The 72,089-nt window shown below is 29.1% G+C and overlaps 3 protein-coding genes across 11 annotated transcripts; all 3 read right to left on the bottom strand.

Annotated features, from left to right (window-relative positions):
* Positions 1 to 16,479: 16,479 nt before the first annotated feature.
* On the bottom strand, positions 16,480 to 20,086 carry LOC111280665 (Polyketide cyclase/dehydrase and lipid transport superfamily protein). Of its 3 annotated transcripts, none has more exons than XM_022868079.2 (4): positions 19,115 to 20,082; positions 18,607 to 18,862; positions 17,537 to 17,845; positions 16,480 to 16,754 (listed from the first exon to the last, which is right to left on the bottom strand). In XM_022868079.2, the coding sequence occupies exons 1-4, from the start codon at positions 19,153 to 19,155 to the stop codon at positions 16,638 to 16,640; spliced, it is 723 nt and encodes a 240-aa protein (XP_022723814.2). In that variant the 5' UTR covers positions 19,156 to 20,082; the 3' UTR covers positions 16,480 to 16,637. The 3 variants fall into 3 exon arrangements, with proteins under 3 accessions (XP_022723814.2, XP_089613291.1, XP_089613290.1); XM_089757165.1 differs by having other exon boundaries at positions 19,099 to 20,080; XM_089757164.1 differs by having other exon boundaries at positions 16,492 to 16,754; positions 17,537 to 17,771; positions 18,566 to 18,862; positions 19,115 to 20,086.
* Positions 20,087 to 21,205: 1,119 nt separating this feature from the next.
* On the bottom strand, positions 21,206 to 23,723 carry LOC111281083 (NAD(P)-binding Rossmann-fold superfamily protein). The gene is made up of 2 exons (XM_022868681.2): positions 22,855 to 23,723; positions 21,206 to 21,600 (listed from the first exon to the last, which is right to left on the bottom strand). The coding sequence occupies exons 1-2, from the start codon at positions 23,694 to 23,696 to the stop codon at positions 21,435 to 21,437; spliced, it is 1,008 nt and encodes a 335-aa protein (XP_022724416.1). The 5' UTR covers positions 23,697 to 23,723; the 3' UTR covers positions 21,206 to 21,434.
* A 17,348-nt stretch (positions 23,724 to 41,071) lies between these two features.
* Positions 41,072 to 51,069, bottom strand: LOC111280303 (leucine-rich repeat receptor protein kinase HPCA1-like). 7 transcript variants are annotated; one of them, XM_089757264.1, is made up of 21 exons: positions 50,896 to 51,069; positions 50,350 to 50,407; positions 50,181 to 50,260; positions 48,872 to 48,992; positions 48,712 to 48,783; positions 48,262 to 48,336; positions 48,094 to 48,165; positions 47,687 to 47,848; positions 47,519 to 47,593; positions 47,069 to 47,140; positions 46,886 to 46,957; positions 46,711 to 46,779; positions 46,422 to 46,496; positions 45,902 to 45,973; positions 45,631 to 45,768; positions 44,964 to 45,451; positions 44,719 to 44,874; positions 44,492 to 44,628; positions 43,083 to 43,302; positions 42,394 to 42,629; positions 41,072 to 41,764 (listed from the first exon to the last, which is right to left on the bottom strand). In XM_089757264.1, the coding sequence occupies exons 3-21, from the start codon at positions 50,245 to 50,247 to the stop codon at positions 41,291 to 41,293; spliced, it is 2,853 nt and encodes a 950-aa protein (XP_089613390.1). In that variant the 5' UTR covers positions 50,248 to 50,260; positions 50,350 to 50,407; positions 50,896 to 51,069; the 3' UTR covers positions 41,072 to 41,290. The 7 variants fall into 7 exon arrangements, with proteins under 7 accessions (XP_089613390.1, XP_089613391.1, XP_089613389.1 ...); XM_089757265.1 differs by lacking the exon at positions 50,896 to 51,069 and adding an exon at positions 50,499 to 50,561; XM_089757263.1 differs by having other exon boundaries at positions 50,181 to 50,407; positions 50,896 to 51,033.
* Between the last annotated feature and the right edge of the window lie 21,020 nt (positions 51,070 to 72,089).

Raw genomic sequence — 72,089 nt, 5'->3', positions numbered from 1 at the left:
TCATACCTAATCATTGTAAGACATCATGATTTGATACTCCAAAAGAATCCAATTAAAGTAATGCAAAAATAATTAATTTTTTAGCCTCTACATCAAAGCAACAGATTGCAACCAAAATAGTTTTGATATCATGAACAACCAAAACAAAGTTATAAGTAGCAAAATCTATATTGACAAGGTTCTAATACTACTTGAAGGTAATTATGTATCAATATACATAGTTAAAGCAGTAAAATTTTAAAAATTTTTAATTTTCTAAAATCAATATCAATCAACAAGATCATACAAATACACAACGCATATAAGCTACATGGGTTTCGACTATGGTGTGTACCTTATGTGTCGATATTGCTTTGTTTTTTGTTGGTGATCTTCCAAGTTGTTTCCCAAGCTAGAAAGCTACCCCAAACTTGTAGCCTTTAATTGCAATTTACACAAACTCTTGTGAAAGAACTTTCTCTAAGTTAGGGAAGAACACAAACCATAATCTAGTTAGTATATGTTTACAAAGCCTCTTGTTTTTCTCTCACGTTTTTGCTTAGAGTTGTTTTTAGCTTATTTTGCACCAAATATGCCTTATGTCTTGCAAGATGGGTGGTGGCTTAATGTTATTTTTATATAGAGACATTTGGCCATGTTAAGTTAATGCAAAGCATGTATATTTTCATAAATATCACATGCTAGGCCGAATGCACTAAACAAGGAAATTCTCTCTCTTTCTTGTTTTATTTCCTCATCATACCAAAAATAAATTAAATTCAACTTAATTTGTCCCAATTTTAATCTTTCACAATTGTCTATTGTGTGTGACCCGTTGGGTTCTTTAGTATGTTGACAATAAACATAGGCATTGTGAGCCTTTAAATTCGTCTATGGATGAACTAAACCTTTTGACTTCATCACTAATTCTCTAATTAGCCAATCTTATGTTTAGATCATAATCTAGCTACATTGTCATGACCCTTAATTGCTAAAGAAAAATCAATATGGCTTAGAAACCTATATGTGAATGATATTAGTGTATAATTAATATCTTTCATCACATAATATCTCAGTTTGAATATTAAGTATAGTTTCATATCTACTCAATCTTGTTCAATCATGTTAAATCTTATCCTTAACATTAACTCACAAATGAGCTTTAGAACAATTCTAAATTTTTATTTCACTTTGACCAAAGGTTTCTCAAGTTAATTTAATCATGACTAGTTAAGATATTCTCTTGATCACACAAGGTGATAAATCTCATCTTGATTACTTCATACATCTTCACATGCCTCATGTTATACCTAACAATACTCAATTGGAGCATTCTTGGTTAGAACCATAAGTAAAGTCAAAGTATAACTTCATCATATAAAATCATAAGTAACCTAAAGTCAAATGATCACTTATATAACCATCACATAAAAATGTAGCTATAGACTCTATGTGAACTACCATATAGCATTCTTATTTTAGATCATGTTCAGTGAACTTGTTTTTGTAACAAGCACCCACATTTTAGCTCAAGTTTACCTAAACTTCAACCTATGAGATCAATTACTTGCTTCATAAGTAAAAACATACCCATGTGCTAGCCTCAATAGCTTTTATCAATGTCTTCTTATTGATAAAGCATCGACATAGCTTTTATGCAATGTTGATTTCATAATTACAATCTCATTGTAATTCCCTTACAAAACTTTATTTATATTTTGAGGACTTTATCATATAAGCATCAATAATGAAAAACATGTAAATAAGCTCAAAGATAAATAAAAAAAAACTTTTAAAATATATCAAATATAAAAGTACTACAAATATGACAATTTCATAGCTAAAATATGATTAGGCTTGGTAGGCAAATACCAACAAAGACAATGAAAGATCAATATTTGTTTTTGTTCAAATTAGAGCAATGCATAGATGTATTAAAGACAAACATAAATAATTTTTCTAATGATTCCATATTTTATAAGTTAAGTATTATTATATAATTTTTTCTTGAGAAGAAAATCAAATTTTGATACTCCAAACTTATAGCTCATCTATTAATTATTAATAATTATAATCATAATAAAGTGCTTCAACATATGGCAATATTTAATGATAAAGAAATAACTAAACTTATTGAAAAGTAAATTGAAGTAGTAATGCTTAAACAATTTTATTCTTAGCGGTAAGTTAACATGACACAAACTCTTATACACCTATCTACTGAAAGTATGATACAGTTGAGTTGAGGTAGGATCATCTAGAACTCTTAAGAATTATTGCTTTAGATATTACATTATAGATCTCATTATATAATTGTGTTATGGAAAAATGATATGGCTATCGCAATTGTTAGTTGCATTTTCTAGTTAAAAGGTCATAGTCTTTTTCATCTAAAGATTAGGGTTTTTTTTAGGTCATTTTACTCAAAAATTTTTAAAATTTTGGTGATCTTTGTTGAATTCCTAACATTTTGTCCCTTAATGTTCTTAAATTCTTATTTATAGGTTTACATGAAGAATTCAGACATTCTAAGCTAACTTGGACCAAAAATACTTAAAAAGCTTGTATGCCTTGCATGATTTCCATGAAGTAAAAAAAACCATGCAAAGGTAGTGGACTAGCATTCAGCCAAATACCAAGGAAGCCTATATGTTCAACCGGCCACCCAAGCCTTTAAGCATTCAGCCATGTATGAGAAAATAATATGGGAAATTCAAAATTTGAAAACCATGCAAAAGTGACAACCCAATTTGGCCAACATCTCTAGCCCACTACAAGAATCAATCTAAGAAGCCTCATTACCTATATAAGGTTCAACCCATTCAAGAAAATAAATGAAAAACAAGTTTGCTTCAAGTAAAAGATTGAAATTCAAAAGAGTTTAGAAGTAATCAAAAGCAAACAAAGGAAAATTGTCATTTATTTCAAATCATGGCTGGATCTCCCACTCCAACCTTAGAAAATTTGAATGCAAATGATGTCAAATGGACAACAAGGCATGGATGGTACACATGGACCAAACCAAGTACAACATTCTTAATTAACTTCTTCTACTCACAATTTGAGCTTCAACAAAACAAAGAAATTTTCAAATTCAAATGAAAGTTTTGACCAAGATAGGAATGTCTAGGTTCAACCCCCTTTCCATGGCCATTTCACTATAAATAGGCTAGTTTACAAAAGGGAATGAAACACCTATCTACTTAATCCCTTCTTTTCTTCTTTTAAGTTACTTATCAATTTTGTTTTTAAGCTTTATCTCCAAGTTTATGCAAATTAATTTCAAGCCTTTGTTTTTAAGTTTACTTTCTTTGCCAATTTATTTCTACAAAGCATTTTACAATTTGCAATTCTCTTGCTTTTAATCTCTATTCAATTTTTTCAACATTTTCATGTCATGTTCTTTTCACATTAGGCCAACTCAAGTGCTTGCTTTGCTTATATTGTGAAGCGCTTCAACCAACCTTTCAAGCATCATTCTAATAAGATTTTCTTCTCCTAAGTGTTATTAGTACCATTTGACCCTTGATAGCTTTTGGCTTTGCTTTTATCACTCAACCTATACATTATTTGTCTTTTTTTTTTTACCTTATGGAAGTGATTGTACTTGTTATTATGTTCATTTTATGTTTTATGTTTAATTACATTTTGTTACATGCTAATTAGCATTCAGCCTTGTATTTTTTCTTCAAGTTTGTTCATATCATTTTGTGTTCTTTAGTATGCTTTAAATACCTTTCTAATTATCATATGCCATATTTAATCACTTGCCTTTCATTTAATTTCGTGTCATTTAGTTTCATGCTTTTAGGATCACTATTTTAAGTTGATTATTCATAAAAAGCTTTATGCCATAATATTCAACCCATTTTCATTCATCTTGCCTATTCATGCCATTTGCCATGTTTCATGCATTCTTGCAATGTTTAATCACCTATATCCTCATGATCTAAATATAAGGCTAAAAAAATCATTTTTAGTATGTGGTTTTTAATTTCTAGTTTTTATAATACTTGCAATTGCATAGATCGTAATCAGATAATAAAGTGATAAAATAGAGTATTGTCCCACAATGATTTTATAATTGAATTGTTGGATGGATTTCAAGTATCAAAGTTGATAAACTAACTCTTTATATCTAAACTAATAAAAACTTGGTTTGATTTTCAATAAAGATAAAAAAATACTATATAAAGAATAATGTAAACCAAGATTTCAATATCCAACTATCATTTTGAAAATCTTGGATTAAGGCTAAATAAAACTAGATCTAAGAATCAAAGATTGCAACTTGAATAAAAGAAAGATTTATGGTTGCCGAATAAAGTAAAGAATAAATGAATGAATCTTTGATAAACCAAACTTGTATTGAAAGAAAAAGAGTATTGTCGAAACTTTTAAAAGCATGAAAGAAAGAATTGAACACAAAGGCATCAAAACCGAGAGTTATATTGAAAAAGAATTATGGCCAAATACTTGTAAAGCAACAAAAGAACTTGAAACTAAAAATAGAAGAAAGCTTTGAAAATAAAAAATATTTATGTTGAATATAAAAGAATTTAAGAAAATAAAAGCTCTTGTAATGGTTAATTTGTCATCTTAGCTTAATACAAAGAAAACTTAGAAAGAAAATAATAAACTAAAAGAAAAGATAAAGAAGAATGGTAGGGAGTGGGATGTTGGAAACAAGAGAATACCTCCTATTTATAGATGAGAGTTTCAACCATAGGGTAAGATAAGGATTACAAGCTCAATTCTATCAAAACTCCAAAGGATAAAAGTAATCTTGATCTTCTAGTGTTGGCTGAACATGGGATTCTTGGTCTTTAAAGAGCCTTAGTTGATCATGCTTCCTTTGAATCAATCTTGGACGTTCATGTTGAATACCCTGCATCTTGATCTTATAATCTTGAATAGGTTTTGGCTATCTTGAATTCCAAGATAATATAATTGCTTTCAATCCGAACTTTTAAGATAAATCTTGCTAAAGTCCCTCTTGATATATAACTCTTTGAATGATGATCAAAAAAGTCATGCTTGTATTGAATCTCTTTCGGTCAAATATCATAAAGTCCTTCCTTGAACGAAAGTCTTCAAACAACACGTGCATTGCAGAAGTCCTCTTGGGTTTAGAAAAACCGATTGAATGCAGGAGTCAAAATGTCATTAGGAATTTGAAAATCTTATTTCAAGTAGAATTTGGTTACTTCCTTAATGTGCTTGGCCAAATATTTCAAGAACGATTCTTGTCTTAATCTTACATAGACTTTGCATTAAAATTAATAGAAATCCTACTAAGTAGAAAAACCTATAGATCAAGAAAACAAGCATTAAATGCACCAAATTCAAGCAATTTTTAAAATTTTTCAACCAAATTGAACTTGTAAATTTCTATATATTTTAGTGCTATTAGTTTTTATGCACCCTTTTGCATAATCCTTATAGGAAAGTTCCTACTTACTTCTATTATTACTTAATACAATATATTCACTTACGAGCATAAAACCAGCAATAAATGACTTACCGTCAAGCTAGAGACATTTTGGTTATTAAGATTAAGTTGACATGTCGACCTAAATCGTCAGAGTTCATGTCAACTTAACCATCTCTATAAGCCCACTTGAGAAAACATCGACATTCTTACTTGTAATCCCCCTATTGGATCTTTTACTACTATATCAAGTGAAGTCAAACCCACTAGCCCTAAACCCAATTCCCAAAGCTTAGATCACTGAGATCCGAAAACTTTCTCCTCTTATCAAGTATGAGAATCCATTCTTTATACTCTCTAGACTTTCCTTTTTCTCTCTCTTTGAAGCACTAACTTTAGCATTTCAACATAAATGTCAGAGAGACCTCAAGCCTTTGTTTTAATCAATCTTCAATCTCCTGTGATTTTAGGTTTTTGCCTTCCTTGTTGGGCTTGGTACTAACATCTTTGGCATGCCAAGTAAAAGGCTTTTCATTTAGTTGAGCTCATAATGCCTCCAAAGAAAAAGAGTTACCAAAAAGGGAGATAATTCCACCACAGCTAAGACAAACACTCAGTTCAACCAAACTATCAAAAATTGACCTCTGTAAGCTACATCCATACTAGAACAATTTGAAGCTCTAACCCAACAACTACAATCCATTAAAAAGCTCATCCAAAATATAAAACCCCCTTAAACCTCTAAAAAACCAATAGCCATTGCCCAAAGAAATCCTCAAACCCAACAGTTTCCAATCAACAATGATAATAAGGCCAACTCATCAGCCCCAAAAGAAAATGAAATGCCAAAAAGCTATTGCCCAATCAATACCAATACTCAAACATGTAAAAATCTAAACAAAGCACCTCGTAACTACATGCTAACAAAGATCTATAAGCTTGGATGGAAGCCATGGAAAAAAGAATTCAAGAACAAAACATCTACTTTTAACAATGACTTCAAGTTCTTGGAAATCTCCTACTTACTAAGGACTTGATCAAGCTATGCCTCCAAAATAATTCAAAATGCCTACTATTAAGATTTATTATGGCACTACTTATCCTTTTGATCATCTTGAACTTTTCAAGACGAATAAGCTAATATAGGTAGCCAATAAGCCACTGATGTGTAAAGGCTAACACGTTAAAAAAAATAGCTCGATCGTAGTACAAAAGCCATAAGTCCAAGTCGATCTTATTCTTCTAACAGTTTAGTTATTCTTTTTTGAGCCATTTCGTCAGTAACCAATGAATAAAGAAAATCACACTAAGCTATAAAGAGATTTTGGAAGAATATGGATACATTTTAACGTTGAAACTCTTCAAGTCAATGACTTAAAGCAAGCTGTGGTTGTGGTTGTGGTAATGGTCACCTCTACAATGAGCTTAAAGTTCTCTCCCTCTTTAAAACCCCAAAAACACTATCCAACCTACTCCTAAGATTAAAGAAATATATTAATATTAAAGCTATAATGAAAAACAATCAAGGTGAGAAAAGGACATTCTCCTTATGTAAAAAAAAAAAAAGGTAGAAAAATAAAAATCCCCTAAGAATGAAGAAATCTATAAAAGATTACCTTAGGGAGAGGAGCATGAACAAAAAATATAACAACTACACTACACAAAATAATTTTTTAGAAAGGATTCTGATGCAAATAAAAAGAACCCTAAGCTTAGATGGCCTAAGCCACTTAAGACAGAACAACATAAGAAACCTAACCAAGAAATGTTCTTTCCATAGAGATTAAGGCCATAATAGTGAAGAAAGCATTGACCTCATGAATGAAATTAAGAATTTGATTAGAAGAGGTAAGCTTAATAAGTTTGTTGAAAATAAAAAAACAAGGGTAATATAAAGGGAATTTTCAAAAGAAAAGACAAAAGAGAGCAATCAAGAAAGAACCAAGATAATAGAATAATAGGTGATGATTGAGGTAATACCAAGCACAAGCCTGACCAAAGAGACAAGCAAATAGAGGATGTTGATAACTAGCCTAATATAGGGACCATTGATGTGATTACTGATAGGACCTCAACATCAACCAAAACAAATTTTGATTTAAGAATAGTGATGGCTATTATATCTATAGCCAAGAAGTAAGAGCTAGAAAGACAAGCTGATTTCATTTAATAATAAGACCTTGAAGGAATCTAGTTTTTCCATGATGATGCAACAATCTTAAACTGTACTTATGTATTGACACGAATCTAGCTCATGCAACTTTACTACAAGAATGACAAAACACTGATGAGCTAAAAATAATATTCTAATAAGGAAAATAAGAGGATTTAAACTCGAATTAAAGTTTAATTAAACTCAATTAAGCAAAGGAAGTAATGAAGGAATAGGTAGAAAAAATCTCCCAAGTATAGCATTGAAGTAAATTCACATTAGTTTCAACCAATTAGAGCTTTTTGCACCAAAATGCATCCATAATGAGTCCAGAAGTTGCATTTTTTCCTCTTTTCTCATATTTTTACCTACACATTGAATAGTTAAGCAATTAGGAGAATTTTTGCCAAATTTCTAAAGGATCAAGCAAATATTAACTGGAAAATGCCCTAAAATGTATTATAAATCACTAAAATTATAGTGCAATCAATTACTAATCTAAGCTTGAAAAGAAAGCAAGAACAAAAAATTAAATTGCATAATCGAAATGCATTAACAAGTAAACTTAAAATGCAAATGCAATTTAATTCAATAAATTCAATCTAAAATAGAAATTAAATGCAAATTAGAAATGTAACAAGAATTAAAATGCCAAGGAATTAAAGGTTCTTAAAAGAAATGCATAGAAAATGTAAAAAACATAGAAACCACAACCTAGATCTAATGTTAAAAATGTAAAAATGTTGAAATTAAAAACCAGATTTACACTCCCAAAAAAGTAATTGAAGTTAAATTGAGCTAAGGAAACTTAGATCAACAAGTAAACAACAAAAGTAAGTAAAGAGATCAAGTAAAACAATGCAAATTTGAGCTTAATAAACTTTAACAAAATATAAGTGCTGGAAATATAAGCAAGTAAATAAGCCAAACAACAATGGAAATCAACAAATTGAGTGCAACGAATTGAAACAAAGCAAGTAAATAAGTAAAACAACAAGATTTCAAGAAAAATATGGACCAATTGCCGAGCTAGGAGAAAAGAATCCACCAGTGTTGTCACCACTTGCTACTAGCTTCCTAACCAAAACTTTCAAGATTTTTAAAAAAATTTGTAGTTTAAAATTGACAATGAAAATTTTCAAATCTAAAATCCTATGAATTGAAAGTATTCAAAAAAAAAATTTAGAAGCAAAACAAGAACAAATTGAAGGAGAAAAGATATAAAAATTTAACAGTGCTTAGAAACAAAATTTGCCAAATAACATTGAAATTATAAAAGAAAAGCGCATAAAAGTGAAAGAAATCTTAAAGAAATTGAAATTCCATTATAATAATCTTAAAGTATAGGAAAAATAAAATTTTGTAAAAAAAAATTAAAGGATTTTCTCCCCAACAGCCTTCTAAAAGAACAATGAAAAAACTACTTGAGAGAAAATGAACAAGAAATGTAAATTGCAAGAAATGAAAAACTAACTCTAATCTAACTCTTCCCTTTTGGCTAGCCACTACTCCTATTTATAGACCATGGATGACTTGTTTCAACCAAGTAAATTATAGAAAAATGCCAGTTAGGATGCCACATGTACAAGATATTTTCATGTCATCCAAGCTTGCTTCATAAGCTTCCAAGTTTGCTTCTTTTCTCTTCTATTCTCTTTAAGCTTTCCTCTTTTAATTCATTTATCTCTAAAAAGTCAAAATTACGATCAATTAGAAGGCTCTAAAATGCCACATAAGCATCTGTTATTGCCTCCCTAATTGAATCCAAGAAGAAGTTACCAATTTCACCTTGATCTAGCCATGATATATTCAACGGCTAAGAAAGATTCCTTCCTTTAATTTTAGGCACCATTTGTAGCTATATTTATTCTTCAAATTCCAGCCAATTGGAAACATTTTAATTGTCAATTCAGCCTTGTAAAAATCTAAAAACTTCTAACCCTAATGGTTGCACCAAAGCCGCACCTGTCGCCATTGCCTCCTATTTAGCTCATGCAATTTTACTACAAAGGTGATACAAAATTAATGAGCTAAAAAGGCTAATCAAACAAGAAAAAATATAAGGAATAAAACTTGAATTAAAGTTTGCTAAAGCTTAAATAAGCAAAGGAAATAATGAAGTAAAGTTAGGAAAAATCTCCCAAAACTAGCATTTGCACAAGTTTTACTCAAGGTCAACTAAATGGTGATTTTTTGCACCAAAATGCATCGAAAATTATCTAAAAATGCATATTCCCACTTTTTACAAATTTATATCTACACATTGAATATTTAAGCAATTAGGAGTATTTTTGCCATAAATTTATAAGAAAAAAGAAAATATTTACTAGAAAATGTCTTAAAAAGGTATGATAAAATGCTAAAATTTAAGTGCAATCAAACCCTTAAACTTAATCTTTTGCTTGTCCTCAAGTACAATAAGATTGATAAATAATCACCACTAACTTTTAATGCTTCACAATATACACGCCCCAAGGATTGACTAATGGATATAATTAAAGCAAAACCATGAACTTAAGCTAATCTACAAGAATCAACCTAGGCTAAGTTCCTTTCTAATTATGATTCTAAAAGCAAGCAATACATCTCTCAAATCCTTGCATAAAATCTAATGATGTTATGTAAAACATGAAAATTCTAAAACAAAGATCAATAAAGAATGATCTTGTTTCATATATTTACCTATCACATCACTCTCTACTAATATAGATGACACATGAACAAAGATCATTTAGAACTTTATAAGCTTATAATGTAAAGCTAGGATCAAAGTATAATAAAAGTCATTGTAGGCTTAAGTACCCTAACTATGGATTATTTTTATAGGATCATTTAAGATTGATTTTCAAGGGATTTAAAGCTTGTCTAAAGAATCACCCCAAACTTAATTTTTCTCGTACATCTTTCTTTGTTTTTTTTTTTTTTTTTGCTATTTCACTGCTTTATCCTTTTTTTTTCTTTTTTTTTCTTTTCATTTTCATAATTTTTTTTACAAACTCTTTTTGAATTGTTTCTTTTCTTTTTTTTTCTTTCATTTTTTTTTCATTCTTTTTCAAGCTTCACCTTTCTTCCCTATTGATCCATAGCTCAAAGATGATATTTGAATGTTTTAATGCATATAAGGTAAGAGACCAAAATATATAGAATATAACAACAAATGCTTGGGTTTATAATGTGGTTTCATAACAAAGAAAAGTATCATTACTTAAAAAGGGTGACCATAGAAGAGTTAAATCAAGGTTAGCTTACAATGCTAAAAATGATCCATATATGGCCTATATCATTTCCCTAATCATATGTCTTCTAGGATTTTATCTTGAGAGATAATCAAAACAAATTCTAGAACATGAAACATAACTTTAAAAACCAATAAAAAAAAATCCCATGCTCACATAATCATGCACCAGAAAAAACATGCAATTCAAATATCAAAGTATTAGCTCACAAATAAAAACTCATACTTAAGAAGTCACTAAACCTAAGAATTATCTCATATTTCATACAATATTCAATCTTTTCCTAAAGCTATATTCATTCTCAATCTCTTCCTATCATTGGCTTTATGAAAAACTAATCAAAGAAAGCATACTAATGATTCAAACTACAACAAGTCAAGCTCAATTTTCAAAGCAAAACTCAAGGAAAATTGACAAAAATTTTGAGTAATTTTCTCATACCCTCAAACTTAAAAGAAACATTATCCTCAATGTGTAAGTGAAAAATAAATAAAGCATAAGAAAGGAACAAGGTGACTTTCCTACCATATTAGAAGCATGGTAACCGAATGTATAATGCAAGTAGCTGGACCATGTGCTCCTAGCTTTAGGCTTTTATTCACCTACAAATAAAAAAAAATCCTAAAAAAGAACAACCATCAATATGTACAAGGAAATATTAGGAAAACAATAAAATAAGCAAATGAACAAAACATGAAATGTAAAGCTTAGGTTGCCTCCCAAGAAGCACTAGTTTAAAGTCAATAGATAACTTTCAACAATGGTAAAGAATCACACCACATTTCGTTCTTGTATTTACCTATTTCATTATTTTCTTTAACACCAAATATGTAATGATAATCTCTAACCCTAATGCTTAACCGTAGATTTGTATCCCACCTTTATGAATAATCTAAGCATATCGTAAAATGATCTAACATAAATGGTGTTGGTTTTAACACCTATCACCATAGAGAATATGGATTTTGACTCTACAATGAAAGAATTCTTTATAAATGGTATAGGTTTAAGCTAGACAAAGGTTGTTTCTAATGTTGAAGTCAAATAACCCTCATCACTATTATTGAACAGTGGGTTTTCAACCAACTTCATTATCAAATCATCATATAATGGATTTTTAATTATCAAATGAAATGGCATGGGTGAATAACCCTCATCACTATTATTGAACAATGGGTTTTCAACCACATTCATTATCAAATCATCATATAATGGATTTTAATTATCAAATGAAATGGCATGGGTGAACTATAAGGTTCAATTTCTTTTTGATCAAGACCATTGTTAAGACCTTTTTATAGTTTATTGTAGAAAATAGATCCATCCTTACCAAAGTTCTTATCATTCACTTTTTTTTCTATGAATGATCTATCTTGAGAAAGCTCAAACAATGAGATGTCTAAAGCTTCGACATAGGATCATGGAATGAAAAAGCCATTAGACAAGTAAGTTCTTTACTAATAAGTTCTTTTTTATCCTTAAACTTAATGCTAGATTCAAGAAAAAAATGTGTCTAAGCTTAAGTGATCTAGCTAATAAGTTTGTCTTATCAACACTTTTATCCACCTCATCTACCTTCAAACAATCAAGTGATCTTCAAATAATTCGAGAAATGACATGCGTGAAAAATTAGGCTCAATTTTTTCTTGAATGCTATCATCTTTCTCAACTTTCATAAATAATCCATTATCATCAATTTCCTAGTTATAAACATGTCTTTTACCTCCATTATCTCTTCCTTTATAACTTTAACAAAATGTGACAATTTCAATGTGCTCCATATCATCATTATAAAACCACATTATTTCTTTTCTCCTCAAATCATCTCTTAATGTACATTCCTCCTTATCTACCCAACTAGATTTTGACTCTATGGTACTAATCATGATACCTAAAGGCAAGTATTTAGGGTATGTACTTTTTGACCATGTTGCCCAAGAGTCCTAATGAATGCCTCATGGTTGTTGAGAAAGTTTGCATGAGTTTAAATCATGTTATCTTAGATTTTGGCAAACATCTCTTTAAGGGATGTCTTCTTTTCTTGTAAGGGTGGTGAGTACTATATGGATGAAAGGCAAAGTGAAGATGAATGGTATTGTGATGAAGAAAAATATTGTTGTGGTGGAACATAGTATGAAACTTGAGAAAATTATGGTAATGGTGAAGAATATTGTGGTGGTGGAAAGTATTGTGGAAATAAATGCTTAATAGGATAAGTCAAGGTGTCTTAAGTGGTAAACTAAAGAAATGCCTCGAACTAGTATTTCACATGTGCTTAGGATAATCCTCACAACCTTGAGTAGTATAGGTGTTTTGGTCAAACTTGTATTGTTGGTCATGTGGACACCTATCACTATAGTAGTTTCCACCATGCACATGATCATTTTCATTTTGGCTTTGGAATTGATGAGCAAAACTAGGTTTATGATCATGACTAGTTTTAATATAGGTTTCTATTTCATTTGTTAGAATGTCTTTTTTTTTTAATAAAGCTTTAAAGGCCGACTCTCTTTTTGGCTTTGTTGTCATCACATGGCCATTGCATTAGCTAATCATTAGAAAAAGTTCTAACATGGTCCTCATGGTGCTTAGTTACCTTATAAAGATTAAATTCCCACATGAAAAGTAAAATAAAACTAAACAATAACATAATAGTTATGTATACTAAAACTACCTACACTATGCTATCAACTCTAAGGCTATGTAAACTAAAGAAAGATGCATACAAAGGAACTAATGAGCTAAGGCAACAAGAAAAATTAGGTTTATGTTATACCCATAAAATTGAATCAAGTTGGTAACTAGCCTATAGTATGTACACTAAAGGGAGAATTAATCGATAGAAAAGCATGTCAAGGCATGATATTAGACTAAAGGAAATCTTGACAATCTAATCCCTAATAAAAATACCAAAAACTTGATTGGTCAATTTCATAAGCACATAGGCCGTACAACTAATAATAATGACAAAAGTCAAAGTCTCATTCTCTCAAGGACTAGTGAAGATATCTTAACTAAGTACATATTATTAACATACCATATCTATACTTAATTCTTTTGAATACTATAGGCATTACTAATCTAAACTTGAAAGCAAAGTATGAACAAGAAATTAAATTACATAAACCAAATGCATTAACAAGTAAATTTAAAATGTAAATGCAACTTAATTCTAAATGAATTCAATCTAAAATAGAAATTTAAATGCAAAAACAGCAATGTAACAAGAATTAAAATGCCAAGGAATTAAAGGTACTTAAAAGAAATGCATGGAAAATGTAAAGAACATAGAAACCATAACCTAGATTTAATGCTGAAAATGAAAAAAAGCTGAAATTAAAAAATAGATCTACACTCCTAGAAAGCAATTGAAGTTAAATTGAGTTAAGAAAACTTAGATCAACAAGTAAGCAATAAAAGCAAGTAAAGAGATCAAGTAAAACATTGCAAATTCAAGCTCAATAAACTTCAACAAAATATAAGTGTTAGAAATGTGAAAACAAAGTAAAGCAAATAACCACACGACAATGGAAATCAACAAAGTATAATTCTTAAATCTCAAGATACATATGTAAATATCAGAACATCAAACTCAATCAAATTACATACTTGTTTGGATAAACATAATTGATAAGAGGATGTAACTATAGTTTTTTGGATGTACTAAGTTTTTCTCTTCGTTTTTCTCTTATTGAAGACTTTCAATAGGTAGATATCATTAAAAATGAAGAAATGATCTTAGTCATATATTTTATTGAAATTCTATAAGCTTCTCCATTAAAGATGTCCCAAGTTAAAGGCATAGATAATCGTCAAATCATATTGATTCAATAAAATATGTAAAATCTATATTTAAACAATCACTTTAAATTATTTATATTATCATTTTGTCTTGTATTAATATTAAATTTATCAATTTATTTTATTAAATTATAAAATTATTGATTAATAATAACTTATTAAAAAATTCTAATACTTGTTAACAATGGAAAGACATGCAAATGAGGAAGGGAGGATGATGAGAGGGCAATGGAGGTCGGTGGCGAGGGGAATTGGAATACCAAAGAAAGACAGGCCCCGAGATAATGAGAGGGAAGAAGGACCGAAAGGAGAAAGGAAGCTATCATTGTCATTACATCTGGTCATTGGTGGCTAATGAGGCTAGTTGTCTACGGTCGTTGACCAACGACGACAAATAGCAATGGACTGGAAAATAATACTTATAAATAAATTTTAAAAAATTCTTTTTCAAAAAGATTGTCCGCCTTTCTTGATGAGTTGTCCTAAAACTATGTTCATTTTCCTTTAAACATTTGTAATTCTTTACCTTTTATATCGAAAAATAAATTGCTGTAAATGCATTATAGAATCAATCTTAAATAATTTTAGTAGCACGAAAGATTACATAAGACAACTTTTATGAAATGAGTTAGGCTCCATTTGATTGACAGATTTTTTTACATTTTTGCCTTTGCTATTTATTTTTTATTTTTTTTATTTTCTTATAAAAAAATAAAAATGAAAAAGTATCTATCAAGTAAAATCTTTTAGCAAAAATGAAAGTATTGTATTTAAATTTCTTTTGTTATTATGGGTTCAAGTTTGTACTAAATGGTATATTTTGTTTAGTACAAATTAAATGATATTATAGTTTCGATTTATATGAAGTTTAATTTACCTTGTAGTAAACAAAATGTTTTTAAAAGTAAATCAAATGTTGAATCGATGGAAGCTTTAAATTTCGATTAAATAAATTAATTTAATCCGTTGGTATAATTTAAAATAATATTTAACATTAAATGCATGATTTTAGCATTAAGTATTAAATGTAATAAATACTTCATAAAACATGTATTGAACTTAATGGTATGGTATTTAATATAAAAATGAGAGGTTAAAACATAGCTATTAAACTAGGACTGGTCCAACAATTGAATGAGTTGATCCAGTAACCCAACACTCAGCTTTGATCGATCCTATATTTGACCCGTTTGTACAGTTGACTTAAAAAGTCAAATTGACTGACCGGTTTATGAAAAAAAACTTGTGATCTGTCGAATGTTTTATTGATCTGAGTCAATTGAGTATGATTTTTAAAATAATTTTTAAATCATGCTTAATTTATTCTAATTATTGCTTCTTTTATTCTTTTTCACTAAAAAGTTATATTCTTAAAAGAGGTTAAAATAAAAAATAAAATACTTTTTTAAAACTAAAAATAAAAATCTTTATAAGCTTAATTTTTTGCAATTTTTAAATGATGAATGAATATTTTTAATTCTTATATAAGTTAATTTTTAGTTTATACAAAGAAGAAATATATTTATATAAGTTATACTTTTATTTATAATATTTTAAGTATTTTTATTAACTTAATATTAATTCAACGGCCAAATCATTTTACCTTATATTCATAATTTTAAATAAATTCGATTCAATTCTAATAATTATAATTAACTATTCAAATCTTATTAGTTATAAAAAAATTAATATATAAAATATTACATCAGTCATAAAACCAATTTAATCCAGCTCAACCAGATATTGTTGGATAAACACCCGATTTGTTGCCCGTATTCAACCGAACAAACCAGCAGCTTTCAATTCAAGTTTTCAAATATTATTGAACAATTTCCATTTATGGATAGTGATTTTCTTTTTTTTTTCTTTTACGTTCATTAATCGAAATTCTTTCAAATTTGATTTAAAAGTGCCTTTAAGTAAGTTTTGCCTTTACAATATTGAGAGATAACAATGGGAAAATCTGCATATAATCGATATTATATATCAATTAAAAGAAAAAAAAAAAAAACACACTGGATTATTTTTTGCAAAGACACTAGGATTGATGTGGTGGTGTAGTTTGAACTAGTTTCTTAAGGTTGTCAATGATCATAACTAGCTTGGTATTCAGCCGATTCACAAAGCACTTGGGAAGCCATCCTGCAGGATCTAACTGCGCATAATTACAAACAATAAATATGAGCATGACCTTGACAAAACTAAAAGTAGAACTAATATTTTTAATTTTTTTTGGGGTAATTTTAGACTTGTCACTTCATATATTCATTTTGTATTTATTTTTATATTAAACATGTATAAAATAAAAAATTTATTGTATCACAATTCGTATCAATACAAGAATATAAATTTTTTTTTTGTTTTTACCAAATCAATATAAAATTTTTATCAAAATTTAAGGTTAAAATAACAAATAACCCTCAAATTTTACTATTTTATTTAAATAAGTATTTATATTTTTATTACATACAAATAAGTCCTTAACCCTTAATCAAATTAGCAGTTATTGTTTAATTTATATCTAAATAAGACCTCAATCTTCAATTTATACCTAAATAAGTCTTTAACATAAAAATATTTTAGTCAATAGCTTATTTGGGTATAATAAAAATATAAGATTTTACTTTTAAAAAAAAGTGAAATATTTCAAGATTTTTTAATATTTTAATTAAATTTTAAATCGTATTATTTTCATATAATTTTTTATATCATTTTCATATCATATATTTTAAAATTACCAAATTTATATAATTCAAGGATATTTCAAAATTTTTGTTTGGACCTCAATTTTTTTTGAAACGATTTAAGGTTACAAAAAAGCAATACTGGAGTTAATTACTCTTAACCAATTTTTTTAGAGTTAATTAACTTACCCTTGTGGGTAACTTTTAAAATTTTGAATGCATGTGCAAAAAACAAATGAAGGGGGTTAATTACCTGAACAACATAAGTAACAATACAGGAGTTCAAATCTTCAAGCTTCTCCACAACCCATCCTGATTGCAGCAATAATCCTCTAATTGCATTGTTTTGCTTTGGAAGCAATCCAGCAGCAATTTCCTTGGGCAATGAGGCCACTGCTACAACCAAAGTGCCATCTTCCATGGTTTCACGTCGCTCATACACTATGAATTCTCTTTTTCTGAAGAGAGGCTTCGAGTTTTCTCCAAACCTAAGACGAATAATGCTTAAGTTATCTTCAACATCTTTTATATATCTGGCTTCTACCAGGTCAGGGTCCCATTGCTGTCCACCAAAACAAAATTTCATTTTGAAGCAACAATATATATGGGCAATTATAAAACAATTTATATTAGCAGTTAATTTTATTCTACTAATTAAAGTTTGCATCCTTAACTACCTTTTAAAAATATATCACTCAAATTATTAGCAACGAGAATTAAATTATATTTAATTTATATATCACTCAAATTATTAGCAACGAGAATTGAATTTAACGAAGTCAATTCTTAAATAATCAACTTTCATAGTGCAATATTACTACTCTTTTTGTGGGCCAATATTATCACTCTATCTAAATTTTTGGTGCAATTTTTTTTTTAAATCATCTTAATAGAAAAAGAAATTAATTCCATTAAAATTGTAATATAAAAAAAATTATTGATTTTTGTTGCAAATTTCAACTATATAAAATAAAAATAATTTAAATACCAAAAATAAAAACAAAAAGCAATAAAAATTTTTAACCAACATTTTTTTTATGTATTTGGAACACTCAATTTTGTAGAGAGATAAATTTAAAACCAGTTTATATTGATAAAGTGATAAATTTAACTTTTTACCCCTTTCTAGTAAGGAAGTGACCAACCACATAAAATAAAGAATATATTCCGAACAATGGACAGTGCTTGGAGACCAATAAAAAAAAAAAATCTTTTCCAGGCAGCCAAAGGGACCGGAATCCATCTTCAGACAAATGAAAAAGAAAGTTTGAGCAATGCTCACCAGCCAACAAGGTTAAACAAAACCAAGAAGATCAGTCGCACCTTGGCAGCATCTATAGCATTAGCAACGGTGATGAATTGTTGGGGTGAGACAGATCTGAGCAGCCAGCGACTACGGAAAATGTGAAGAGATCCAGACCTGCGCTTTGAAATTTCTACTCCATTGTCAAGGGTGAGAATCTTCCATCCATCACTACAATTCCCCAACATGTTTGAGTCTGAAGCCGACAATAACTCCTGTATGCAGCTCTCACTTGCAAATTTGACGTACCTTCTCAGGGAGTCCTCACTGATGGACCTTTCGGAAACCAAAAGAAAATGACAGAAACGAGATAAAATTTGTCAAACAATAGTTTCAACAAGGTTATATGAAAGGACAAGACCAGTGGGAGACAACGTCGGATCCATATTGAAAAGCAGGGTGAGTGAAAAATAAGATAATTTGAAAGAAAAAAAAATTTTTTGACACCCTAAAATTTCCGTATTTATTGTAAGTGGACAACTTCGAAAAAAACTCATGGATCCGTCACCGACCGGCGAGAGAAGTTACCAAGACTGTTGCTGCCTGCAAGCTGCTGGACTGCTGTTCATTGCAAGGTTCCAAATTTTGATTATTTTCACTTGAAAAATTAGAAAGTGGAGGAGTACATGTATGCACCAAAAATTGGTTATATGGAAAAGCTGAAGAGTGTAAAATAATGCGAAGTGGGTCGAGGTGATTGATGCACATGCAGTGGCAGAAGAAGCTCCATGATTAGAACTGCAAGTCTCTCTCTAAATATAGATAAAAGGTAGATTCTTTACTTGGAAAAAAGGAACAAGAAGCAAGGGTAGGAAGATGATGCACATGGAGTGTTGTTTGCTTTTGAAAAATAACATGAGAGAAATGCGAAAGAGACTAAAAACTAAAGCAAGACTAGTGGGGGGGCTTAATTGAACTCAATAGTCACAAACGAAATGCACGTTTTAAAATTTTAGTTAAATTATATATGAATTAGACAAAAATAAAAATAATATATTTTGTTTTTACATAAAAATTATACAAATACGTAAATTATCAGATACAAGTGACGCTAATTCTATTTAAACACCCCAAATGAGTCATGAGGTCCCCAGTCACGTGCGACAACCAAGTTTCAAGTTGCTTTAGAAAAACATCAGTGGACAAACTTGTCTCAAAGTGCAGCTTGTTGTGTGCTAGAAGCCTATTACACTTCTTAGCAGCAATCTCGTCTACCCCAAAAATTAATCAAACAATTTGTTGCCTACATTAAACTAGTTTTATTTTGGATTTAACTTAGTACTCCATGAAAACAGAGTAAAATATTTTTGGTTTCAATTAGCGGTTGTCCTATCTTAAATTCCAACCCTTCCCTTGATTAGTTTTACTGTCCAAAACCTTTATGTTTAATCTGATAAATAATACCTGTTCATTGTCATCTTTATCTTAAGATGTAATGAAGCCAAATCTGAGTTAATACATTGTGAAACTCTAGCTCGGCTCCATCAAAAACTTGTAATTTGAAATTAAATTTAAATTCAATCGAGTTTTATTTTTCACTTGAATTTGGTTTATAATTTAATTGAATCGTTCGAACTCAACTAGGTAAATTTGATTTTTTTTATAAATATTAACATTAAACATTATATTTATTAGTTTTAATATATTAAAAAAATAAAAACTCAATTAAATTTGAAAAACTTTTAAATTAAATATTAAAGTACTCGAATTCAACTCCACTAATTACTCAAGTAATTAGAACTAAAACTTGATTCAACAATAAAACGAATCAAATTCAAGTTTTTACCAATTTAAATTTAAATAACTCACGAATAACTTGACTGTTTACACCCATTTCTCCTCCATCCATTTGTCTATTAAAGTTCTATATGATAGTTATTTTTGGTGTTTTTTCTTTTGAAATAAACTAAAAAATATGTTTAAATATCAACTCAAATAAATTTTTGAAGGACATTTTATACACAATGATCTTTTTAAATGACAAAATGTATGATTTCACTTCCAGATAAACAATGTTGTATTTTAATTATTAATATATTTTGAATAACTTTTGAAATTATTTTTTATCTTTTTTTTTTTTTTTTACTTTATATCAAATTTTCAGAAGAAAAAATACAAAAAGGTAACAAGGAAGAAAAAAAAAATCCAAACATAATGTGAATAAAAATTACCCTATGATTTGTTAATAAAATACTATATTCTTAATTTTAATGAATAAAGTCTAATCCATGACAAACTTTAGTATCCATTCAATAACGTGAATTAAAATTAAGTTTGTATTTTACGCATATACATTTTTATTTTAACATTCTTGCATATATGGTATAGTAAACCATAGACATTTGAATAATATTCCTTTCTTGTAATTCAATTCATTATTAGTTTATAGAACATTTACCCTGATGCTAGCAGCTTCTTAGTACGTCAAATGAATGCTACTCGGATCAAGCACTAAAGTTGCTTTTGAACCCCAAAAAAAAAAATTGATGTTAGGAGCTTCTTAGTACGTCAAATGAATGCTAATCAGACCAAGCACTAAAGTTGCTTTTGAACAAAAAAAAATTTACGTGGAGGAAGGGATTGAACTCCTGCTTTCATAGATGAAATTTACTCAATTGGTTGACGAAAAATATAAATATATTTTGTTTAAAAATATATAATTATAATAATGAAAATATATGTTACTTTAAACTTTAAAAAGGCACCCACCTTCTTATTGCATCCATGATTATGACAGCTAAATAAACATAACCAACAAAAGAAAGAAAAGTTTTAACTCCACACTCTAGATTGATAGAGAAGAAGAAATAACAGGAAAAAAATAAAAACAGAAGAAACTTTGTACTTTCTAAGACTGTAACATCTGCTGTGGTTTCAGGAAGCCTTTGGCTAGCAAACTGTCCACAGTCTCACGGACAGCTTCTTCAACTGGGGTGAAGACTAGACCCAGATCAATTAATCGCTTGGCTGCATCTTTGCAAGGAACTAAGCCCGGATGTGTATCCCCAGTAAACCTGAATGTTTACTGATGTTAAAATTTGCACCACAATACAACAATAGATAAAGAACAATAAAAAACAACAATCCTAAATAAAAAGAATAACAAAGAATAGAATATGCAATGAAACCAGCATATCAACCAATTGTGAAAGTCTAACATCCTACATGCATGTGAAGCTTCGGTACGTAATAGCAGAGCATATGAAATCATAAAGCTTTGATGACACCAAATATAAAGCATTTGATACAGATGCACATTACACACAACAATAGAGCCATAACCACAAGAAGCAAGTGGAGGACCCTAGGACCGGGTTAATGTAAGGAGGGGTCACTTGAGAAAACCCAACTCTCATGAAAAGTAAAGAGATTTTTCCAATCACAGAATTTTAAAAAAAAAAGAAAAAGGGGAAAAAAAAAAGGCATCTGAGCATATCATCATTGAGAAAAAGAATCAAAACCCCAATGAGACCAGCTCTCAACTTTCTGCAAGGGAGCCACCATAACTAGACAATAATAAAGGGATAAGGCAAGAGGAGGACACTGAAGCCATTAGAGAGTTGTAATTATGGAAGTAATAAGTTAAATTCATGTCCACCTTTAAACCACATGAGGTGTGATTATGACACTATATTCCAGGGTCACCGATTCTCTACTTGAATTGACCAATATTAACAACAAAGGGATTTCACAAATAAGTTGAATTGCAGTTCTTATGGTTTTGAATTTTACTATATGGTTTTCCAATGACCCATCAATATGTTGTTAACAGCTATCAAGTTAAATTCTTCCTGCTGCCTGCCAACAATTCTCAGTATCTTTATTTTCTCTAATTGGACAATGGCAAAGGGCAAGCAGAATTATCACCAAAAGGACTATAAATTATGAGATAAAACACCAAAAATTTAGACATGTATATATTTTCTCTCGAAAAGAGCAGTCGCCAACAATTTCACCGCATCCAAATATAGTGTAGAATGAACAAGAAACAACTAAGCACGATGTTTTACTATGATTCTAGATTTGGGATCCGTCATTTTCAACAATTCATCCTTGACACAAGCAAAGCCTAACATAAACGACAGTGTTGATTCTAGATTTGTGATTCTAACAATGAACATATTATCGTTACCATGCCATTATGCATTTCATGGTAATCTTTTCCTGATAGATTGAAAAGTCAGTCACCCAACCCTACATTATGTCACTAGTGTGGTGTTTTATAGATTTTAATCTATAAGAGAGAGTGAGGAAGGGGAAAGCAAAACCTGTGGACAGGATAGTGAGGGAAAAGTTCAGAGACAGTTTGAGCAAACTGAGCGAATTGATAGATGCCATTGGTGCAAAGATATCTACCAGAAGCAGCAGAAGATAGGAACAATAATAGGTGTGCCTTGGCCACATCTTTAACATGCACTGCTCCCAACCAATGGAACTCCTGAGGATCTTTGGAGCCTTGCAACAACTGCAGCAGAACTGCACTGCTGGCATTCAACTTGGGTTGCAGCAGAGGACCTAAACAAGTGCCTGGATTGATTGCCACTACATCCACTCCATGCTTCTCTGCATATTCCCATGCCGCTTTCTCAGCCAGAGTCTTTGACACTGCATACCATTTCTGTCGCCCCTTGCAATATTCCAGGTCTGTCCAGGATGACTCATCAAAGGCACCTTTCGTTTCAGGATCCCAATTGGGGTTAGGCACAATAGCTGATATAGAGGAAGTCAGAACCACGCGCCTGACCTTGGCCTTTCTGGCAGCTTCAAGCACGTTGAGTGTGCCCTGCACAGCAGGCACCACCAGCTCCTTCTCTGGGTCTTTGGGGTCCTCCAGAATGCAGGGAGAGGCCACGTGAAACACACCCTGGCATCCCTCCACTGCCTTGAGGACGGCGCTGTAGTCCAAGACGTCTGCCTCGTACACCTCCAGCCGCACGTTTGGGGAAGTCGCGCCGGGGAGAGAGAACAGGTGCGTTGGGTCTGACCCTGGGTAAATCGAAGCGTGGATGCTGGTGTAGCCGTCTTCAAGGAGGGTGCGTACCAACCATGAGCCTATGAAACCATTAGCTCCGGTCACGCACACCGCTTCTTTAGGGTTCGCTGCAGCCATCGCTTTTCGTAGGGATTGGATGAGCTTGATTCAATCGTACTAATTGGATTATAAATTTAGAATCAAAATGAGTTTTAACTTTTCCTTTTTAAGAAAAAAGTTAAATAACAAAGTGAAATCATTCTCTGATTTGTTAGTAATTATATGAAAATTACACGTAAAAAATCAAAATTACATTGAATTTATCTGGATAAGCCTAAATCTTTATTTGTTACTAATTTTATCAGATTACTTGCACTTTTTAAAATCAGGTGTTATCTTAATTATGGTAGTTTAAATTAGATTGGAATTTTGATTTATTAGTAATTTTATTGAATTACGTACTTGTTTTAAAACAAAAGACCAAATTGCATTAAAATTATGCTAATAAGTCTAATCAGTGAAATTATGCTAATAAGGTTTTGATTTGTTGGTAATTTACTAAATTACTTGCACCTTTCTGAAGTTAAACAAAATTTTTTGAAATCATCCATATCTGTCTAATGATACTGGATTAATTATTTACTTATTCCTTTTCAAAGTAAAAGATTAATTTTTTTTTTATTTAGGTTTAATAATAGGTTTATATTTGTATTTATTTATTTTATGTTTAACATATAAATAAAAATTATAATATTATAATTTGTATTAACATATCAAATATGAAATATATTTTTTTTATTTATAATTTTTATTAAAATTTTAAATTATAGCATCTTTCATTTTTTTTATATTTTTATATTATATCATCATAAAATTATTATATCTAATTTTATTAGATTACTTACTCCTTTTTAGTACTGATCAAATTTAGTTGGAATAATGAGTCTAACAATATTATGTTTTGTTAGTAATTTTATCATATTACTTGCACATTTTTTTTAGTAATTTTACGGGTTACTTACTCAAGCAAAAGACCATAATTGATTGGAATCATCTAGATCGACCTAAGGAGTTTTTGATTTGTTAATAATTTTACCGGATTTTTTCAAAATAAAAGACAAATTTGATTGAAATCGTCTTATTGGTTAGATCATAATTTATTTATTAATTTTAACAAATTTTTTTTCACTTTAAAAAAAATGAAATTTGATTAGAATCATTTTAATCAACCTAACGAGACCTTGATTTATGAGTGCATTTTTAAAGCAAAAGATCAGATTTGATTGGAATCACCCAAAACAACCTAAGGGAATTTTAATTTGTTTGTAATTTTATTGGATTACTCGTATCTTTTAGAATCAAGAGACCAAATAATTTCGGCTTCCACTTTTCAATCTTTTTTTTTTTCCTTTAAAACTCCCAAGCCCATCACTCCAATTGCTCCTCTCATAAACTTTTTCCATTGAGTCTTTCGTATCCCCTTTTGAGATGATTTGCCAAATGAAGATGTGTGTTATATTATATTGTTTTTTAATATTTTTTGGATTTTATGGTAATTTTTTATTTTAGGTTTTCTATAAAAGGTTTCAATTGTATTATCTTGAATGCCAAAAATGATGTTTTCTTTATGTTTGTTTACGTAGATTTTTTTGCCTTTGATGATTATTCTAGTTTTTCTTACTTGTTTACGAAGATTTTGATAGTTATATTTTTTTTATTACATCTCACAAAATTTTCAATGAAAATTACAATTTTGCTCTTAAGAAAATGGCAACTAAAAACATAAATGCAGAGTTTAACTCTAACCTAAAACGTGTGAGTTACACTAGCATTATGAAGTCCTTATTTGAACTCATTTTAAAATGTTTAATCTTACATTAAATTAAATTAAAGATTATATTCTTAATTGAAAAATCCTGAAAATGTTAGATCATAAATTGAACATTTAGCCTCTTTTTAAATATCAAAACAATTTGTTGAATCTAAATAAAAGAACTAGGAGAATTTCCTTTAATTATACTACTCAATTCTTTTTTACTTTCTTAACTTCTAATCATCCATTTTGATTTCTTCATTAATTTCCTTAATATCAATGATATTTCATCTCCCATACACAAAGTTTTCAAAAAAACAAATCAATTCAAAATCGCTTTTACCCTTCTCTTTCATTTTGTTGGAAGAATTAATAGATTCCAAAACATCCTTCTAGAAATTTTTGAAAAATTTTGAAAAACTAAAAGCAGTAAACTCCATCGTTTGTTGAAGAAATTGTGATCACCACACATTGAATCCCAAGTATAAATCTTAGATAAAAATAATTTCAACATTTTATTTAAATACCCATAAGAGCTCTTTGTTTCGGTTTGATAATTGGTTGATTATTGGTTTTTATTCATACTGATCTCTTAATAGTTTTAAATTTAAAGATATTGATAGTTTGTATAAACTTTTTCTTTTGTTGTTTTACAATAAATTTGTTTACTTTCAATCAAAATTTTTAGCTTTTTGTTTGTTTTGTCTCTTGCTTTAATGCACAACACTTTCAATATTTACGATTTGAAAATTAAAAATAATTTGGAAGATTAGAAGTAACTACATTTTAATTTGGTTGAAAAAATCCAACACAAGGGATGTTCAATCCCAAGTATAAACCCAACATTAAAACAATCTCATTAGGGTTTTAAATACCCACTTGAGTTCTTTGTTTTTGTTAGATAATTGATGATTTTTTTAAAAAATCATAATTGGATGATTATTGTTTATTATACGTATTGATCATATTAATATCGTTAAAAATGAAGGACCTTAATTGTTTTCCTAAACTTTTTATGTTATTGTTTTACAATAAATTTCTTTAAATTTTTTCCTTTTCAATGTTGTTCATCTTTCTGCCTTCCACTTTAATGCAGGACAGTCTCTACAATTACCATCAAATATCTTCATTTGTTATTGTAAGTAAAACATAACCACAATATTCTTTGTTTTGGTTTGCTAATTAGATGATTATTGTTTTATATTTTCATTAAGAAATTCTCCATTTACCTTGAAATCCTTAAATCATAGCATTTGTTCCTTGATTTGAAGAACCTAATTAACCAGACAATGTATTTAATTGTTTGACAATGTACATTGCACCTTGATTTAAGTTTTTTTTTCTTAGTTTTTTTCAATTCAAATTCATTGCCTGCTTTGTAATGTATGGCTTTTAACCTTAATGTAGAAGTAAAAAATAATGCACCTAAAATTCATTATTTTACATAAAATGACAATTGGTTTGCTTTGGAATTAATCCATGGTTAGCTTTAAAATGGAGCAATGTTAAGCCTTTCAAATATGAGTTTTTTGCTGCAACTATTTGGTAAACATTTTTTTTATTCTTTACTTATAGAAATTGTTCCTATTTTTACATGTTTTTTTATTGGTAGATTAATAATAAATAAAAATGACAGCATTTGAAACTTTAAGTTAAATTGTTGCTATAAATTATTGCAATGATTGTTTAACATGTGACAGATAACAAATCATTTCCATCTATTATTAATTAAACAAAATAAAGGTAAAGTACACTTATTATAAAAGTTTTTTGTATATAATGGCAAGACAAAAACAATTTTCTTAATCTATTCAAATTGTTTAAAATATATGTAGGAATAAGTTTTTCAATATACTTATTTGTTAATAATAATTCTCATGCGATTGTTTTGTCAGATTTCCATTGAAATTGTACTTACTTCCTTTCTTTTCAATTTCCTTTGGAGTTTAGTCATTCTAACATTCTTTTTTATGACAATACTGTTCCAAAGTTTTTCCTTATTATTTCATTTTTAGTCTACTTTGCCTTGATCTTATATTTCTTTTTTTTTTTTTTTGTTATGCTTTAATATCTTGATTTCTAAAAACATGTTCATTATAAAAAAATAAGCAGTTTTTTGGTAACTTGTATGAAAGTTTTATTTTGTTTGAAATAAACTTTTTTTTAAATAAAAACTTTACTGCTCATTGTCAAGAGCTATTTTTTTCAACATTTACATTGATAAAATCCGGACACTCTTCTATCTAATATATTATCTCACTAACTCTTAATCCCTCTTTTGCTAATAGATGTGCTACTTTATTTGCTTTTTGTTTAACATGCATGCATTTTCATGTTAGAAAAGTTGCAAGCCTTAACTATACTTTAACGATCAGATCAAGGATTTAAATTACGGTTGCAATTACATTTTTTGTCGCATTGCATTTATTGTAGTTGTGAACATAATGGAGACCTTCGCAATCATTATGATTATAGAGGTCGTAAAATTTTTTAATTTTGCTCAACTGACTATAAAATATAGTAATTATAATTATTAAGCATAAAAATTTTTATTTTATAATTTTAAAAATAGTTTTTATCATGTCATATCTTTTATCTAATTAAGAAAAAAATATTTATAATTTTTTTTAAGATTATAGCAAAATATTTATATTTTAAAAAATTACTCACATGGTAATTAAAAAATAATAAGAGATAAATAAACATGTAAAAAATAGATATCCATAGTAAATGATATATTTGATTCTTTAAATAACATTCATCAAGTTATTGTTAGATTATATCGTGCAAAAATCATCTAACAAGTGGTTAGACATCCATAATTTAAGCAGATGACATGACTTGAATTTGGCACAATCTCCATTAATGTTTCTTTTAGTTTATGTACTTTACACATTGTCTCCGTTCATGGGTAGTTTTAGGAAATTAAGCAAATGTTTTAAGCATTAATTAGTTTAATGCCACTTTTAAGCAATAACTTCGATATAATTTTTGTTGAAATTTCAAAAGTTGAAATGTTTTGTTATTATCCTGTGGAATTAATTGGCAATTCTTTTTCTATTAAAATAATTAACAAATCTTTTTGTTACCAAGGCCAAATTTCCTTCCAACAAAGTTTCTTTTAAAAATTTTTTTTTCCAAAATTAAAAAATGAAACCGGTTATATTACTTCTAAATATATATTAAAAAATTCAACCCCTACACAACACCCATGTCTTTTTGTAATTTTTCTAAATTCATTTACCTTTTATTCTCTCTGGTCTCTACCTTTTGTCTAAATCCCATAAACAGACACAACATTTTTATCATCCCTTTACTCTGTGTTATCTTAATTTTTTTCTCCAAGCTTTCATCCTCATCCCCCATCTCTTAGCTTTTCTTTTTTCTAGTGTGTGCTCTTTGCTTATCTCCCTCAACCTTAAGTCGCACTCTCATCTCTTGTTTTTTGTCTTAAGTCCCAAAGCCCCTGTCTTTTAGTAGCAGTGCATTATAACCCAGCCCAATCTCAAACACACAATCACTATAACTCTGAAAAATTTTCAACAAAGAAAAGGTAATTTGAATGCTAAATTACTTGCTTACCTTAGCATGTGATTGAATTTAAGACAATTGATGTCTTTAGAAGTCTAGGTTTTATGTTTTTTTTTGGCTAAATTAGTGAATTGATGTCTTTTTTATGGCTTGCTTTTTTCGTTTTAAGCTTTTAACTGAAGTAAAATAAATTTTTTCGTTGAATTTTTGAATGAAAAATAGAGTAGTGGGCAATAGCAGACCATTATCACCATATTTTACGGTCATGATGAGCCATTACAGTTAGGATTCAAATTCTCTTATGTTTTTTCCTGAATAACGATAGTGGATAATGGCATTATCATAAAATAACAGCTACTATATCATTATCTCATCGCTATTTAAATCCTTGGATCAGATTACCAACTAATAACAAGCTTTTATCCTTGTATTGTATCTGTCGAACCACCTCCAGAGTATCACATTCTATTTTAATCCTATATAAACCCATTTTAGCTATAAGCTTTACTGCCTCCACTATTGCCTAAACCTTAATTGTCGCAAAGACCTTACAACCTTGAATTTGCTTTTGCATGCTACCTATTACATGCCCATCATGATTTTTAGCAACAATGCCAATTCCTCTTAGGTCCTCTTTTATGTTAAATGCTTTTTCAAAGTTTATTTTTATGGCTTTTTCTAGTGGTCTTTGTCATTTTACACCTTCTTAGGCCGTCAGTGTTTATTCTTTTTCTTACATATGTTAATAAGACTCTTAATACTTATATACAAATGTGACTATATCTTTGCATGTTTTGTGCACATTGTTTTTAACCTCCTCATTTTTAACCTCTTTTTATGTTTGCTATAAGTTTGGGTTCTTTTTACACTTCTGTTACGGGTGGGCACGATGTGATTGCATGCAAAACTAATTCATCAGTTTGTTTACATTTTGGGTAAAAAGTTAAATTGACCAACTTTTTTTCTTTGAGATTTGCAGAAATCGGTAAGAACCCATGACTCATTCTCTATGCAAAAATCTTTATTTTATTCAAAATATCTGTCCTCCATAGCTTGGTCCATTCTCTCTATCTACATCACGTGCATTATCTTGGTTTGCAAAGGTTTCCTGCTCAACTAATGTTTGTGACCAATATTTACTTTTGACACTACATCTTTTATCTTTACTATGATGCCATATTAATATATCGTGAGCCCTAAAATTGCTTAGTGGAATTGCCAAGACATCTGCTATTGTATCGCTTGTAAAAATACTATCCAGTTTATCACCATCCCATTCTTTTGTATCAGCATTTATTAGCTCTTTTACCTTGGTTTTCCTTAGATGGACATTTTTTTTTATTATGGAATGAAGCTACCATTCCTGGGCATCCAAGGATCATTCCACACACTAATGTTGACTCTATTTCCCATTCTCTTCTTTAAACCTCGTCGTAGCAAATCTTTTCCCATGCAGATGCTTCTCCAAATGTAAGACAAGGATAACCCCACACTAGTTTCGAAGAAAGTTGTATTAAGAAAATATTTCTCCTTAATCACCTTGTATACTAGAGATTTATTATTCTACATTAGGCACCATCCCTGTTTAGAAAAGCCATATTAGAGTTGGGAAATATTTAGGTTAGATTTTGATAAGCTGTTTTGGTCTGAGGTTAGTGGTTACTGATGCACCATTTAGGGATGAAGAAGGTATTAGGTTCATGACTAGGAGGTGGATAGTGGTAGTGTGGGTTGTTCTTGGTAGTTGTGATAGATGTCACAACAATTTTTCGAACCACTAAATAAATTTGAAAATAAATAAGAGAAGTTACCACTAATCTTTTATGGTTAGGTGTGATTGGTCACATATTAAAACTTATCTTTTTAATAAAATTTTTAAAATTAATTAAAATTTATTAAAAAGATAATTTTTTAGGTCTATAAAAATAATTTTTGTTTAAGAATTGGTTACACATATGAAAGAATTAGCACCTCCACAGCATCCGTTTAAAATTGTACTAATTAATTATGTGTTATCATTTAATTTTGACCAAAATGGTCTAGATTTTGGTATTTAAAATTAATTTTCTTTATTGTAGAAAATAAACATATTTTTATTATTATTATTTTTATCTTGGTTGAGAAAAATCTAAATAAGAACCTTATTATTGAAAATTTTTTGAAAATATTCCAATATTTTGACAATATTAAAAGGAACTTTTTTACTTAAGGATCTCTTAAGAATTAGTATTCGAAATTCTTAAAAATATTATTCTTAACGACTCATATTTATCTTCAATATTTATATTTAAAAGAACATAAAGTATGATATCTATAATTTAAAATCAATTAATATTTTCTAAAAATTCATTTATATTACTAAAATGAGAAATCGTTCAAAAAAATTACTTTAAATGCTCCAACACATTAGCAACATTTTAGATAAATTTCCTTACTTAGAGTTTCTAAAGAATCATTACCCGAATTTTTTTAGAATTTCATCTTCGGAGATTTTTTTATTATTATATTTTAATTTTTATTATTTTTTAATATAATGCACATTTATTAATTTGTATTGCTATTGTATTGCATGAAAGCTCGTTTTTAGAAGTGAAAAGTAAACAATAATTTTTTTGTATTGAAAATCATTTTAAATATTCCAATTCTTTGGCAATATTTTTTTGAAAAATTCTCTCACCTAAGGTATTATCGGTAATTACTATCCATGCTTCCCATAATCCTATTATCGAAAACCTTAATTACTTTTAAGATTATGTAATGCTAATAATAAGGTGCAATATGTATATAAAAGTTTTTTTATATTTATATATATTTTTTAAAATTTTGTTTTATTATATTTTATTACATATTTTATAAATATTTAAAAACATATTACTTATTTTCCTTATATTATATTTCTTCACTACTCATTTTAATTTTGTCTTAATCACCTAATTATTTCACCATCATTATTAAAAATTTTACAAGAAACAAAACAAAGAAAATCCTTTTATCAAAAACTTTTCTAGATATCTTGATACTTTGATAGTATTTTTAGAAAACTTTTTTCACCTAGGGATTTCTTAAGAATTTCTATTCAGATTTCATTAGAATTCCATCATTAAAGATTTTGTTTATTTTTTTTATTTTTCTTATTTTATTTTATTTTTACCCTAATTCCAATCTTGAATTTTTATTATTGTATTTTTTAATATTATATTTTAAAACAATAATAAAAATAGTTAATCATAATATTCATGTATCATTATATTAATTTCGGTACTAAAAGATTCATTTTTTTCTTTTTCATTATTTTCCCTTTTTTAATATCATCATTTAATTGTAAATATAATTTTAGGTAATTAAATGAATGAGAAATTTTTGCATTAAATACTTTCCTAAATACTTAATTACTTTCGTAGTATTTTAAAAAAAATATTCTTACTTAGATATTTCAAAGAATTACTGCTAGAACTTATTTAAAATCTCATCATCGGAGATTTTCATTGTCATCATCATCATTATTATTTATTTTTCATAATTTAAAGTATATGAAAAAATAAAATGTGTCAAACATAAATTAAAGTATGAAAAATTAAATTAAAACAAAATAGGAATCCAACCAATAAGGAAATTAAAAATGTATAAAATTAAATTTGCAATTAACCTTAAAAAAATAAATATGCACAGGCATGAGAAAGATTAAATATACATGGAAGAAAAACTTATAAAGAACAAACTTTAGGCTTTATATTTTAAAACTTTTACTTATTATAAAATTATAACTAAAAGAACTATTTGGACCTATTCCATTTTAAACTAAACAAAAATAATGTAAGGAAAAAAATGGCCCCCATGCCATGACTTTGGACACTTACATGACGTTATGTGTCAACCTTATAATAATGGCCCCTCACCATGACTTTTGATTCTTACATGACTTTGGACACCTACATGACATTATGCGTCAACCTTACAATAATGGCCCTATACCATGACTTTTGATTCTTACATGATATTATTACCATGTAGATGTTTCAGTAAAAAAAGACCACTTTTTGTACTACTCTACTACCAAACATGAATAAAACTTTAAAGGCTCAAACCTCTCTATAAGCAATGGGCATGCTTTCCTTTGAAATCCCCTAAAGATAGCAACATTTTTTCTTTTGTCCAAGCCCCCTTTTCTTTTCCTTAAAGTTTTTTTTTTTTAATTTTTTCATTTATGCTAGCTTATGGGCTTCCTTTTCCATTGCATTCCCTCTTTTCTGTTTCCTCTTCCATCTTTTTAAATCATTTTTCAGCCATTCTCTCTAAAAACCCCCTGAACCTCTTATGTCCTTTCTAAACCCTTTTTGTTTTTTTCCTCTTCAACTCACCACCCTTTGTAGGCCTTGTCTTTGTTTTTTTTTTATTGCAACTTCAGCTCCATAGTAGCTAACTATCTCCTCTGCATGTCGCGCATGCCTTCACGTGAAAGGGAATGGGCTCTCTTTTTTTTTTTTTTTGCTCAATTTCAACCTCCACCTTTGTGTAAAGCCTATGCCTTTTCTTTATTATTCTTCTTTTTTTTCTTCTTCTTTTTGTTCACATGGGAACCAAATATTCTCATGAAAATAAATTTTCCATCTTAGGCTTATATGTTCTTTAATCACTTTTTTTTAGCTAATCCCAACAAAATGGGCCATGAAATACAAGCTATGGGCCATGTTTTTCCTTTTATTTTTAGATTTAGGCTCTCATTTTGGCTTTAGGCTTCTTTTTTTTTTGTTGCTTTTAGATTATGTTTTGGGTTTTGTTTTGGGCCTTAATTCTTAGGCTTTAAATTGATTTTTGGGCTTTTAAATTTAAATAATTAAATTATATTTTAATCCACACTAAATTGAGCCTTAACCCAAATAAAATTGGATTGGATTTTATACATAAAAAAATGACCTGAAAGCAATTAATCTAAAATAACCCCAAATGAGTCAATCCAATTAAAACACATAACTTGGTCCAAATTGAATAATTCAAGTTAAGTATAAAATTGAACAAACTTAAATAGTCATAAACAAAATTAGTTATTTACAATAGGGATTTATGTATACTTGAGTTTAGCAAGGATTGTGGATGCTTCTCTATAGCCAAATAAATTAAAGTTTTTTATGTCATTTTTGTGCTTCGTAGTAGGTGTTCTTTGGTCAATGATGGCTGAATGGGTGTGTGACTTTTTTTTTATTTGTGAAAAATTGGTTCCCCTTAAACTATGTAAAATTTTCTCTAATTGTGTATGTGAATTCTCTCCCTTGTTGTGTTCAAATCCCCCTTTAAAATGTTGATCACCTCCTTTTTTGCTTGTGAAATTCTCCTGTTATCATAAACCTTAATAGAAATCCCTCTAAAAAGGTCATTGGAATTTTTAGAATGTAGTTACAGCGGGCAACAATGCTTGCATTAGGGATGGCGGAGTTAATGAATTTGGAGTTTCAAACATGTTGATGTTCTAGGGTTATGAAGCTTGTTTGCTTAGTTCATGCTAGCGAGTCAACAAGGTAGAATCAGAAATAAAATATAATGTTGAAAATGGTGGAATGAAATAGGGATAAGGAAAAATGAATCTTGAGAAGGGAGGAAAAGGTCTGAATGATGAAAATTGTTGTTGTTTTGAGCTATGGCAAACAATTTTTTTTATAATTTTTTTAGCTCTTAACTAATGTATTTGGGTTTTAAAATTGAAATGTAGACTTCTATTGGGTTTAAGTCTTCCATTCCCATATGAAACAACTAAATTTAAATCAAAAGTGAATTGGGCCTTAAAAATGAATATTCAAATTTCTCAAGGCCTCATGACTTTAAACTAAGATTAGATTCGATTAGACTTTAATCCATGCGAAATGAACCAAAAAATTAGTTAATCCAAAACCAAAACCAAAACAAACCCAATTAGATAATTTTGACCAACATGCTTGAACATGTTCAATATGGGTATATTAAATTATGCAATAAAACTAAATCAAATTGAATAATTTTGGACAAAATTAGGTGTTTACAATGATAATGAGTTTCTTACAGAAGACTAATCTTTTTAATTCAAAATTCTAATTAGATTTTGTGTGTTTATTTTATAAGAAATTGGTGATATTATTATTTATACTTTTAAATTTATTTATTTGGTATTTGAAAGTACTACATATTTATTATGCCTATTGTTATTAGTATTACTATGTATAAATATATATATATATTTGTATTATGTTGAAAAAAACTCAAAATAATATGTTGAAATAACGATATCGACATATACCATTTTTCAAAAGCTTACGAAATGCTATTTGATATGATACTAACAACCTTGGTCCTAACATACCTGATATGGGAGTAGGTCATCCAATTGCTCGCGAAATTGTGACAATGGATCAACATACGTATAAGACTTTCATTGTTAAACACAAGATTCAACATTAGAATATGCCATGCTAGTTATTGGACTTAGTGTAGAAAAGTGCTCATAAATGTATGCTTACATCAAATACATGAAGCATCATCATTCATATATCCATTTCCATCAAATAAACAAACATAATTAATCCATAAAATCATTTAACTTTTTTAATATACATACCTAAAGAAGTGTGATATAACCAGCTATTTGAAAAACGTTAGCTTTGCTCGTTATACCAAGTTGCCTATATAAGTATGTTAGGCAAGCTATCCTTAAGCAAATTCATTGGTGGTGTTCAATTCACTCAAAAGCATTAAGTACACTATTGATACTTTATCACCATTCTTGTTAACAAATAGTGAACATTTTAAGACTTAAATCCTGCTAGCACACTCCAAATCTCTTGTAAAAGCTTTATTCATAACATTTTTAAATGTATCTTGCAATCACTGTAACTTAATAGATGGACCATGACAAACTTTCATCTCATTGGTTACCTGAGCCTTTGACATTTCAAGTAATTGCACCAACATTACGTTCACCTCATTAACCATCAGTATTTGAGGGTTTGTTGTCGCCCCTTTACAAGTATGTGAAATATCACGTACGTATATTTAGCATGATGATCATTTTATCAAATGTAGAGGAAATGTATTCATCTCAATCTCCACTTTTCAAAAAATTCAGACATTATCATATTGTTGGACATACAATACATGTAATCGATTAATGAATGAAATCGTGACCTAATAACGTTTTCACATATACGTTGCCAAGAAGCATCTAAATGCCATAGCTATAACTTTGCTCCATGATTGATTGATTTTAACATAGCTTGCTCCTATAACAACAACAATAATAAATAAAAAATAGTTATTAAATTTACATACATTAAATAATAAGAATAAATCATAAGCATAATCATAATTAAATTTATTATATGACCATTCCATATATTTGCCGCAACATGAGTTCAAAAGCTCTTAAGGATAGACATTGGCCTTCTAGGAAAAGACTCAACCAACTCTTCCATGTCATCTCTATCCTTATCGTCATGAGGCTGGGTAAGAAGGTTGTCGTTAATAATTGATTTTAGGGGGTTAACAATCAATTCATCTACATGTTCATGAACTTGCCCTCTCCTCTTAGAAATAGTTGAACATGTCTGAGTGTCGGCTATTATAGCATGTCTCTACCTGTATCAAGTTACCTTTTTTTGTTCATGTCATATCTGTTGTTACATAGAACAAATAATCAACACTTTATCTTTGAAACAAATATTTAAATTAACCCTAAATCTAAAGCTTTTAAAGCTTTTTGAATATGTAAATTTGAAAGCTTTTTAAGGTTTTTGGATTTGCAAATTCGAAAACCTTTTAAAGTTCATAAAAATGCAACTCCATGAACTTTTAAAGCTTTCTGGAAATACAAATCTGGAAACTTTTAAAGCTTCCAAATTTGCATTTTCAGAAACTTTTGAAAGTTTTTAGATTCGTATTTCTAGAAACTTTCAAAAGTTTCTAGATTTGCAAATCCGAAAACTTTAATAAATTTTCAAAAATGTGAATATGAAAGGCACGAATTTCACATGAATCTAACCTAAATTTACAAAATCAAACTTGCAAAATCAAATAATATAAAAAAAACCCATAAATTAAAGATTTGTGACTTGATTAACTCCAAATCCTAGTGATTTTAGGGTGATTTTTTGGTAAAAAATTGAGAAATTTTGTTTTAGTGTTTGAATAAGTTTTAGGTGTTATTGCATTTAATGATGCAATGGTGTTATGGGAAATTAGGGTTTAGGGGCTTTGAGTGTAACGAGTAAAAATTTGTTTTCAAGATTTGAATTTTGGGTGTGTTTAGAATGTGAGTATATAAAGTAAAAATAAGTGTTTATATAGACCAAAAGAATGAAAATTTTTTATTGGACCCTTAGTCTATTTTATTTCTCTAATGCATGTAGAATGTTCAATCACACTAAAATGCTATTTGCCAAACAGCTTCCAATGTGATTAGACATCTCAACTGAATCACACAAAAACTCATCCAAATGAGTCTTAAATGAGTGTCGTTAAATAGTGAGATCATCCAAGTTGTTTGATTGCTTCTATTTTTGCAATAGTGTACATACAAAAGATATAAAGATTTATAAAAATAAAATGAAAAAAATTAATTATTAATAGTAAAATTATTTTAATAATAAATTATTATAAATAAATTAATCAAGATAAAAGGAATATGTATCATTGTTAAGTTACTTAAAAAGATTGTAAAATGAATTATATTTAATAGTTAAAATATTTTAATTTTAAAAAGATTAAGTTTTCGATTTGTGCTACTTTATAAACTTTTAGATATTTTTAAATTTTAAATATAAATATTTAATTTTTTATTTGAATTTAAAATATAAATAAATTTATACATTATTGTATATATTGTGAAAAAAGAATTCTATATAAACGTTCACATCATCAAATTTTATTCAATAATTTTATTTCTTATAATATAATATACACAAATATAATAAATATATATATTATATACATATAAACACACACTAGTAGAAGACTCGCTATACGTCTGCTAAAATTAAACATAATATTAAAATAACATATGATAATAGTTTTATTCAAGCGTTGAATTCAAAAGGCTGCAAAGTTTTAAAATAGAATATAAATAAATATATAAGTAACACCTTAAAATGTTGCCAAATCTAATCAGGTAATTCTTGATAAAGAAAGACATGCGAAATAAATGTTATTGGTTGTATCATTTCCAAGACGCAGCTTTCTTAATATCATGAATAATTTTTAAATTATAATAAAATATTTAATATGATATTTAAATTTAAAATTTTTTAAATATATGATTTAAATTATAAATTTATTAATTAATATAATATTTAAAAAATTATTTGTTCATAATATATTATTACTTGAAATTAATCACCTTTATTCATCACGTATCATCATTTGAAATTAATAACATTAAAAATAAATATTAATTTAATTAATAGATTCATAATTAAAAAAATTTTTAAAATTTAAATACCGTATTAAATATTTTATTATAATTTAAAAATCATTTATGATATTAATCCTTAAATTTTAAGCAACTATCAATTGCTAACTATTTTCTATCGCTCGCAAAAGTTTTGTTATGATCATTGTAAGTTACTAGTCAAGATTGGCTTTAATATAATAAATTAATAAATAACATATTACTCCCTTCGCCTCAATTTTCTTTTTGTCTTGCATTGATTTTTATGAAATTAAAAAAAAATTGCTTTAATTTATTTAATGTTAAAATTAAAATATTTATAAATTAAAAATTTTAATTTTTAATGTTAAAAAATAAAAAAAATAATTAAAAATAATTTTAAATAAATAAGAGTAAGAATTTTAGATATTAAAAAAAAACATAATTTTAAGACATCCAAAAAAATATAAACATAAAGAATGAAACAAAAAAATAAATAATTTTATAATTTATTAAAATAATATATTAAAAAGAATATTATATTAACAAATAATATATTAGTAAATATTATTATATTATTAATAATAATAAATAAAGTCTAAAAATTTTAATCAATTTCTCATACATGTTTTCATTTTGATATTTCTAAAATAAAAATATTCTATCCAAACATATTTTAAATTTAATAAATTAAAAATAAAACAAAATAAAATATTCAAAAATATAAAACACACAATAATATCAAAACGTTCCTTAAATTATCTAAACTTATATATTAAAACAATTCCGTAATGATTATCTACCGACACTGCCCATATAAAAATAAAAAATTAAAAAATTAAAAAATTAAAAAAATAAAAAAACTATTTTGCCCCTAAAAGAAAATTAATAAAGGAGTGGCTCGACAAAATGCTAAAACCATCGAAAAGCCGTACTACCATTAAACCCACCGTTACCAACCCACTATCAAACCCATCACCAAACCCTGACCACCTACCATCATAGCCTGCTTTCACTAAAAAAAAAAAAAACTTCCGCTTCAAAGAAAAAACACACCGAAAGACCTCTCATTATTACGGCCACCAAAATAAAAAGGAGACGAAAAACACGTTAAAAAATTCAGTCTCATCGCCAACAAGGGGAGCCATACAAAAAACAAAACCAAAACATATCTCGTACAGTTTCGATTTAGGACATTTAGGGCGTTTTGGGCTTTGATTTTTGGTGGAGAGGAAGACTTTGGGGAGTAGAACGACATAGTGGGAGATGGAAGCGTTTTGAGCGACGGAGGACGAGTTTTTGAGGAGTGACAATCGTGGGTTCAAACTTAGATCTAGGCCCATTTTTGAGTTTTTGAAAAAAAAAAAAAAACTGATTTGAGAAAAGAATAGAGGAAGTCAGGAATTTTTTTGGGTGATTTTTGGATATTTTTTACGTCAGCGAATGGCGGTGCACGGCAGCAATCGGCTAGACTTTAGGAAAAGGGGCGATGGTCATTTATTTTGTAGAGGGAAAATGTTTATGAGAGAGGAGAGGGTTTAAATATGGGAAGAAAAAAATGTAATAAAATATTTTATATCTAATTTAAAAAAAACACGTGGCTCCGCAAATCGATCCGGATCGGAATCTGAGACTAATGTGTCAGATCCGATTGCAAGTATTTTTTTTGTTTTAATTTTTATTATTTTATTTCATTTATTTTTTTGTGATTTTATTTAAAAAAAAAATCCAACCAACGAAGCATGACGAATTGTGTCTTTGTTTATGGCATATAATCTTCTAAAAAGTAGTAGGAAAATGATGCGATCGTAGAAAACTTTTTAAAGTTTCATTTTCTCTAGAAAAGAAATAACAAATTGACCAAATCGGATCCAATTGACACCTTAAAATATTTTCTCAAAATCTGATCCAAGGTGCTCATGGAAGCTCATTTATTTGTTTATTTATTTTTCAAAATTTATTATTAAAATATCTTTATATTTATAATTTTAAATATATATTTTAATAAAAATTAAATAAAACTAAATATGCTAATGAATCGAGTCAGATAAAACTCGAGTTTAAAAATTTTTATTTAAGATTTGATCAAATTAAAATAAAGTTTTCATATCGAGTGATCAATAAATTTATTATAAAATCATTTATATTTTATTTGTAAATATTGTTGTACATATGATTCTTTATGTTTTATGAAAAATAAAATTTCATCTTATATGATATAATACTTTGATAATATAAGTTTTGGCTTTATGTTCTCTAATTAAGCTTATTTTCATAAGTAATATATGTATTTACAAACTATTAAGAAGTTCGAATGATAGCAAATTGATATGAATTTCAAATGAATTTGAACAACAATTGATTAATTTTAAATGAAATGAAAGTAGCATTATGAAACTCTTGTACATATTCTTTGATATACTTGATTGACATTAAGGGACTATACTGTGTAAATTTCTAATCATAAGAGCTTCTTCATGGTTGTAAATAAAAAAGAAGTAATTAAGCCATGTCAAAGTCCACGCAACAACAAAACAGATGTGATTAAATCCGAAGGGATACCTTGCAATATATGATTATGGTGAAAGTAAAACTATTTTCATAACATCGAAAATTTATTGTTTTTATCAAAATGCAAGCACGTGCGCACATACATATATATATATATATATAATTCCATATTTAGTCCTAAAAATGTATTTAAACATGATGGACCCTTAAACCTATGAAATGAACATGCTTTGGCCTATATCAAACAAATTAAAGTTCATGTAACAGCAGTGATGAAGAATGGTAAAGAAGCATTTGTGATCAATTCTTACATTACCTATCTATTTACATATAAGGAATTCACTCTAATTACAGTTCATCATAACGTGCAAGAAACAAGAAAAAATATCCAACATAATTAAGTTGCCAGTCACCATTCCAAAGCTGAAAACAAAAGAAGCGGCTCTTACTGTTACAAAGTTGGTTGGTCATAAAAGAAACGACACTCAAAAGTCAATAGGGCTCTATGTTGGACGATGGAAAGCCCCCACTATAAGCAAAAGACTCGTCGCTGTATGGATGGAGATTCGCTCCCTTGGTTGCATTCTCGTAAGTTGCTGAACTTGATGCTGATTCTGCATTGGGATTCATGCCAGCCAGCTGCATAATGTCTTCAATCTCTTTCAGCACTTCACTCATTGGAGGCCTGTCAGCTCCTGATTCTTCTACACATCTCATTGCCAGGTCCACAAACTGTTCTAAGCCTTTGGGTGTTGTACCCAAACCAATGGTTTGGTCAAGAATCTCTTGAAGATTATATAAGCTTTTTGTTTTGTCCATTGACATTCTCACCTCTCTGACAATATATTTCCCTCGCTCTATGGGTTTTCTTGCAGTTATTATCTCCAACATCAGCACTCCATAGCTATAGACATCACTCTTCTCAGTCAACTGCTGGGTCATATAATATTCAGGATCCAAATAACCCTACAACAGTAACAAAGTCATTCATTAAACACCTTAAACCATTTTATCCTTCTCTTTTTCAGAGGAAATTTGTTAAACATGAAATCCAGTTAGTCATAATTATAGAAATTGTTGCATTTTTCTTTTAAAATCCCAAATCATGAATGCATATTTTACACATTTGACATAGTGGTCTAATAGGTGACACCGATTTGGAGACAGAGATTTAGACATTTTTGAATGTCAACTAATTCTCCTCTCCCTTAGAAACATTTTAATCACGCTTCATTGACCTGACCAAGCAGTTTAAAACACGACACCAAAACAATATGAAAAATAGACACGAAGAAGACAAAAATCATTTATGTGTTTAACGAAAACAGAAAAAATATATATTTCATGTTTTTTTTGTCAACATGAATTGTGACATATAATTTTTGTATAAAACACGACATAAAACTTGAATTACTAATGTTTTACACAATATGAATAAACAATTTCATGTACTAAAACTACTATGGTTGCGGTAGATGCTCAAATGTATTAATAATTCATCATCTATAAAGGAAGGGGGCAGTCGAGGGGGAGAAAATACCATCCTTTACTGCAGAAAGAAAAGAAAAAATTAAAGATCTATTAGAAGAACTCACCATTGTGCCTTTCACTTGAGTAGTTACATGACCCTTTTCACTGTCACCCATGGGTTTGGAGAGACCAAAATCAGCAACTTTAGCATTTAAGCGTTCATCTAATAAGATGTTAGTGGACTTGATGTCCCTATGAATAATGGGAGGATTTGCAAGCTCGTGAAGATATGCTAGACCTCTAGCTGCACCAAGGGCTATTTTGAGTCGCCTAGCCCAGTCCAGTCTGATTCCTGACTTCCCTGCATTATTTTCCAAATACGAGTGAAGAAAAAGCTCTTGGTAAAAGTCAAAGATGCTTTGTTAAGCAATAAACTGGAAATTAACAAGCAAAATCATCATTAGGGATATTGATAAATGTTTTCCTGCAGTGAGGTTAAAATGTGAAATTCTTTGATATGAGGGTCTTATATAGGACATGAGAGTGACAAAATGGTTGAAAGTTGAAACTAAAGAAGCACTGGAGTTATATTGTTAAGACTTTGAGGTTATTTTCCCCCTCTACACTAGCAGTGTCTTATAGGCTTATCAAAAAATTTATTTCATTTCTTGGTGCAGTTAAGGGCATTGTTAGATAAAAGGTAACATTGTCAGGTGGTGATGAAAGTGAGCATGACTGAATGGTAAAATGTAATTTAATTATTGATAATGTAATTCAATTTGGATGAATAAAGTAAGGACACATAGAAAGGTACCTGACAGACTTTCACTAAGAGAGCCATTAGGAACATACTCATATATTAGCATTTGTTCACCTTGCTCAAAGCAAAATCCCAATAGACTGACAACATTTTTATGATGAACTCTTGATAGAAGCTCAATCTCTGTTTTAAATTCGAGCCCACCCTGCACAGATCCTTGTTGAGCTCGTTTGATGGCAATGAGTTCCCCTGTCGGTAGAGTTCCTCTATAAACCTGTAACTAAAGAAATTCAGAATTATTTGGAAAAAATAATTTTAAAAATCACCATGACCTGCTAAAGAGATCCTTCTCAGCATCAGAAATAGTTAGAGACAGAACAAATGAAAACACAGGTGAGCAGGAGCAAAGGTTAGAAAATAAATCCAGAAGTAGTGTGTGTGTGTGTATATATATATATATATATTGCCAATAATCCAGAAGTGCTCTTGTTTATCACTTGGTTTATTCATAAAAATTGCAATTCATAGCATATGCTAATAATATGCAGATTAATATAAGTATCATTGTATTACGTGGTTGAGATCAGTATACTGCATGTAAATTTTTATGAACACAACATAGCACAAAAAGAAATGCATATATAATCAAATATGTAAATCCAGCCTAGTCGTGCTGATTGGCCGCCATCTGCTTGCAATAGTGTTATCTAATGGTGAAAGAACACAGCAAGAATATTTTATATGAACATAGGCATACCCTAGATCCATAAGTGTTTAGACAATCAAATGCTCTAACTAATGAAAACATCTTACAGTTGATTATTCCAATTGACATGCACCTGTTTAGACATGCACATGCACTAAATAATGAAGACATGTCATATATGCATCACAGTCAACTATTCCAATTGACATTTTAAATATTTAAGCAAACACATTCTACATGGTCTTGAACCACATTACACAAATGTAGTTACTAATTTATTCTTTGTTATTATCTCTTTATATGCAACGAATAATTCTCTTTATGGTTATTATCCCTATTCTTTACCCTTAGAGTGTTTCCTATAACAACATTGTAATCTATTTAAAACTTCCCTCCTTTAAGGTAAAAAGTTCAATGCAAACACAGTGTGTAAATGGGGCTAGTGCTAGGGGCCTCAAATGAAAGCATGAATAAGATGACATTTTTATTTCAGATCTATACTTACATTTATTTCTGAAAATCATGTATCTAAATATGTGCGTGTTTGAACACAGTCTGTTGCCTTGATCACCACTCATTTGCAATAAGTTACAAATTTCAATTTGTCTCACTGCAATCAGTCATTAGACAGAACCACCAAAATGACATGGAGAATGAGACCACCTCTATGGAGCCAAGTTACCATAGGGATGCATGTTTTTGGTGAGTATGCATCACAAACATGTAATACAGAGAGAGAATGAGAGTCAAAAATAACCTTTCCGTAACCCCCCGATCCAATATCATTGGCTTCTGAAAAATTATTTGTGTATTTCTTAAGCTCTTCAAAAGAGAAGCTTCTTGCTCCTTTTAACTGAGGGATGCTGCCACTGCTCTTCTTAGAATCCCAGTGTGCTATGTTTTTAAAGACAAGAATCAGTCATAAACCCCAGATATTCCATGCAATCAACTGGAAAAGGTAAGTGAATGAAATACTTATCATACCAAAAGGATTGCTTCCTTTGGTTGCTCTTTCTGCTTTCTTCTTCTGACGATAAGCATAAATCCCAGCAAGCACTAACAGTAGAAAAAGCACTGAAGCACCAGCTGCTGCTCCTATTGTGATGGCAACACTAGATTTTGTTGATTTTGCAGGTTGATCTAGATGACAAGACACATGCAATGAAAATGATGAATGTAAATAAACAGAACTTTACAAATTTATTTTAGCTCTATTGCATGTGCATTACCAGAAAAGTGCTCATAATTGTCACCCCCAAAAACATAAGGTCCAAAGAATTCTTTAGGAGGCTTGAAAGTCTGGTTGCTAAATACAAATGCAATCATAGAAATTGCGGTTCTATTGAAACTATCTTGGCCATATGGAAATACACCAAGTTTCAAAAGCAGATATTCAAATGAATCCATCCTTGGATTGCTTAGTGATACAGTATCCACAGGAAGTTGATGGGACTGGAAGAATGTCATCAACGATTGCTCAAGAGTTTCATATGGAGTTGAGTCTGTCAAGTCTGAGAAATTAAGGGCTCTGAAGAATAGTGTTCCTGTATATGGATATGCACATCTGCATATGGGGCTTGAAATTTGACCTTGACCACATGTATAAGGCTGACAGTTCTTTCTAGGGGTTGAATACAAAGGCAAGGAATTTGATGGCGGTAGTATGCAGTAAGGTTCTCTTGTTCCTGTCTCCTGACACACCGGGTTCCCTACAAGTCTGCAGAAAATGGAAGAAAGAACTTCAGCGCTTGAAAAGCATTAATAACGTTTAATGTCAACTATATGTATCTGCAGGCAATTTAACTTTCAAGGAGTATGAGAATACAAGTATAGTTATTTAACAAAATAAAAGCCAAAAATAATCCCCAGACAAATGATTAGAGAATTATGGCTTACATTATTTTAAAGTTGATTGTTCCAGTATTTCTATTGAAATCAGAAATCAAATTGTTCTGCAAATCTATGGTTTGCAGCCTGCTGCTAAAGCCTGAGCCAATATCCAAGGTACCATTAAGTTGGTTGCCTTTAAGTACCCTGTAAACAATATAACAGCAAAAGGGGACAAAAATCCAACTATCATTTCCAGATTGTGACAGCTATATAAAATAATTTGTTTCGATCCTCATTTCCAGTACAATTGGTGTTACATAAGGTCAAGCACACTCACACAGTCTGCAAATTTGGAAGCTTAAAGAATGTGGCAGGTATTTGACCTCGAACATGAGTATCGTCCATCATTCTGCCATACAAATGAATTGATTATTCTCCCAACTACAGAAAAATAACTGTGAGAAAATGGATATATTGGCAGAAGTACTTATGCAGGCACGTAAATGTCGAGAGTTGCAGATAGAAAAAGCAAACAAAGAAAGTTTTTCTCATCATATCATGTCCAAGGTTAGATCTATAATGTTACAATTTCCAGGTGAGCAAGGATATTTGATAATAATATCATTTTAGGGAAAGATGGTGGACATGCTAAAAATGAGAAAGTGTCAACAAGACTATAACCCACCAGCATGGTTACACCAGTGCAGGAAAAGATATAGCTTATGATATAAAAGAATGCATGGTCCTAGACTTAGTCAAATGGTAGAAAAAGAAATTTGGTTTTACACTTAAAACAGTTAGGATATTTCAATCTTCAGTTAAATTTAATGTATCTGTGTTGAGAGAGTGGAAAATACAATGTTGTTAAGGATCGCAGGGCTGTAAACCATGAAGGCACATCTGAAGTATCGAAAGTATTATTACTCAAGTATCTGCACAATCAAGTAATAGAACAAAGATTAGTAATGACAATTAAATTGTGTACAGTTATTAAACAAGACAACAAAGATGAGCATAATTTTACTTGGAGATACACAAAAATAGGAAAGGAACAACAATAAAATGACAGGAGCATCAAAGCATAGTATGAGAAGACCAAAGACTCACTATATTATGGGTAGAGTTAGTAAAGCATTTGTTACTCACAAGGTGTTCAAACTGTTCATGCCAGTAAGGTCAGGCAGAGGACCAGTCAGCTTATTGTTGGATAAAAACCTAAAAATCAACACCAAATGCTCTTGATTAAAAGAGGACAATAGTTTCTTTCCGTCCTACATAAACAAGTGCAGAAGACTATGAGCCTTTTATGTTCATAGCTTACAGATCATGAACGCTTGTAAGATTGTTGAGATTCAATGGAAGATGCCCATTTAGTGAATTGTTGTCAAAGCGTCTGTAGCCAACACAATAAATTTATCAGTCACCACCAAAAAACCCTGTAGAAATTCACTTCCATCAAAAACCTCAACATGAATTCACTTGAGTAGTTGAACTAGATACTCACACCACCTCCAGAGTTTTCACAAGTCCAAGGGTAGAAGGAAGACTTCCAGAGAGTTTGTTGCTTTCAAATAGCCTGGCAGAGAGAGGAAAAAGAAATGTTTCAAATGTACACAAATGCATGCTCTTATTTCTTGAACTTCATCACATTAAAAGAAAGATTAGGCAGAACGAGCTTGCACACAACTTTGCAATTCCTTGAAAAAAGAAACAAGAGAAAGAATTCATGTCCCTCTCTCTTTCATAAGGATTTGCCTAAATATGAAGAAGAAGCAAACCTTTTATATGGGCTGTTAAAGGTTGAGAAAGAAATCATAGTTTATAGAAGAAATTTGTTATACGAATGTGCTTCTTCTGAAGTTCAGAACACAGTTTGTCTTTTCCAAAGATCTTTCCATGTAAGTCAAGTAATACATTGCAAAACCTACTTTATAGAAAATTGAATGGAACTTACACATGTATCAGAGTCATATCTGAACTGAAAAGTTTAGATGGAACTTGGCCAGAGAGTTTATTCTTCCCAAAATGGCTGTGGATGGTGGAGAACATTACTATAAGGAAAATAGAACCATGGCAAGAAAAGCATCTAAACAGATATAAACTACAAAGAAATTTAACATACAAGTGTTTGGTATTATTCAACATGTCAAGCCCTGGTGTAGATCCATTTGAAACTGGAATTGATCCTTCAAGCTGGTTGTCAGCCAGATCTAACCAGTAAAGATTTGATAGATTACCAATTGATGGTGGAATAGGTCCAGTGAAGCCATTAGAATTTAGAGATCTGCAGGCAATACAGACCAGCATGAAATTACTCTGATTAAAAGAGGTAAAAGAATAACAAGTAGATATAGCGAAGCCAAAACATTATACAGCACACAATCTTGGAGCCTCAAACCAAAGTTTTACTAGATGCCAAGGTTATGCCCTTTACTTAATAGTAATCCATGCCAAATCACCAGAATCCGAATGGAATAGTATGTTTATTAGTCACTGCAGAGGAAGAAGTATTAAAGATCAAATTCTTACAGGAACCTCAGCTGCAACAGAGATCCGATTGTATCAGGAATTGGACCATTGAAACCACAACCAACCAAGATTCTGCCATTTATAAGAAAAATAAAAATGTAATTTAAGAGAATTGCATGAAGAACTTTGCTTCCAGGTGATGCTTTGGCAGGGAATATATCTCCTTACAAGTTTGTTAGCTTCTTTAAATTTCCAATTGATGTTGGAAGAGGTCCTGTGAGACCAGTATTGTAAGATAGATCCCTGAAAAATGAAGCCAAATCAGAGATGTTATACTAACCACGGAAACTACTACCTCTAACAATTTGATAAAAATGGATATATTATTCATTGAAAGAAATCAAAGAAACAAATTTTATTTTTATTTGTAGGTGTATAAGAATTAGTACATCCCTTTGTATCCAAAGAGCAGCCCTTAGATACCTGAACATTGAAGTCTCCCAAGATAATAATTTAAAAAGAAGAAGAGGAAGAAGATAAACAAGTGCTCTACTACTCAAAAACCAACATTTACACGAAGAAAAGGAAAAAAAAATGTTTAGAAGGATGGTTCAAAAAAGCCAGTTGCACAATGACCTCCATGAAGAAAGGAGGCAGACAGCGGGCAAAAGGACCTACAATTGCTGTAATTCAGATAAGGCCGCAATGTCTCCTGTCAGTTGTCCCGCGAAGTTCATGTTTGGCAATGTCCTGAAATAGATAAATGCTAGGTAAAATCCCAAATCTGGAAGAACCAAACTAAACAATGTTTTAAAAGGTAGAAGCACCAACAACTTACATTGAGGTCAACCGAGAATCAGTGCACCCAATTCCAACCCAGCCATCACCACAAGGGTCCTCACCCTCCCAACTATGAGGTACGTTTTCCCACCCATTCACAAGAGATTTTAGAGCAGTAGCTGCAGATGAATTGGACAACGTTTTCCCTTGGTCAGACACCAAAGCTGAATTCTGATGTAGCATTCCAAATCATTTGAAATAAATTGTCATGGAAGGAATACAAATAGATTTAGCCCTCTAACTTGACCCAGGTTCAGGCACCTTCTGATAGTGAATTTCTTTGATTGGTTGACCCCAAACCAAATAACTAAAAGCTACAAGCATTTTAGAGTCAAGACCGTCCTGATAAAATTAGAAGAATTCCTTTTTACCAAAAGGTTTGAATAACTTTCAATATTCAGTTCTTAGTAGGCAAGTTCCTATTTAAAAACACAGGAAGAATAATATTGGTATTTAGGCAAACATACATAGATCACATATTCTCATCTACTCGACTTAATCACTAATATACGTTCTATATGCGAGAACTTGCAATCTCCGAGCGCGTATCATCTTTACAGTAAGTTAAGAAACTTAGATAGCATATATATAGTCAATTACATTATCTCCAAACCAAAGCCAAAGAACAGCGGAATTATACTATAAGAAAACAAAACAGTAATAATTGGAGGCAAACTTACCATCACCAGCATTAGTAGTAGCTGCTATGATATAGATTTGAACAAAGGAAGCTAGCAAAAGAAACCAAATGGCTGAATCCATTTGTGAAATAAACCAAAGGGTTCAGAGTTCAGAGTTGAACACCTCACAACTATTTTCGGTTTCTAATTTTGCATAAAACATAAAACCCATGCAACATCAACCAGTTTGGAATTCTAGCTTCAACTTCGTTATGTTCAAATGAGAACACAATATATTATTATTCCAGATGTACCAAAAAACATATGTGAAAGGATCTACAAATTGCAATTTGCCCAAACAGCACTAGAATAAACATGAGCACCCAAGTCTTGGCTATATCTTAACTCAAAGAAGAAGACGACATGATAGTCAACAACGTCAAGTTTGGATGGATGAGATCAACAAAACGATTACACGGTAGACCTGTATGTCATAAAGAGCCGGACCCCAGAGCGGTTTGTATAATATTAAAATATGAAAGTTCATTGTTGCACAAAAACAAGGCTTTCCAGCCAAATTGTGATTGGTGGGTCTCCTATAAAAGTCGCTTTCAAAGAAACATTCAAACCAAGAAACCAGCATAGACAAGCAGTGTAGACTTGGTCAAAAGAGGAAGAGAATCATACCTACGGCCAATAATTTAAGCTCTGAGCTTTTAAAGTCTTCAGCCATTCCCTCTTCCGCTGGATTCATCGTTTGTCCTTTCCTGCATAATCGTGAATGGTCAAACCAAATGGAATGATGTAAGAAATGCGTAGGCAATGGCCAACAATGGTGGGCTGAGCTGAGACTGACAACTTGATGGAAGACCAAAGTGAGGGGTTAAAGTCTTAAATGTCTTCAAGTCTTGAAGCTGTTGAAGGAAAAGAAATACTTTATTGTAAAGTCAAATAATAATATTGCCTATAACATAATAAATCTTAAAAAAAAAAAATTCTCCTCACTCCTGCTACAGTTTAAAAGAAAGGATCCCAACAATAGGAGACAAGAGAAACAGAAAGCTATGCTCAATCTGTATGAATTCGAAACAAACCATTCAAATGATTAATACAAAATAATCATTGAAGTCCAAGGTTTAATGCCATTTTAATTTGTCGTAAAATACCCTTGAAACGCTAGGGGTAATTTTCTCGGGTCATCACCATTATCAAGACACTCATATCACACCTTAAGATCTAGCTGGCAGTTTAACAGCTTCTGCTATTAGTAGACTTACATTTGAATCAATTAACATGATATTAAAATTAATGCTCCAAAATCCTGAGTTCATAGAATTTATGCGCACAATAATAAATGTAGAAGTTAAGGTAAGACTAGAAATTAAAAAAAAAAAAAATCTACTGCTGTAAAGCATCATGGATGGAAGTGGCATTTCTACTCTCTGGTAACCAACAGCTTTTTCTTGGCCCAACAAGAAGCTGACCTACATATTGTCAAATCTTCCTTCGTGTACTTTTAATTTTTAAGCTAGAGGATCACACAATAATTTTGCTTTGTGTACTTTTAAATCCAGCTAAAAACAAGATATCACCATTTCAAAATTTATAGCTGGTCATGACAAGAACACTACCGAAATAAACTTTTAGTTAGGCTATAACAAACCACAGTTATCCATCAAAAAAGTCTAACCTTCAATAATATCCACACAAATAAAGGATAACAAAAATCTCCGAGAGAAATATCTTAAGGTTGAAATTAGTGTTACATCTCACAGATTTAAGAAAGAATTTTAAGTTTTATATCGAATATAATAAAAGAGTCATTGATGTATAAAAAGTTTCAAATTATTTTTTTTAAGCACCTTTTATAAGATAAAATCATGAGATTAAAGGATAAAAGCAAATAAACAGTAACGGTTAGGTTAATCTGAAACATCAGATGAGTGGATGCTCAAGTTTCAGAGCCGCGTAGGTTTGGAAAACCTAAGAAAGAATCTTGAATCTCGAATATAATAGGAGGGTCACTAGAGTATAAAAATGTTCACACCATCTCTTAGAGCGAAAAATACCTCACAAAAATATAAATCGTAACAGTTAAGCTGATTTGAAATTTCGGATGAATGGATGCTCGACTCTCGAACCACGTAAATTTAAAAATTAAGTCTCGATCCATGACATATGTAGGTAACTGAATACATCTCAATAAATAACTGAATACCTCTCGATTTAGAGTATTTTGCAAATTCTAAATTGATTAAAACGGGGGAGGGGACGTTACAAGAATTTGAAAAAAACAACTCTTTTTGTTGTTGTCATCTCTTAATTTTTAGCTTCTATAGTAAGAATTCATTTAGATAGATATTGAAATTAATTATAATGAAATAAAAAATAAAAATGATGATGAAATTAAAATTAACGTGAGAAAATGTGTTTGGTCAAAACAACTATAGCAATTATGTGAAAATAAAAAATATCATAAAAACCATTAATACGAAAATATATTTATAAATTATTCTCATGTATATTTTATTGTTATTTAATATTTAAAATATTAAAAATTTTAATAGGGTTTTTAGGTTAAGGGCATTGAAAACAAAAATTATTTAAGGGTACAATTGAAAAAAAATATTAATGTAATATTTTGTAATGTTATGTAATTATTTAATCTAATATAATATTAGAGATTATGATAATTAAAATAATATATATGATTATGATACAATTATAATATTATATAAGATTGTTTCATTAGTTAGTAAATCTTTTGTATATAAATAACACACCTTTTTATAATATTTTTTTAACCTAATAAATTTAGAATTACTTCTTTTTTATAATTGTATTAGAGCCTTTCCCTTTGGTTTTTGCCTAGAACTTCTTTGGTTTTTGTCTAAATGGATTTGTGTTTCTTGAGTTCTGTTAAATATACGAATTTTTCAGCAACCACAAAGCAACAGCGGCACAACCAAAAGATTCCCAATCCTTCGCTCAATGCGATGCTGATAATAGAACCTAAATTCGACTTCTCACACATCGATCAAAGTCCCAGCATAAAATTGCCCATCCGTGAGTGGGCTTCACATAGTCACTAATAGCCAAGTCATCTTCCACCTATACTGCCACATCAACTTCCGAACATGCCATGTGTCATCAACCATATCAGCATCTGACACATCAACACCTGCCCTGCCACATTATCACATTAGCACCACTAACGTCTGCCATGTCAGTAATTTTGACAGGTCAACTTTCTTGCTATTTTTGACCTCCTGGCTTTATTTTTGACATCTGTTTCTGCTAATTCTGCTTGGAAAATGGATAAATTTGTTACTAGGTATGAGGGATGAATCTCCTTTAAATTTAAGGAAAAGCTTTTTCCATGTTGATCCTCTTAATCTATTGACACTGTTACCTCTGAGGGAAGTACTACTCTCATTATTGACAATCTTGTTATTATTTTAAAGCATGTTATCTCTTCCCATTCCTATTCTTTTGCACTGTCTGTCACTTTGGGTAATTCTTCTTGGTATTTTAACTCTACTTGTTGCAATCATATGAATTCTAATTCTTCTATCTTAAGAAATAAAATGTCCACATCATGTCTTCCTCCAATCCATACTATTAATGATTAGCCATGATGGACGGTACTCTATTCTCTAATCTTACTTTATATCACCAAGTTGTTGGTAATCTTATTTATCTAAAGTAACTAGACCTAATATTGCTTATGTTATTCATCTAGTTAGTCAATTTATGGTTGCTTTTTATATTGGCTGCTTTTTATTCAACTCAATTTTTAGCTGTTTTTCGGATTCTCCGCTTTGTCAAAGGCACATTGTTCATGGGCTTCAATTTTCATTTTTGTTTGGGAATTCTGATGTTGACTAGGCCAAAAATCCTACAGATTGTCGTTTCACCACTGGTTATTGTTTCTTTTTTAGGAATTCCCTCATTTCTTGGCGAAGCAAGAAATAAATTGTAGTTGCTCAATCTAGCATTGAATCATAACATTGAGCTCTTGCTAATGCCAATTTAGAATTACTTTAGCTTTGACATTTATTAGAAGATATGGACATCTCACCATCCTTTGCCACCAAACTTTATTGTGACAATCACAGTGCTATCCAGACTGCTCGCAATGCGGTGTTTTTATGAGCTCTCCAAATATATTGAGATTGATTGTCATTTTTTACGCCATCATGTGACACAAAGGACTATTCTTTTGAGTTTTGTGTCTTATTCAAATCAAACCGTTGATATTTTTACCAAGATACATTGTCCTGGTCGTTTTCAAGAATTCATCAACAAACTCAAGCTGGTACATGTTACACTACCGTGAGTTTGAAGGGATGTTAATGTAATTTTTTGTAATATTATGTAATTTTGTAGTTAAACATAGTATTAGGAATTATTATAATTAAAATAATATATAAGAAATTAAAAGGATCATAATATCTAACTTTCATTTTTTAGGAAGAACTTATAAACAAGAGTGATGCAAGACTATATAGATTGATTTTCTCTTTAAAATATTTTATATGTGGTATTGACAAAAATGATGTAAGACCATAAAAATTAACTTTTTCATTGAAAGAACTTCCATCTTTTAGGTAAACATCATAACAATCACTTTCATTTCAAGAAAAATTTGTACATGAAAGTAGTATAAAACTCTATCTTTTTTTTTTAAGAAAGTGATAAAAGAAATTTAAAGGATCCTAATATCTAACTTTCATTTTTTAGGAAAAACTTATAAACAAGAAGGATGCAATATTATGTAAGTTGATTTTCTTTCTAAAATATTTTATATGTGGTATTGACGAAAATGGTATAAAACCATAAAAATTGACTTTTTCATTGAAAGAACTTCATTTTATAGGAAAATATCATAACAATCACTTTCATTTCAAGAAAAATTTACATATGAGACTAGCATAAAACTCTTTTTCTTTTTCTTAAGAAAGTGACAAAAGAAATTCAAATGATCATAATATCTAACTTTCATTTATTAGGAAGAACTTATAAACAAGAGTGATGCAAGACTACATTGGTTGATTTTCTTTCTAAAATATTTTACATGTGGTATTGATGAAAATGGTGTAAAACCATAAAAATCAACTTTTTCATTAAAAGAATTTCCATTTTTTAGGAAAATTATAATAACAATCACTTTCATAAGAAAAATTTTTATATGAGAGTAGCACAAGAGTTCTTTTTTCTTAAGAAAGTGATAAAAGAAATTTAAAGGATCATAATATCTAACTTCTATTTTTTAGGAAAAACTTATAAATAAGAATGATACAAGACTATATATATTGATTTTCTCTATAAAATATTTTATATGTGGTATTGATGAAAATGATGTGAAACCATAAAAATTGACTTTTTCATTGAAAAAACTTCCATTTTTTAGAAAAATATCATAGCAATCACTTTCATTCAAAAAATAATTTATATATGAGAGTAGCACAAAACTCTTTTTTTCATAAGAAAGTGATAAAAGAAATTCAAAGGATCATAATATCTAAATTTCACGTTTTAGGAAGAACTTATAAACAAGAGTGATGCAAGACTACGAAGATTGATTTTCTCTCTAAAATATTTTATGTGGTATTGACAAAAATGATGTAAGACCATAAAAATTAACTTTTTCATTGAAAGAACTTCCACCTTTTAGTACAATATCATAACAATAACTTTCATTTCAAAAAATAAAAAATTATATATGAGAGTAGCACAAAACTCTATTTTTTTCTTAAGTGATAAGAAATTCAAAGGATCATAATAACTAACTTTCATTTTTTAGGCAAAACTTATAACCAAGAGGGATGCAATACTATGAAGGTTGATTTTCTTTCTAAAATATTTTATATATGGTATTGACAAAAATGGTATAAGACCATAAAAATTGACTTTTTCATTGATAGAACTTCCAAAAATATAATAACAATCACTTTTATTTTAAGAAAAATTTATATATGAGAGTAGCATAAAACTCTTTTTCTTTTTCTTAAGAAAATGATAAAAGAAACTCAAATGATCATAATATCTAACTTTTATTTTTTTGGAAGAACTTATAAACAAGAGTGATGCAAGAATATGTTGGTTGATTTTTTTTCTAAAATATTTTACATGTGGTATTGATGAAAATGGTGTAAAACCATAAAAATCAACTTTTTCATTAAAAGAATTTCCATTTTTTAGGAAAATTATAATAACAATCACTTTCATAAGAAAAATTTTTATATGAGAGTAGCACAAGAGTTCTTTTTTCTTAAGAAAGTGATAAAAGAAATTCAAAGGATCATAATATCTAACTTCTATTTTTTAGGAAAAACTTATAAATAAGAATGATACAAGACTATATATATTGATTTTCTCTATAAAATATTTTATATGTGGTATTGATGAAAATGATGTGAAACCATAAAAATTGACTTTTTCATTGAAAAAACTTCCATTTTTTAGAAAAATATCATAGCAATCACTTTCATTCAAAAAATAATTTATATATGAGAGTAGCACAAAACTCTTTTTTTCATAAGAAAGTGATAAAAGAAATTCAAAGGATCATAATATCTAAATTTCATGTTTTAGGAAGAACTTATAAACAAGAGTGATGCAAGACTACGAAGATTGATTTTCTCTCTAAAATATTTTATGTGGTATTGACAAAAATGATGTAAGACCATAAAAATTAACTTTTTCATTGAAAGAACTTCCACCTTTTAGGACAATATCATAACAATAACTTTCATTTCAAAAAATAAAAAATTATATATGAGAGTAGCACAAAACTCTATTTTTTTCTTAAGTGATAAGAAATTCAAAGGATCATAATAACTAACTTTCATTTTTTAGGCAAAACTTATAACCAAGAGGGATGTAATACTATGAAGGTTGATTTTCTTTCTAAAATATTTTATATATGGTATTGACAAAAATGGTATAAAACCATAAAAATTGACTTTTTCATTGATAGAACTTCCAAAAATATAATAACAATCACTTTTATTTTAAGAAAAATTTATATATGAGAGTAGCATAAAACTCTTTTTCTTTTTCTTAAGAAAATGATAAAAGAAATTCAAATGATCATAATATCTAACTTTTATTTTTTTGGAAGAACTTATAAACAAGAGTGATGCAAGAATATGTTGGTTGATTTTTTTTCTAAAATATTTTACATGTGGTATTGATGAAAATGGTGTAAAACCATAAAAATCAACCTTTTGATTAAAAGAATTTCCATTTTTTAGGAAAATTATAATAACAATCACTTTCATAAGAAAAATTTTTATATGAGAGTAGCATAAGAGTTCTTTTTTCTTAAGAAAGTGATAAAAGAAATTCAAAGGATCATAATATCTAACTTCTATTTTTTAGGAAAAACTTATAAATAAGAATGATACAAGACTATATATATTGATTTTCTCTATAAAATATTTTATATGTGGTATTGATGAAAATGATGTGAAACCATAAAAATTGACTTTTTCATTGAAAGAACTTCCATTTTTTAGAAAAATATCATAGCAATCACTTTTATTCAAAAAATAATTTATATATGAGAGTAGCACAAAACTCTTTTTTTCATAAGAAAGTGATAAAAGAAATTCAAAGGATCATAATATCTAAATTTCATGTTTTAGGAAGAACTTATAAACAAGAGTGATGCAAGACTACGAAGATTGATTTTCTCTCTAAAATATTTTATGTGGTATTGACAAAAATGATGTAAGACCATAAAAATTAACTTTTTCATTGAAAGAACTTCCACCTTTTAGGACAATATCATAACAATAACTTTCATTTCAAAAAACAAAAAACTATATATAAGAGTAGCACAAAACTCTATTTTTTTCTTAAGTGATAAGAAATTCAAAGGATCATAATAACTAACTTTCATTTTTTAGGCAAAACTTATAACCAAGAGGGATGCAATACTATGAAGGTTGATTTTCTTTCTAAAATATTTTATATATGGTATTGACAAAAATGGTATAAGACCATAAAAATTGACTTTTTCATTGATAGAACTTCCAAAAATATAATAACAATCACTTTTATTTTAAGAAAAATTTATATATGAGAGTAGCATAAAACTCTTTTTCTTTTTCTTAAGAAAATGATAAAAGAAATTCAAATGATCATAATATCTAACTTTTATTTTTCTGGAAGAACTTATAAACAAGAGTGATGCAAGAATATGTTGGTTGATTTTTTTTCTAAAATATTTTACATGTGGTATTGATGAAAATGGTGTAAAACCATAAAAATCAACTTTTTCATTAAAAGAATTTCCATTTTTTAGGAAAATTATAATAACAATCACTTTCATAAGAAAAATTTTTATATAAGAGTAGCACAAGAGTTCTTTTTTCTTAAGAAAGTGATAAAAAAAATTCAAAAGATCATAATATCTAACTTCTATTTTTTAGGAAAAACTTATAAATAAGAATGATACAAGACTATATATATTGATTTTCTCTATAAAATATTTTATATGTGGTATTGATGAAAATGATGTGAAACCATAAAAATTAACTCTTTCATTGAAAGAACTTCCATTTTTTAGAAAAATATCATAGCAATCACTTTCATTTAAACAATAATTTATATATGAGAGTAGCACAAAACTTTTTTTTCTCATAAGAAAGTGATAAAAGAAATTCAAAAGATGATAATATCTAAATTTCATGTTTTAGGAAGAACTTATAAACAAGAGTGATGCAAGACTACAAAGATTGATTTTCTCTCTAAAATATTTTATATATGGTATTGACAAAAATGTTGTAAGACCATAAAAATTAACTTTTTCATTAAAAGAACTTTCACCTTTTAGGAAAATATCATAACAAAAACTTTCATTTAAAAAAAAAATGATATATGAGAGTAGCACAAAACTTTATTTTTTTCTTAAGTGATAAGAAATTTAAAGGATCATAATAACTAACTTTCATTTTTAGGCAAAAACTTATAACCAAGAAGGATGCAATACTATGAAGGTTGATTTTTTTTCTAAAATATTTTTTATATGGCATTGAAAAAAATGGTATAAGACCATAAAAATTGACTTTTTCATTGATAGAACTTCCAAAAAAATATAATAACAATCACTTTTATTTTAAGAAAAATTTATATATGAGAGTAGCATTAAACTCTTTTTCTTTTTCTTAAGAAAATGATAAAAGAAATTCAAATAATCATAATATCTAACTTTTATTTTTTTGAAAGAACTTATAAACAAGAGTGATGTAAGACTATGTTGGTTGATTTTCTTTCTAAAATATCTTTTATGTGATATTGATGAAAATTGTGTAAGACCATAAAAATTAACTTTTTCATCAACTTCCCATTTTAAAAACCAAACAAGGCCAACAATGCAAACCATTTTATGGCTTAAGCATAGGCTTAAAAAGATAAAGTGGCCCTTGTTACATTGCCAAAATGCCCAAAAAAAAAAAAAACTCGTTACAAAAATGGAAGCCTGAAACAAAAGAGAAAGAAAGGCCCTTTTTTGTTGTATTTCACATAAGCATGCTTATACATAAAAGAAAAAATATACAGCTACAAATAAGTTGAAAGTTTGCCAACAAAAAGAGGCAAAATGGTCTGATATAAAGATAAGAGAAAATGGTTGACAAAACAATCTACAATGGTAGTTGGAGAAAAAGAAAAAAAAATGAAAACTTAGGGAAAAATGTTTAGGGCTTTATAAAAAGAGGCTGAAAAATAGCAAGGAGGTTTTTTTTGTGAATACTTTTTAGAAAGAGAAAAGTTGATAAGAAAATAAGAGAAGAAAAGCAAAAAAAAAAAGATTATGGATTAAAAAAATTGAAAAGAGCCGAAAAAAAGAAACAAAAAAATAAAGTAAGAAAATAAGGAAAAAAGCTATTCAAAATAAAATAGAAGAGCTAGCTAAAAAAAGAGAAAGCAAAAAAATTTTTAAAAGCTGGTTGAAAAAAAAAATAAAAAAAAAAAAGAAAGGGAGGTTTGGGAAGAATTGGAAAATAAAAAAAAAAAGATCTTTGAACAAAAAACTAATTGGAGAGAAAAATGTGGTAGTAGAAAAAGGTGATAGCTTGGACAAAAAAAAGGAAAAGATATCTACAAATAAGAAAGTAGAAAGCCAAAACCTTGGAAAAAACTAAAAAAAATAGCTTCGTTTAGTATTTTTCTTAGTTGTTTTTGCTTGCAAATACTGTTAAGGTATGAAGTAGCTTCTTTTTGTTCATGTAAAATTCACAAATATCCCATGTAAGAATAAAAAAAAAGTTAATAAAAACATAAGCTTTCTAGGTAAAGGGTGAAGGAAATGGCGAAAACAAGGACTTGAAACTTGTGCTTAATCTTATTTGGTTTTTCTTTATCTGTATAATTTCATAAAAGCCTGAAGTTTTATATTGGCTGCTGTATGTGACTTATCCATCTTTCTCTTACGTAAGTTTGCCATAGACATTGGAAGCTTATGTTCTAACTAGGTTTAAAGTTGCCTTTTTTTAACTAAGATTTTTCATGGACAAAATAATAAAATGTTAGTTTTTAAAAAGAAACTTGATGTTTTTTGAAACTTAGTTAAGAGGAGCATGAAGTAAGGTGAGTATAGAAGCTTTTAAGAATCAGTTATACTATAAAAACTTAGTTAAAATGAGCATAAATAAGGAGTTTAGAAGTTTTAAGGATTAGTTTTTTCAAAACTAGGTTTTGCTTTTGCTATCAATAGGGCCTCAGCACATTATTGGCATTTGTATTCTTTGTTCTTGATGATAATATGAGGAGTTTTTCTTAGGCAGAACAAAGCTTGCTTTTTTTTTTTTTTTATGTTTGCTGACTTCTTTTGGTGTATGGTATGTGAGTGGAAGCTTTAAACTTCACATTTTCAAGCTTGTTTCATGTTTTCTAATTATAATATGTGTAAGAAAGCTTAAAGCTTTGTGCTTTTTACGTTTGCTACTTCTTTTCTTTTGTATGTGAGCTACGATGAAGGCTTAAAGCCTTTTCTCTTAGCCTACATCTGTTTGGGAAAATTGGTTTATGAAACAAGGGAAGCTTGGACATCTAAAAACAAGGTTTTGTTTTAGGAATAGAAAGTCACATAAACTGTAAAAAAAAAGGAAATAGACTCATTTTCAATTGTATAGAGGCTTAGTTTTTATTTATTTATTTTCAATGTTGGTATTCAGTCATGATTTTGGATTTTTAAGTAAAAAAAAAAGAAAAAAGAAACCTCTCTTTGTGAAACTCCATGGTCAGCCCTTCATGCTTCCAGTGTTGTTGGTTTTGCCAACAGTTCATGGTTTATAAAAAGAATAATAATAAAGTTGATGATGACTATCTCATTAAAGCCAATGGAATCAAAGCACAAGAATGAAGAATCTCAAAGCTTGCAAAATTATGGTTGGGGTCTATAGACTTTGGAAATGACTGTTAAGATTGGGTCCCTCCCTTTCTTCATTATGTTCTATCCTCTAAATAGGAGGAAGAAAGTAGCATGTGTCTTTTTAAGAAGAATAAGTGAGGGTAGTTAGGATTTGTTTAAATGCTTAAGTTTGATTAAAGGGGTTGGAATAATAATATTAAGTATAAAAATGTTTTACTAAAATAAAAAAGGAAAGAGATTTTGAAAATTTTGTCTAGATATTGGAGGAAATCTAAATTGTATTTTAAAAGATTAATTTCTTTTAATTTCACCTAAGTATTGGAGAATTAAAGAAATTATCTTATACCAAAAACAAATAAAACTTAAAAAAAATCCTGAAAATAAATAAAATTTTAAAATATGAGACCTAAAATTTGTTGGTGCATGATAGGGTTTACTTTCAAGCATATTTCATTTCACTCATGTCCTTGCACATTTCTCTTATGTTGATTAAGTCCAATTACAATTACAATTTTATGTTATCTTTAATTGCCTTGATTAGTTAAATTTCAATGTTTATTTTAATTTTTATACAATTTAATTCTTCGTGCTTTAATTTTATATAAATTTTAGATTTAAGCGAAAAATGATATTGATGATGTTTTTATATAAAAACAAAATGAAAAATGATCTTGAAAATTCTACCTAGATATTGAAGGGAATCCAAATAATATTTTGAAGATTTAATTTTCTTAAATTCTGTCAAATATTAGAGAATTAAATTTTTTTTCCTTTACCAATAAAAAATAATGATAATAAATAAAATGATTGAAATTGGCTAGTTATGTCTGCTACATGATTTGTGGTATATTATATTCATTTCATGGCACTTATTTTCCTTATTATTGTCATGTGAATGGTTTTATGATATTTTGTTACCATTTTCATTGCATATGTTAATAACTATCTCTTAATTGCATAATGTTTTTAAAATGTTTTATTAAGAAATATGATAATCTTGGAAACCTATCTAGATATTGAAGGGAATCCAAATTATGTTTTAAAGGATAAATTTTCTCGAATTTTGTTTAGATATTAGAGAATTAAATGAAATTTTCCTTCATAAAAATAATAAAAAATATAATTTATTTCATTCTTAATTTCTTCTTAAAATAATAATGATAGTAAATAATAATAGACATTATAGACGTACGGTCAAGTGCATGTACGGTAAGATTATTAATGACATTAGCATTATTTATTTATCTTGTATTGCATCATGTAATGGAATAAAAAAATGTGACTTGATATTTAGATAATTTTGAAAAATTGTTTTCATATGTATAAAAAATGGTTAATGTACCTACATGAAAATAATCTTTGAGACCCTATCTAAATATTAGAGGGTTTTTCAATAATTATTTTTTGTAGAGAAATATTACACAAATTTTAAGAAATATTGTAAGAATTTTAAGTAGAGAAATATTCTTCGAAATTCTGCCTAAATATTGGAAAAATAGAAAATATTTTGATACTAAAGACTTTCATCTTATTCCAATAATAAAAGATTTTCAACAAAAAAAAGATAGGAAAAAATCATTTTTAAATATTATAATTAAGGCCATTTTTTATCAATAGTTAGAATAACATATGATCAACTGGTACCAATTTTTTAGCCATTGTAGGGTGTTAATCCTTTCCTTTGCATAATTGTACTCTTAAACCTGATTTGATTTTTCGTAGATCAAAATATCTTTTTGATAAACTTTAAACTAATTTTATTTCTTTATTAAAAAGATAAATTTTTAAGTGGTCAATCACACCACCAAAAAAGATTGGTAAGGACTTTCTTTGTTTTAAAAACTTTTAAAATTTTCGTCTAACAGTCCTCGAAACCATTAAAATAATGGAGTTGTCATAAATAAAGATTCCAACATGATAACAAGCTTTTTTCTAAAATAGTTGGAGAAATAAACTATGGTTGAAATAGCTTGTATTGGACTACATGCTAGGATGGCTGAGCTCCATCGAAATGGACTAGCTACTGTTGATTTGTTAGGCCACAAAGGAATAGGCCAAAAAGCTAAAGAACCCAAGCTGGATACACCTAGAAGGAAGATGGATATTCGAGATGAGGGAAACATAAAAAATGGAGAAAAAGAAAACAAAATTCTAGGATGTAGCGCTGGAAGCAAGGGAAAATGGAAAAAGTTAGCTCATTCTACTTATAGTAAATCGCATGAAATCTTGGTTGAATTGGGGAAGCGAAAATAGGTAGGAATTGATGGTAAGGGTGTGTTAATGGAAATTGATGCACCAATAAAGAAAAGCAGAGAATTAGTGTTAGTGAAAAATTTAGACAATTCTTTAATAGGTTTCTAGAGCCATCAAGAACAATAAGATGTTTGGCATGAAACTGTGTGGGTTTCGAAACCCATGGATAGTTCATGCTTTTTAAAAGATTTTGATGATAGAAGATCTTAAAGTTATGTTCTTGAGCCAAACAATAATGCAAGACACAACACTTGAAAATTTCACAAGAAGTTTAATATGCAATTTGTTTTGGGGTAAGTACAACTAGAAAAAAGTGATGGCTTAAGTATGTTATGGAAGGAAGAGGTGGTCCTAAGTTTAATCAGCTACTAGAAGCACTATATAGATATGGAAGTGGTGGATCAACAGGGTGAAGAATGGAGATTAACAGGTTTTTATGGAGAGCCAAATGTAAGGCTAAAAAGTGAACTTTGAAATATGTTGCGAACTATGGCTGTCATAATATATCAATACAGAGACTCAATTGTTCGATGTAAAATTTAAAATTGTGAAAATATAGGAAGTGGCCACCAATCTTTTTTTAAGGTGTGATTAACCATCAAAATTTTTTTTATCTTTTTAATAAAACAAATAAATAGTTTTAAAGTTTATTAAAAATATAATTTTAGTCTATGAAAATAAGATTGGGTTCGAGAATCAATTATGTGTGAGAAAAGATTAATACCCCTATAGCACCCACAACATTAGTACTAATTAATTTTGCGCTATTTATAATTTTGGACAAGAATGGTTTTTATGTGAAATTTAATTATAATTCCCTTTATTTTTTAAAAAGAAAATCAGTTAAAAGTCTTTATCTAAGAATATTATGAAAATTTTTAGATTAAAGAAATATCTTATAATTCTCCAACATATAGGTATAATTCAAAGATAATCTTTTCATGTAAGATGTATCATAACATTCGTTTAAAAATAATAAAATAACACCCTTTGTCAATGATAAACGATATTCATTGATAGCTCTCCAACATTTAGAGAAGTTACCAACAGTTATATTTCATGAAATATTATTTTAATTTTATTTGTTTAAAACTAATTTTTCAAAGAACTTTTTATGCAATAAAAACAAAGAATGATGTAACTAATATTAAACATCAATGATTAAAATAAACATATATATATGCATAATGAGTATAAACATTAATCTAAAAAAAATGCAAATGATAATAAAATACAAATTTAAGAATCGAGTTTTTATATATAAAGAGATCACCTAGACTCTTCAACCTTTAGACAGAGTTTGTGTGTGACTATTTATATTTAAAATCTTATTTTATTATTTTTATTTTTTATTCTTTATTAAAATTTTTTATTTTAAGTTACGGTAATATATGAAAATTCTTAATGAAATAAAATTTGCTAAATACCCTATCATTTAGGCGATATTCGAGAATAGATTATTTTATAAAATGTTTCATACAAATCATTAAAAATTTAAGATAATTTTAGAGTTTTTGGCAGGTTTAAGGTTGTAAAGTTTAATTTAGAGTTTCAACTAAGGCCTAAAGATTCAAGTTCCACCTAGGATTTAGGGTTTCGGGTTTCACTTAGGGTTTTGATTTTAAGGTTTCATTTAGGGTTTTAATTTTAAGGTTTCGATTTAGGGTTTTAATTTTAGGGATTCAATTTTAATATCTTAATTTATGAACTTTTTTAAAAATCTCTAACACTCATATAGACTTCAAGAGCAAACTCATTTTTTTATAATTTCCAAAAATTAATATTTATATTCTTTATATATTTTCCTTGTCATTAAAATCCTACTACTATTATTATTTATTTATCTTCTATTATTTTTATTTTTAATGTTTAATAAATTTTCAACATTTAGGTGAAATTATTATTATTATTAGTATTATTATTATTATTATTATTATTATTATTATTATTATTTTAACATAGTTTTTTTTATTTCTTCCAACTTCTAAGTAGGGATTTAAATCAATTACTTCTTTTTATTATTATATTTAAAGATTTTTTTTAAGAAAAATGCAAATATCATATAAAATACATGAATACAATTAAAAATAACATGAACATGCTAATTAATAGGCTAATTTATATACAAAATTATTAAACAGTTAAAATCACATAAAAAAATCCAAATAAACATGATTATAGTAATAAAAAAAAGGATAATAATGTAAAAAAAAAAATTTGACTTACATATTACGTAAGTTTTATTTTTTTTTAAGACAAATTTTTTTAATTATTATTTTCTAATCAAGCTTATACAATAGCCAGATCTCAAAAGAAAAACACAAAAACAAACCTCTAGTATCTTAGGCAAATCATTTATATGGAAACCCTACTTTAGCTACCCTCTTCTTTCCATTTTAATTTAACAAATATAAACAACCATGAATACACTTTAGCACTCAACTTTCATGCTAAAAAAGTTTAACAAGCTACAAAATGAAGTCCCATATTATTAGAACCTAAAGCAAACTACTTTCTAATCCACCAAAACTCGAGAGCATGGGTAGATAACAAAATAAGATAACAAACAAATTAACTAAAGGTAAACATGACAACATCAACCCTCCATGAACCCAAACCAAAGTAAATTGAAGCTCCCCGTCAACAACTAAACATGAATGGATGTAAAACACCAACAGTAAAACACAAAGCTCATGCTAAAAAGAAAGAAGAAAAGAATAATACATGCAACATGTTAATACAAACAAACAAAAATAGAAGAAGAAAATAAGAGCATGCCAAAAGAAGAAGAGCAAAGTTTCAACAAAAAGGAAAAAAAACTTTTGCTACAGACCTCTTAGTTTTTTTTTTTTTTTGTTTTGCTTCTGCTATTTCTTTACTTTTCGTTACTGCTCTATTTTTTTTCTTTGTTTTTTTGCTCGCCCATCTCTCCTCACTACTTCTACAATTTTATTTTTATTGGTTTTCTTTTGCATTTTTCTACTTCAGCTTTTTTCTCTTCTTCTAGCCTATTACCACTAGTTTTTTTGTCCAACTTTTTTCTTACTCTTCCTTTTTCTTTCCTTTTTGTTAAATACTTTCAGTTTCTTCCTTTTCCCAGTTTTTATTTTCTCTTTTTTTCTTCTGCTTTGGCCTATCGTTTTTATTTTTTTTTGTTTCTACTTCATGTTTTTACCATAGGGTATGCTTTTGGTTTTTTTTTTCGTGTTTCTATTGCAAGGTGTTTTTTGGTTTTTATTTCTTGTTTTTACTATAAGGTTTTTTTTTTGTTTTTATTTTTGCTACTCTTTAATTTTTTTTCTACGTCTCTTATCTTACTTTTTCATTTTTTCCTAGCTTTTTTTTTTTCTTCTTTACCTCTTCAATTTTTGCTCATATCACTTTGCACACCTTTATCAGTAGTAGTTTTTTTTTTTACATATCCTCATTGTAGGTTCATGTAACCCACTATCTTCACTTTGCCTATACGTCCCTTGTATGCTTTTTATAAGAGGCTTCAAGCCATTTTCATTTTAATTTTTTTTACATGATTTGCTTTTAGGCCTAATCGAATGGGCTCATTTCTTTTGTATATCTTAGGCTTCAAAACACTTCTAGGCTTTGAGTTTTATTTTATGGCTCGTTTGGGCTTCTTTCGTTTGTTTTATCCTCATTTGGGCTCCCATTTATGTTGGGCCAAGTTTTTTTATTATTTATTTATTTATTATTATTATTATTATTATTTGATTTTTTATTTGATGATTTTTTTATGTATTTTCCTTATTTATTTGAATTTTTGTTTAATGGCTAACAACAGGTCATTAATGAGCTTTAAAAAAAAATCGTTGATCGAGCCTTTTATTATACCCTTTATCGGGTCACTTTGGGTATTATTCGGACTTTACATTAAAGTATTAAAAAATGAACAGTATATGAGCTCGAAAAGTGATAATCGAGGCCTAATTATTAAAGTAAGCTCGAATTTAAATAATAAAATATCTTACACAAAATTAGGTGTCCATAATGGCAACCAACTTAAAAGAACCATGGCTATGCTTAGTAGATTTTAATAAAATTATATGGGACACTAAAAAAGCTAAAAATCGACGAAAGGTAGAATGGCAGATGTGGGGGTTTTGGGTAGGTTGTAAAAGATGTCGATTTAAAAGACCTAAGGTACATAGGTCTATGGTATACTTGGAAAAGGGGTGATGGACTAGAAGCAATCTAAGAGAGATTAGACAGGTGATAAAAGATGGAAGGGCTTGTTTTCTTTGTATATGGTGGGCAACCTATCATGTACAAAATTAAGCCACAGCCCAATTTTAGTTTACATGAATGAAAGCAAGAGAGAGCAAAGACACAGGCTAAAATGGAGGTTTTTTTTTAAAGCCATGTGACCCAAGAAAAATGCATCTAAATAGCTTAAACACGAGGGTTGGAGGAACAGTAGCCATGCAGATATTCATGTAAAGATGAAAATGAAAGAGCAGGCTTAACTAGGTGGTACAATCAAACTTTTAGGAGCCTTCACGTTGATATTGAAAGGATATCTAAAAAAAATGAAGAAGTTAAAATGCTAGAGTGACGTATTGAAACAAGTATGGCAACAAGTAGGTTGCGTGATGAGCTAAACAAGCTATTGGAGAGGGAAGAGGTTTTTTGGCGACAAAGATCACGGATTTCATGCCTATGCGAGGGAGACAAAAATACAACTTTTTTTCATGCCCAAGCATTCAGCAGAAAGTAAAAAATAATTTCATCAGAGGATTGAAAAATGAAATAGGTGTATGGTGTGAAGATTCAACAAAGATAAAAGAGATAGCAACTTAATATTTCAAAAAATTGTTTGAGTCGTAAAGACCATCATACCATGAAGATATACTAGAGGCTGTTGATACAAGAGTTTTTGAAGAGATAAACAATTTCTTACTTGTAGTTTTTCAAGCAAAAGAGATCATTGACGCTATCAGGCAGATGCATCCAACAAAGCCCCTAGACCAGATGGTATGCCAACTTTGTGTTAAGGATCAACACAGTTTTGATATCATTTGTTGAGGATCACCACAGCTTTGGTACCACTTGTTAGGCTAAAAAGCCTCAATCCAATCACACCAGCAGAAGCATAATTAATTAATAAATCAAACACATAAGAGACAATAATTTAACGTGATTCGATCTAATCAACCTACGTCTACGGATGAGAAATAAAATCCATTAGTTGTAAAAAATTACAAACATACATCAAAACATATCAATGACTCAACAATCAATACCTATAGACGTTCTCAATCTCCTTTAGTCATACAAAGTATTCTCAATCCAAACAAACACATACTTATGTGCACCCTTTCAATATAACAAAATACATATCTATATGCATTCATACATCATACCTATATGGACCTTTTTAGTCTCTTCTAGTCCACTCACAAATAAACATTTACATCTATAAAATGTAAATCTTTAGTAGTCTTATAGGATGTCTATCCCACAAAATCTTATAACTTTTTTACATCTTTTTCCCATACATAACCTTGTAGAGACTCCACCTATTTATAACCATACAAACTTACCTATTAAAAATCTTTCCTCTTAGAATTCTTCTTTTGTAAGTCAAACTTACCTGTTAAAAATTATCTGTCTCTTAGAATTCTTCTTTTACAAGTCTTCTTATCCATCAAACAAAATCTAACAAATCTCAAACAAATCTCTAACAAATCTTAAATAAATCTTTTATGGGATTTGAGTCTTTATTCTTAACAATCTCCACTTTAACTCAAATTTAATCAATCATCTATCTTTATAGTAGACATGCTTGGCTCCATCTGCAATGAAAGTCTCACAATCATCTTTTCTTATACCTTTATGCTTCATGCAAACTGATTATCAATCCTCAAAATATGAACTTGAACTCTTCTCTTGAATTGAGCTCCTCTAGGCTTATCTTTTTCTATAGCTTGAACCATCAGCTTTTCTCATGTTTTGAACATTCAACTCTGATACCACTTGTTGGGGATCATATAGCTTTGATACCACTTGTTAGGCTAAAAAACTCTAATCCAATCACACCAGTGGAAGCATAATTAATCAATAAATCAAACACACAAGAGACAATAATTTAATGTGGTTCAATCTAATCGACCTACGTCCATAGATGAGAAATAAGATTCACTAGTTGCAGAGAATTACAAACATACATCAAAACATATCAATGACTCAACAATCAATACCCATAAATCGTCTTAATTTCTTCTAGTCCTACAGAGTATTTTTAACCCAAATAAACACATACCCATGTGCATCCTTTCAATACAACCAAACACGTATCCATATACACCCATACATCATACTTATATAGACCCTTTCAGTCTCTTCTAGTCCACTCATAAATAAACATATGCATCCATAAGACGTAAATCTCTTGTAGCCTTATGAGATATCTATCTTACAAAATCTTACAACTCTCTTACATCTTTTTCTCGTATATAACTCTGTAGAGACTTCACTTATTTATAACTATACAAACTTGTCTATTAAGAATCATTTTCCTCTTAGAGTTCTTATTCTATAAGTCAAACTTGCTTATTAAGAATTTTTTTTCTCTTAGAATTCTTCTTTTGTAAGTCTTCTTATCCATAAAAAAAAATTTAACAAATCTCAAATAAATCTTTTATGAGATTTAAGTCATTATACCTAACACTTTGTTCTATTAAAAATATTAGCACATTATAAGACCTAATATCACTACATTTTGTTTGTTTTTCTTGAATGGTGAAGGTAGCATCCAGGATATTAATTCTGCCAACATAGTTTTCATCCTGAGTGAAAACCCTAGAGCCATGACTAATTTTTGACCAATTAATTTATATAATGTTAACTATAAAATCATTACAAAGTTCTAGCTAATAAGTTAGAACATATTTTACCTTATTGTGTAAGTGAGTTTAGAGTGCCTTTGTCCCCGTAGATTGATATCTGATAATGTGTTGATTGCTTATCAATTATTGTATTCTTTGAAACTGAAAAAGACAAGTAAGGTGAGGTATGCATCTCTCAAACTAAACATTAGTAAAGCTTATGTCAGAGTGGAATGACCCTTCATTAAGTTGATGATAGGAAAACTAGGTTTTAAAGATGATCATGCACTATGTACGATTAGTGTTGTACTCTGTTGTAGTGAATAGTGATGTCTCGGACAGGTTTTACCCAAGTTGTGGCTTACACCAAGATGACCTTCTATCATCGTACCTATTCCTAATATGTACGAAGGAATTTTCACCATTATTGTCTAAACAACATAGTAAATGAAGAATAAATGCGGTGAGAGCAAGCTAGAATGGTCTAAGAATCAATCACCTATTTTTCATGGATGACAGTTTGCTTTTTTTTCAAAACAAATCAATAAGAGAGCAATAGGGTGAAGCACATTTTAAGGTATGTGGGGAGGGTTCTGGATAATTGGTATATTTGGACAAGTTAACTCTTTTTCAATACAAATACTCCAGAAGGTGCCAAGGAGGTCATAAAGCAATGTTTTGGTGTCCAAGATACCAACGACCCTGATAAGTTCTTAGGGCTGCCATTAACAGTTGATAAAATTAAAATGAGGGCTTTTAGAGAACTGGTTAATAGGATCAAAATGCAGGTCAACACTGGAGTAAGAAATGTCTTTTTTATGAAAGAAAAGAATTCTTCATAAAATTAGTCCTGCAAGCCATCCCCATATATGCAATGCATTGTTTCCTCTTTCCAAAAAGATTATGTGAAGAAATAAATAGTATAATAAGTAACTACTGATGGAGCTTAAAAAAAAGATAGGAAGGCTATGCATTGGCTGAGATGGAAAAAGGTATGTTTAGTTAAGCTTAACGGAGGGATGGGTTTTAAAGGCTTCGAATGTTTTAATTTCATTCTACTAGGGAAACAAGGGTGAAGGTTATTAAAAAATTCTGACTCCTTTATGTATAAGGTGTTTAAAACTAAAATTTTTTTAAGAATATCCTTTTTAGATGCACCACTGAGAACGAGACCTTCGCTTAGAGAAGTATTTGGACTGCCAGAGATGTGTCAAGGGCTAGCCTGAGATAAAAGAAGGGAGATGAAAAGCAAATTAGGATATGGTATGATGCATGGAAGTGAAATGGTAGAGTATTAGTATTCCCAGTAAATTAAAGTCGATTGCATGAGGATACACTAGTTGTAGAACTGATAGAGTATTAGAGTAAGACGTGGAAGAAGGATCTTATATATAGTGTTTGGAAATGAGGTTACTGACATGATATGTAACATTCCTCTTGGTCAACTCAATCACAATTATGAATTGGCATGGGGCCTGGAAAGAAAAGGATATTATATGGTTGGAAGTGCATAACGTGCAAAACTACGTGACAGCAGACACATAATGATCAGGGGAACCACGATAGTGTAAGGAAGTGTTGGGCCAAGTTATGGAAGGCAGGTATCCCAGTGAAAATCAAGGTTTTTCATTGAAAGCTGAACCATGAAATTTTACTAGTTCTTTATAACTTGAGATGCAAAATATTGAAACACCAACTTTGTGCCCACAATGCAGGCAGTACGAAGAGACTGTCATGCATGCGATAAGGGACTATAATAAAGCAAAAAAGGTTTGGACAATAGGGGAAGTAGATAACAGATGACTGGACCAGAGATTTAAATTACGGTAGTGGTTACGTTTTCGATCGCGTCACGTTTGTTACGGTTACGGATATAACGCAGACCTTTATGGTTATTGCAACTATCACGGTCGTGAATTTTTTAAAATTTTGCTCAACTTGTTATAAAATATAATAATTTTAATTATTAATCATAAAACATCTTATTTTATGATTTTTAAAGTAATTTATATCATATCATGTGTTTTATTTATTTAAGAAAAAATATTTATAGTAAAATATTCATATTTAAAAAATTATTCATATGATAATTAAAAAATAATAAGAGATAAATAAACATGT

The sequence above is a fragment of the Durio zibethinus genome, chromosome 28, assembly GCF_047325235.1.
Source record: "Durio zibethinus cultivar Kanyao isolate XHJ-2024 chromosome 28, ASM4732523v1, whole genome shotgun sequence".
NCBI lineage: Eukaryota > Viridiplantae > Streptophyta > Magnoliopsida > Malvales > Malvaceae > Durio > Durio zibethinus.
The sequence above is the reverse complement of the archived record's forward strand: the minus strand, read 5'-3'. Positions and strand labels throughout refer to the sequence as shown.

Excerpts from the sequence above, each read along its gene's own strand:
- LOC111280665 (XM_022868079.2), bottom strand. The coding sequence starts at position 19,155 with ATGAACAGCAGTCCAGCAGCTTGCAGGCAGCAACAGTCTTG. Across the intron at positions 18,863-19,114 it reads TGCAGGCAGCAACAGTCTTG|GTCCATCAGTGAGGACTCCC; the intron begins GTAACTTCTCTC and ends GGTTTCCGAAAG. Across the intron at positions 16,755-17,536 it reads TTGTTACTTATGTTGTTCAG|TTAGATCCTGCAGGATGGCT; the intron begins GTAATTAACCCC and ends AATTATGCGCAG.
- LOC111281083 (XM_022868681.2), bottom strand. The coding sequence starts at position 23,696 with ATGGCTGCAGCGAACCCTAAAGAAGCGGTGTGCGTGACCGGAGCTAAT. Across the intron at positions 21,601-22,854 it reads CCTCACTATCCTGTCCACAG|GTTTACTGGGGATACACATC; the intron begins GTTTTGCTTTCC and ends GTAAACATTCAG.
- LOC111280303 (XM_089757262.1), bottom strand. The coding sequence starts at position 49,635 with ATGGATTCAGCCATTTGGTTTCTTTTGCTAGCTTCCTTTGTTCAAATC. Across the intron at positions 48,993-49,553 it reads TACTACTAATGCTGGTGATG|CTACTGCTCTAAAATCTCTT; the intron begins GTAAGTTTGCCT and ends ATTCATCTGCAG. Across the intron at positions 41,765-42,393 it reads CTCAAGTGAAAGGCACAATG|GGTTATTTGGATCCTGAATA; the intron begins GTGAGTTCTTCT and ends TTACTGTTGTAG.